Source organism: Nycticebus coucang, chromosome 14 (genome assembly GCF_027406575.1).
Source record: "Nycticebus coucang isolate mNycCou1 chromosome 14, mNycCou1.pri, whole genome shotgun sequence".
In the NCBI taxonomy this organism is placed as follows: domain Eukaryota; kingdom Metazoa; phylum Chordata; class Mammalia; order Primates; family Lorisidae; genus Nycticebus; species Nycticebus coucang.
This window is the reverse complement of record NC_069793.1, coordinates 56,415,674-56,478,245: the sequence shown is the minus strand read 5'-3', so window position 1 is coordinate 56,478,245 and position 62,572 is coordinate 56,415,674. Positions and strand designations below refer to the sequence as shown.

Genomic DNA, 62,572 nt, shown 5'->3' with positions numbered 1-62,572 from the left:
TCCTGAGTGAGAGGATTATGTTCATGCTTAGTCCTAGTTCAGCCTCTAACCCAGACCTGGATGCATTGCCGCCCCCTGGATTTACCTAGCAGAAATCCACCAGAGCTGCCACAGAGCCGATTCTCACCAGAGGAATATATATTCTTCCTACCTATGATTTTTATTTCTCTCTAGTAATTTTTACTTGAAATTATTGGGCTAAGTGTTTGCCTAATTTGTATTGCAGAGGGGCCCTCCCTTCACAGAATATTCTCCCACCTGAAGCATTTAGGATATTGACATAATTGTCAATTTATTTCTCAATAAGAAATTCTCTGGTAATGGAGGGCTGAGGAGGTGACCACAGTTCATTTCATCACATTAGAAGTTATTTGCCCCAATTTGAACACTTTTCCTGTGGCCATTTTATTCTCTGTGCTTGAAGATGATCAAGAGAAAAGAGTAGATAAAAGTCTCTGGGAAGGGATCTTGGAGGCTTGGTTTTCTAAAAAGGGAAACATCAGGCATAGGAAATTACAGCTGGATGGGAGCACTTGACCTCTGTGTCCCCAAGAAGGTTCTAGTATATGTTTATTAAATGGATATAAAACCAAAACAGCCCAGCAGGGGCTTACAGAGGGAAAGTCATGCAAAACTCATTCCTCAGTGGGCAGCAGGAGCTTCAGGGGTCCTCACTCCTGCTGTCTGCTCTGGCCCCATCCCTGATGTCTGTTCCCTCTGATTCACTCTTTGTATCACTACAGAGTAATCTCTCAAAAAGTTCAGATCTGATCATATTCTTGCTCCATTTACAAAGCTCTGACATTTCCCAGTTGTCTCAAGGAGAAAGGCCCTTCTCCCCAGACTGGCATGACAACCCCTGCCAGCAGCCTGGCTGCTTTGCTCCAAGGCCTCTGTTTTCCACCTTGCAGGTGCACTAATCCCTGGGCCACCCGCTGGCCAAGCGCCACTTTCTCCTGCTTCTGTGTCTTTACCACCGCCTGATGTACTCTTCCTCTCATGTGTGATGGTTCAAGCGTCCTTTCCTCAGAAACTTTCCCTTCTTCTAGACTGAGTTAGTCACCTTCTCTCCCTTCATTCTGAAGCCTCTGTTTAGAGCTCTGATATCAGGATGGTTCCTGACACCCTTCTTTTCTGTGAGATTTCTTGAGGGCAGGACTTTACTTCATTTGTCTTTTCATCTCCCTGCCTTACACTACATTAGACATTCCACATGGATGGATGGAAGGGGGAAAAGGAGAAGGGGTGGATGGACGAATTAAATGATCTCAGTCTTTTCTGCATAGGTCACTAGGGATGCTTTTGGCATTCAATTTTTTTTGCAGTTTTTGGCCAGGGCTGGGTCTGAACCTGCCACCTCTGGCATATGGGGCCAGCACCCCACTCCTTGAGCCACAGGCACCGCCCTGGTGTTCAAATTTTTGATAAATTCTTCCATAACCTCATCCACACCTGTGATGGAAAACTGCATTCAGCATGATACTATTCAGCTGTTTAAAGAACCACACCCCAAAGGGCACCAGATAATGGCAGCCTGATTGGAGGTATCTAGAGACCAGCCACAGGGCTCTGCCCGAGGCTATAGCATGCTCAATTTTTAGCAGGTAAGTGCTCCCCTCTGCTTGCAGTGAGCATTCCTACCCCTTGGCAGAGGTGTATTTTAAAAAATCATCCTATTGTGCTGGGCTTTCCCACCTGTTGAACCTTTCTGTTCTATTAGGACTCAGAGTCCTTCCCAATAGAGAGTATCCTATGACCCCTGTCTTGTGCCCCAGGACATAGACCATCCAAATATTTTCATGAACGGTAGCCCTTTTACCTGCAGTCTGCTTCATTAGTTCTAGCAGGCTCTCTCCCCTCCCAGTACATCTGGCTGCCTGTTTCTCCCAAAGAACCCCAAGCACTATCCTGCCCCAGATCTTTACATTTGCTTTTGTCTCAGCCTAAAGTGACATGTCTACCCCTGTATACATCCTAGATCTAGCTCAAATAAGCCAATTCTTGCTTTATGGGCCCCAACCTGACCCACCCAAAGCATACCTCCTGGCACTCTTGCTTTACTGCAGGTTGCTCTGCCCTTGCTAAGGTAGGGCTTTGCTAGGGATAGGACATATCGCAAGTGTCCATAGGATTCATGACTTAAAAAAACAGAGCAGAGGACTTGTGTACTATGCCTTGATCAAGCACCTGTGATAACTCTCTATTGCCTAGTACGTAAAGGCCTAAACCCGTCTGCTCAGCTTCCGATTTCCTGTCTCCCACTTCAACTCTAAACACATTCTACTTCCTTGTGTCCCTTCTTCCTTTTCAATCAGTCAAGGTTACAGACTTCACCTATACCTATAAAACTCTCCCTCATATTTCTAGTTATTCTTTCTGCAGGAAGCAGTTTAGCACCTGCCACCTCTGCCACAAGGGCCATCCCCTTGTAAGAATGCTCACAACAAATACCAATCCATTCACTCTCACCAGGTATTGCTTATATTAATGGTCTCTGTGGCACCTTAGGAGCAGAGGACCTGACTTCTATTCTCCCCTCTGCATGATCTAGCTGCATTACAATATATATTTTATTTCCTTGCCTATAATGTAGGGAAAGTAAAGGTATTAACCTGTGCACTCCCAGGGAGGTTTTGAGATATAATATAGCAGTGGGGTGACCGGGTTTATTAAGCCCCACTGGGTGGGTAAGTTCCCAGAGGGTAGAGACCTGTGACTACTACTGTAAGAAAGTAGACTGCCCACTGGGAACAAGGGGCCCTTGATATCCTGCCTCTAAGGTCTCATGAGACCTGAAAGCATTATTTGGCTAAATAAAGGGTACTGATCAGTAGAGGGGTAGGTAGATATGTGCATTTCCATGGGGAATAAAGGCAACCAGAAGTATAAAGGGATCCTGGTCCTCTCACAGATAGAACTGGGATCCTAGAACCTACATCTATTTTGGAACTCTGAGATCTGTGCCCCTCCCATGTATGGAATTTTTATCCTGCCTAAATGTTTTCCTGCGAATATCAGAAAGCAAAGCTTGAGGGTGTACAGAACTGGGACAGTATAGGAAGAGGAGTGAGGAATATAGTGCCTTGCTCTTCAAAGCACTGCTGGTGTTAAGGGTCACCAGAGACAAAGTCAGTGGTGGAAAGTAGTGTCTGGTCCCTGCTTGGCCCAGGGCTTACACTGGGAAGGCCTTGGGGTCCCCAATCATACCACTTTTCCCCTTACAGTTCTTCTTTAACAGGGCTTGGTTATGAGCTAAACACTGGTGGGCACCTACTGCATACCACACTACCACTCTACAGCTCCCTACCAATGGTGACTCAAGGAAGAAGGCATACAGGGACAGTTCACACTTTATGTCCCTTGGAATGAGACTCACTGGTTCTTAGAATGGATAGATGGACCTTATGGATTATGTAGCACAGTCACCGAAGAGCCAGATTGGGGAGCAGAACCAAATGGAGTACAAAGTCTAAGTTAGGGGCCTGATAACCTACAGGTCATATGACAGGCTTCCAGGTAACTGCCTGTGGAAGGCCTTACGATTCATGGGTTACATCCTGTTCCTGAGTAAAGAATCTTTTTTTGTTTGTTTTTTTGTAGAGACAGAATCTCACTTTACTGCCCTCGGTAGAGTGCTGTGGCGTCACACTGCTCACAGCAACCTCCAGCTCTTGGGCTTATGTGATTCTCTTGCCTCAGCCTCCCGAGCAGCTGGGACTACAGGCGCCCACCACAACGCCCGGCTATTTTGTTGTTGTTGCAGTTTGGCCAGGGCTGGGTTTGAACCCACCACCCTCGGCATATGGGGCCGGCGCCCTACTCACTGAGCCACAGGCGCCGCCCCTGAGTAAAGAATCTTATCGTGAGTCCCTCAAACCTAACCATGAGTTTCTCCCTCAAACTGTTGAGGTACTGATTAATACATAACCTTCTGACATTGAAAAGGACACTAATTTCTTTCTGAATCATGAATTTTTGCTGATTTGTTTCTGAATCATGAAATCCACTGATTATCTTAGGATAGGACATGTTAACCTGTAAGTTGTAATCTGTAACCAAGGCTTGTAACCTCTGTATTATACCTTTCAATGAAAAAGGACAACTCTTACATGAGGAATCCCCTCCCTTCTCCTAAACTTTCTTATAAAAGCATTTCAACTTGTAACAAACTCTGGAATGTGCCTAATTTTGTTGGTGTGTCTTCCCAAGTCAGTCCTCAAAGTTGGCTTTCAATAAACCTTTACCAAATTATTTCTGCCTCAACTGCCCTAATTTTGGTCAGCAGGCCCTAAGTTAAAGACAAATTTTGGGGTATCCCCCTATGGGACTTAAAATAAAAATAATATCTACAGTGCACAATAAAACTATATTTTTGAAATGAAACAAACATACACATATGCTGAAATTTTAAAATGTTTCTTTTTAGATAGTCCGATTTTATAATTTGTTTTTCCTACTTTACTGCTCCCAGATGAGGGATGGAAGAGACAAAGACAGTGCCACGGTGAGGGGCTATGTGGCAGTATTGTTTTCCGTAGTCAAAGGTGCCTGGGCAGGGGCCTCGCTTTGTAGAGCTGAGCTGCTTCTGGAGAGGAAGGCCACACCGTAATTCTTGGAGGTGCCTTCCACCATCTCTTCCACTCTGTGCACCTGCTCATGAACTGAATAGGGCCCCAGCATGGAAACTCCAGGACCACGGAGAGCTCCAGTGAGCCCTGCAGCCCTGACCTGGTTCCCCTCTTCCTTTTTTTTTTTTAATTGTTGGGGATTCATTGAGGATACACAGGACCAGGTTAAATTGATTGCTTTTGTTAGATAAGGACCCTCTTATAATTGTGTCCCCGTTCCCCTCTTGGAGAATTTTCGCAGCTTGACAGCCACAGAAGGGGTGGTACCCACATTTCGGAGCTGGTTTTCCCTTTCCCCTATCCAGTTCTCCCAGCCCAAACCCATCCTGCCACAGTCTCTTTTGAGCTTGGTCCATCCCTGGACTCACTGGGATGTCTGCCTGGTGGGAGAAGAGCCTCTCAAGGCTTCCATTCCTTCCCTTCCTTCATGCTGGGGAGGCTTTTGTGGGGAGCCACTGCCCAAGGTGAAGTTGGGTGGGAGCAGGGCCCCTCTTCAGATGTGAAGTATTTTGTAATTAGCCTTATTGAGGAGGGAAGGGTAGTCCGTTTTATTGCAGGAAAATGGGATTTTTAAATCATTTTAAGGGCTGCATCAGCTCTAAAATGGCCTGTAGTGGAGCCTCAGAGGGGTTGTAATTAGCTCTCTTGTCTCTAATGAAAGCCCCTTGGCAGGGGGAGGGGGTCACTTAATGAGCACAGGGATTAGCTTCCAAATAGGCTCTAAATAAGAAGGCAGGTGCAGAGGAGGGTGAAGGACAAGCTCAGGCCAGCTGAGCCCCACGCTGAGGGGCAGCCAGTCCAGGAGAACTTGGAGATGGGGGTTCATGTTCTCTTGAGTCCCATGGAACCAGCAACCACTTAACTCTCCACAGTGCAAAGTCACCCTCACTCCTTTACTGTGAGACAGGGTGTGGCCTGGTGTCCCTGGACCAGGATTAAAGGGCCTTCTGTCATCTTGACTGGATTTTGGAAACCCACAGCCATGCATGAAAGCCCAGTGAAGCAGGGAGGGATGTCCCCAAGAGCCAGACTACAGACTACACCCTTCCTCCGGGGCACCTAATGGGATGTGCCTTGGTAGCAATCAGGAATCATCATTCCTTGGCCTTTTATGCACAGCTAAGAGAAACACACCTGCCTGGGCCTACCTCTGCACCCCAAGAGCCAGGAAGGTCCAGCAGAGCCCTGAGCCTGTGCCCTGACTCAGAGCTGCTCCCCTGTGAGACCAAACCAGCCAGGCTGAAAGAAGCAAGGGATCGGGAAAAGGAAAATAAGGGCTGGTCCAGCCAGTTTCAAATGGCCCTCTGGGCATTGCAAATTCCTATTTTTACAGGGAATTGGTTCTTTCTCTGGAACACTGGTCACGCTGAGTCTGCAGAGAAACCTGCTTTCTTAATGCATCCTTAATACAGGGAAGTCATTCCAAGGGTCCAGAATAATCACAGTAGAATCCCCTGGAGAATCCCCAGAAGCCATGGATCTAGTCAATGTGTCTCAAGTTGGTGGCATGATAGGGCAGAGAGTCTGGTGGTGGCAGCCAAGAACACAAACCCAATTTCTTGGCTTTTTAAGGAATAATATTTCCTATTAACCTGGAAAACAAAGGAGCAGTGAGCAGACCTCAAGCCTGGGTGGATTTTCCTGTCCTCCACCCAAGTAGGATCCTCAGCAGCGATGCAAGTTACCACATGTGGGAGACAGAGCCCTGGGCCAGGCTGAGGGTTAGGAGACTAGGCTCCCAACCCAGGCCGGCTTCAGTGTGCCTGGCTATCACTTCCGCTCTGGGCCTCAATTTCCCCAAAGTCAGCTCATCAGATAAGATGGTCTCTAAGGGTGAGGAAGCAAAGTTCATCCCTGCCCACTGAAAATAGGCTTCCCTCCAGCCACTCACTGCCACTCAGCACTACTTTTTGCTTGTTTTTGATCTGTTATTTATTGTCTGTCTCCCTCACTAGACCGTAAACTCCACACAGAGAAGGACCCTACCTGCCTTGTCCACTGGCGTTTCCATTTTGTAGCTCCCGCTCCATGCCTGGCATATAGTAGTCACCCAAGGCATGCCTGTTGACTGACTGGGTAAACCTCTGTTCAGGGATTGGACAAGCTGCCTGTACTACTTTTGTCCGCCCATATCATCTAGAACTGCTTGCCCCATCCAGCAGCCAGCACAGGCCACACCTGGTGGCGTGCTCATTAAGGATGTGCAATGAAAGAAAGAAGTGTCCCAAGACCCTCCTCATTCATGGACCAAGCCCTGGTGGGGCATGAGCCATAGAGAGAAAAGGGGTGGAGCAGGCCAAGGGGTCAGGCAGTTTTGTGATGGGTAAAATGGACTACAGCACTCCCAGCCCCTTCCATTCCCTGGGGCCACCTGCAGGTGGCAGTTTCACCTGGAGTTACGTGCATGGAATCTTGGAGTCCAACCAGGCCTGAGGTCAAATCTAGATCCTACTATTCAGTTTCTTCAACCTCATGGGTTTAGGCATGTTGTTCATTAGGAAAGCCCACTTTGCTCATCGGGGCTGGGTTTCCCCCACGGTGCCAGTGTGCAGTGCCCCTCTCCACAGAGCACACAGATGCCCAAGGACAGCCTGTGGTGGTGAGCCAGGCCTCCTGCAGGAGGGGCCCAGGGGCTGTGCTGGAATTGAGTCCTGGCCTCAAACCAGCAGACCTAGCGCTGGCTGTATAAAGTGAACTTTCCCAGCAGCAACTTCATGCTCTGGTGTCCGCCATTAGCCGGCTGCAGCTGTGAGCACTGTCCACGTGATGACTCGTCTAGTGCCCCAGGCCAGCCCTGAGAGGGAGGTGCTGCTGACATCCACCAGTACTTTCCTCATCTGTAAGATGAAATCTAAGTTACCTGCCCCAGGTTGTATAGCTTCTGAGTGGAGGGGCCCTGCTTCTGGGCCTGGGCATTTAACCACCATACCCTGGTTAAATACCCTTCTGGCCCTGGGCATTTAACCACCAACCCTAGGGTTCCCCTCACCCTATGCCTTCCCTGAAGTTAGAAGTTTCTTCCTAGAACATTTTGCCCATTCTCTCTCCCCTTCCCAACCCTGGCCGCCCTTTGCCTCATCTCTTTCCATCGCTGTCCCCCTCACTCTCTTTTCATCTCTCTTTGTCCCCCTCCCCATCATCTTCTCTCATTTCTCCCTGTGTCCCTCTCTGACTCAGTGCTCTATCTCCGATCCCTGTTCCCACCTAGTAGTATCTGAGCTGGCAGATAGACCAGGAGATTCAGGCCTTGGGGAGCAGGGCAGGAGAAAGGGAGCCAGAGTTCTGTAACCCCTATGGGCAGTGCCCCTAAATTCCCCAAGTGTAGCAGGGAGACTCACAGAACAAGAGGCGTGGCCCAGGAACCCAAGCTCTAGAAGGCAAAACTGAATTTGCCAAAACTGCTGGAAACCCCAGCCCTCAAGAGGGCTCACTGAGCTCCCAGAGCAGATCCAGGAGGTAGGAGTCTGTAAATAAAGCCCCAGGCAGGAGTGCCTAGACCAGCTCCTCCCTGGAATGTGGTTAAGTTCCAGGGAAAACAGGGGATCAAGGCAGTGCAGCCCCCAAACCAGGTGTCACAGGCTGCCAAAGGGCATCCGGACCCCCGAAAAGTCCAAACTTTCCCCGCAAAGGCAACAAGCTCTGCAAAGCCAGCAGACAATCTAGGGGACAGCTGCTTGTCCTGGGCTCACAGCACATGAGCTCAGAAAATTAGGGTCTAGGCAGAATCCACTGGGTGTCTCTGGTGCTGTGCAGCCCGGGAGAAAGGGAAAAACTGGTGTTTGGGGAAACTCCAGCAGGACAGAGAGCTTCTACCCACTCCTGTGAAGAAGGATGGTACCCTAGAATAAAAACCATTTGGGAGACTTTAAAATATCTGAATCCAAGTTGGTTTTCCCCCAACTGGAAACAGGTTTTCAAAGCTAATTGAGAAATTAGTCCCCTCCTCCCTGAGGCTGAGCCCAGGCATGGTCCAGCCTCTTCCTCTTGCCTTTGGCCCAGCAACCACCTTCCTCATTCCTGGATCTCCCCATGAGACCTTGAGGGGAGATCATGAGGGTCTAAACCAGGGACAAGGACATCCCATGAAGGGATATCCCATGCTCCAAGAAGGGGATTCAGGGAGTGAAGGGGAGTAAGCACAGGTGAAAAGAAGTCTGATGGGAAAGTTACTAAGCAAGCTCTGGACTGAGCCAGGAGGGGAGTTTGTTGGTGCTGGAGACTAATGAGGCCTGGGTGTGGAGGGAGCGTGACCTGGCAGAGAGGGATTCTGCTAAGCGGCAGCCGAACCCCTGGCAGGATGGCCTGGCTGCTACATAGGGACAAAAATGGCACCAATAGGAAGGAGCTGAAGAGTAATCTACTCTGGGGTACTATTTGAAGAGATCTGGGACACCCCTCGCCCCCATATCCTCATGTTGCAGGGACAGGAAACTCCCATTGGGATAAAGCAATAAAACAAGAAAGTCTGCCCCGAGGGGCCAGTGCAGAGGTGAGGCTTGCTCATGTGGTTCTGGTGAACTAGCACTGTTTTCTGGGTTTTAGCTGTGTGTGTGTGCACACGTTTGCGTGTGTGTATGTGTGTATGTGATCTAATTACATTCTCTTGATAAACCAGGATAGATCAGATATTTTTAAGGACCAACCCATCTTCACATCAGCTCATCTTCGTTCATCTTCAGGGAATTCTAGTTTTAGAGGTAATAGCAGATCTATTGACCTGCGGCCCAACAGCATTGACTCACTGGCATTTTCATCAAAGGCGATGCACAGAGGCTGCTACAAAACATCTTTTCTGAGCCTCCCCTCACTTGGCACTCCAGATGTGTTGGGGTCAGTCAGTCACTCAGCGTCAGATTTAGTTAGTCTGGCCATGATCTGGATCTGACAAAAAGAGCAATTGTCTCCTTGTAGAGATGAGATCTCCCAGGCAGGAATGCCATGTCAATTCTGCCCATGGTCCCTGCATATCTCATGATATAGGGCCAGGTATCCAGGAGCAGGCCCAGAAGGAAACATGATTTACATGACACTACAGCAATGTCAAGGTTGGAATCAAACTTCTTTCCAAACATGGATGGTGCACTCCAGTCAGGGCATGGGGGCCATACACTGGTGCCATATTCCTTGGGTTCTAGGACTCCAGTCAGGTATCTTTGACACCAGACCACCAATGAAGGTGGGGAGAGGAGATGAGGTCCCAAGGTCTGGTTGTGGGGGAGGGGGGTTGTGCACAGCTACGGGACAATGCCAGCCCACATCCCTGCCACCCACATGCCCCAGGATGAGATGTGAGCTGGTCATGCACAGCTTTTCCTATCCCCTGCACCACTGTCTGTGGTGAGCTGTAGCCCCAAGGACAACAGGGCCAGCATGATTCGTGTCCTACACTTAAACAAGCTTCTCCTATGCAGTGACAGGGAAGGAAGGTAAGACTTTTCTTGGGTCACCTTTAAGGGTTGTGAACCCTCTCCAGTTACAGAATTCCCATGCCTCGGCAGCCACTCCTGCCCTGCCCTGGTTGCCCTGTTACAGAGAGAACTGGGTCTCATCCCTGCTTCCCCCCACCCCTGCCCTCCTATGGGTTTCACATCTGCCAAGGTCAGGCCTGTGTGATCTCTTCTTGGGGACATCTGTGGACTGATATAGGACTTTCTGCATGAGTGGTCTCCTACTCAGGACCTCAAGATGTCCAGGATGGTGACTGCTGCTCATGTAAGGGCAGCACTTCAGTGCACACCTGAGGCCTGTGCTGGACCTGGGAATCAGATCATCACCCTTTTCTGGATGAGAATGATGAGAGAATAATTGTGTCTGTGATGCTGGACTTGGCATGTTCCATACCATGTTGAGCTAGAGAAGGCCCTTGACAAGGTCTGGGGTGGGCAGGGTGGAGTCCAGGGTCTTCTTAGAAGGCCAGCTTTGCTCTTTGGGGCTTTCAAGTCCTGCCTGCATGATTTTGAGTCTATCTCATTGAGAGTGGATTAATTGTTGTGCAACCTAGAGTGGTGAGACAAGTTAATTACATAATTACTGCAAAATGACATGTTATTTCATGGCTGCAATATGGTAACTCTGTTGGAAACAATTGTAATTGCCCAGAAACTGCATTCGAGTAGCTCCGTTATCTCTCGATAACCATGTAATTAACTTGTGTTACAACTTTATCTGCAGCAAACTCTGAAGTTAGAAGTTGGGGTCTTTGGGGTGGGCACAGCCAGCCCAGACCTACAGGGCCAGGGAAGGTCTGATGTTTGGAAGCTCTGCAGGAAAATAATTTGCTTTTTCAAGTGGAACAAAAAAAGTCCTCATTATAGACTCCAGTCCTCTGTGTCTCTCTGCACCCACACTCATTCACAATCTTACACAGTCACCTACTGACAGTCCCTGAATCTCTCTTTCTCACACACACACACACACACACACACGCTGCACCCAGACCCTCTGGCTTCTGCCTCTCTGCTCTTGCCTGTGCAAGGGTACAGCTAATCACAGAAGGTGAGTGGCCCCAAAGTTGGGAACTCCTACCCCAAGATCCTTGGCCCTAGCAGTCCCTTCTACATACTGGGTCACTGACCACAAAACCACAACTTGGAGAGGTAGCCTCCTCCAAGCACCCAGGAGAGCACAGCCATCCTTCCACTTCAAAGAGGAGGAGCAGGCCTGGGGCAGGGTGATGCAGAGGCGCAGCCAGCCCAGCCCAGCCCACCCAGAGCAGGCAGAGCTTGAGGCAATGGTCTGGCTCTATCTGACCTGGCCAGGGTTAAAATAGCCCCTGGGAAAGGATGGGCAAGTAGCCTGATAGTGGTGGAGCCTGTCCATACAGCCTTCCCTGTCTAGGCGTGGGACTCAGGAGCCTCTCTTTTTAATACTGCTCAGTGATATGTTATCTTTTCACTTCCAGGCCCTCTGCTTTGCACTGTGTCTGCAGCCAAGACCGACAGTACCCTTGCTACTTTGAGTGGAGCTTGCTCAGCTAGGGAAATAGCAATCATCCTAGTGCCTGCCTGCCCACTGCAGTTTTGGCTGTCTCTGGCCAGAGCTGAGTGTGGCAGCTTGCCTGTCCCCATCTGTCTTTCCTGCCTATCTCTACCTGCAAATGTGTCTACTTGTGTGTCCATCTCTCCTGCCTGCCAGCACATGTATTTGTCTGACCACGTGTCCATTGACTTGTCTGTCTCCAACTCTCCTAAGTCATCACAAGTGGCCCTGTGTCCCCTGGAGGGAGCTGGCTTATCCAGATCTAGGTCTCCCCATGTGCTTTGTTTTCCTGGCTTCCTCCCTCCCTGGCTTCTGGTTTCCACCCCCAGGGTGAGCTCCTCAAGGGCAAGGACTGTGTCTAATCTATGATTCATCCCCATGTCTCATTTGTTCCAGGTCACCCCCACTTGCAGTATAGCATTGAGACACAGAGTGGACTGAGGTGACTGACTGAATGAAGCCTCCAGCCTACATGGGCCAAGCTGAAGAGAAACACAGAAGGATTGTTCTAACTCAATCAGAAGAGCAGAAAGCAGGGCCCCAGGTCAGGCCCCAGATGCTGGGCAGAGACAATAAATTCTATCTATCACCCTGAAAGGGAAGAGGGATTTCAGCATGGTGCTCCCATTGTAGGGGACACAAGCTTTGGGGTCCTACTGCAGAGGAGGCTGGAGCTGGTCCCCATCTGGGCAGTCAGTCTGGGGTCTCAATGGGAGAATGGACCACAGGAACAGAGTAGGAAAGGCTTCCTCTTGCCCCTTTTTTGGGGGGCCTACCTGGGGCCAAGGTGTATGCTCTGCTAGGAAGGGGAAGGAAAGCCCAGATCTCACCTTGGGTTGCAGAATGGGGGTTCTGAGTTGTCCCCTTCTAGTTTTTTTCCCCCTAAAGCCAACCGGTTGCTCCCCCGTTCAGAAGAGCACATGCCAGAGGCCGGCACCCTCTCCATGCCCTTGAGGGGGAAGGGGAGGGGTCCCAGGTCCGTGTCAGTCATGTGAACAACGCAGAGTAACCGCCCCAGAAACATTCATAAGTTTAATCCACGCCAGTAATAAAATCGCATTACATTTCTCATAAAATAAATGTTCCCATTTATATACAGAAGACAGACTGTACAGGCCCAGCCTGGCCCCAGGAGGGGTCACACACAGACGGGCAGCAGTGTTGGAAGAAGGGCTGTCCCTCCCATCGAGGACGGAGAAGATCTACCATGGCAGGAGCATGGCCAGCTGGGCGGGTGGCCAGGGGGCCAGGCGCTGGGTGTTACTGAACCTGGGATTCAAAGGTGCCATTGAGCTGCCCCTCCTCATAGTCCATCTGACACAAGATCATGTTGTTCTTCAGGAAGAATTTGTCTCCCACACAAAATCTGGAAAATCCAAGCGAGAGAACGAGAAGCCATGGGAGGGGTCCCAGCAGGTAGCAGGGGCTTCAGACAGGCCCCAGCCCAGCCCAGGAGATAGGACACGAGGGAGGCAGCGATGGGGAGTTTGTTCCTTGAGCTTTCCAGAGGGGATTCCCAGAAGTCCCACAGCAAACCTGGTCAACTAACCCTGGGTCAGCCCAGCCCACATCCAGGTCTCCCCTGGATGATAGGACAGACAGACATTCCAGCCTGGGGCACAGGCCTCTCACAGTCAGGTCTCCTGTGGAGGTGAGCGTGGGCAAGGTGGTGGGGAGTTGCAGGAACCACTTACCCCAGTCCCAGAGAGGGAGGAAGAGAGAGCACAAAGAAACAGAAAAGAGAGGGAGAGAGAGAGAGAGAGGAGAGATGGAAAAAGGCAGAGGTGGGGAAGGAGGGAGAGATAAAATGGATGCTTGTTCTATCCCTCTGTTTCTTTCCCCAACTTAACAAAGGGCACTCTTCCTCCTAACAGAATCTGTGGGTTATCTAGGGCATCCTACCAGGAGGCAACCCTGTTCCACTCTCTCCTCTGCTTCCTGAGGAAGGCCCTCCTACTCGTCCTCCCCAAGTAATGGACGATTCCAGTCTTTTCCCCAAAAACGTCCCCAGGTGGTGGCTGAAACCTGTAGTGAGAGGCCCGGGATCGCTGGCCCAGTCCCAGCAGATCCAAGTTCAACCACCAGGTGGCGCTGTGACTTCACCAAGTCCTCCTAGCAGTGGATCTGGCCAGAACCCCCAGCCAGGCCAGTGTTTCCAGTAGGTTCCCTCTGGGAACACTTATGAGTTCCTACCTGACCTGGGGGCTCCTGAGAAAAGGGCCTGCCTTTTGGAGCTAGACCCCAGCCAGGACTGAAGAGCTCTCGCTTCTTAAGTCCCTGGGGCTTCCCACAGGGCTGGGGCACTGAGTAGGGATCAAAAGACCAGAAAAGAAGCTGGGCTGGAACCAGAATCATGTGAGTGGGGGCAGGAGTGAGTGGCCATTCCCTAAGGGATTTGACCCTCCAGGTTTGGGAACCCCTTCTCACTGGAACTTATATGTGTGCACATCTGCATAAGACACACATGGACACGGGGCACAAGGATACATTACTCCAGTACATGCACATCTAAAACACATGTGCACATGTGTGCTCACCTCATGCACACACAGAACATACATACATACTCCCCTTATACACGGACATCTAAAAACACACGTATACCTGCATATTGTGGACATTTAAAAACGCATGTACACATGCATATTAAGTCCATCACACACGTGTACCCACTTGTACATGGACATTTACAAATCACATACATGCAAATGAATATTCAAACTATGCATGCACAGTAAACTCTTGCATACCTTCATTCATTACCTTCAGACAGAAATAAGCCACACAAATGTGCGCACCCAGTACTGGAGTGTACATATTTGGCTATAGGGCTCAGGCACATGTAAAACACAGAAAGCACATACACACTCACAACAGCGTGCACACACAGACCCTGCATTCACCTGCACCCCTCCACAGCGCGCCTGGCCCATCCCAGCAGGCCTCAGGCTAGTGTCTGGTGAGTGTGTTAGGCAGTGTAGCACTCACCTCTGGTTGCAGAGCTGGCAGGCGAAGCAGTCAAGGTGATACACATTGTCCCGGGCTCGCATCACCATCTCAAAAGCTGGGATCAGCTTGCTGCAAGCAGCGCAGTTTCCTGTGGTGCCAAAGAGCCTGCAAGGGAAGGATACAGAGGACTTGGGGAGTCTGCCAGGGAGCTGGGGGGCCAAGGACGTTACTTCTACCCAGGGCCCTGCCCATTCTGCTGCCCTATGGGCTTGGCATGTGGGCCTGGGCAAGGGGGTATGGGCACTGATAGCAGCATCTAATTCTACCAAGAGACCAGGCTTCAGAGAAACCAGTACATTCCCCACAGGCAGAGTGTGGAGGGAGTCAGAAGTTGGCTGACACTGCCCATCCCAAGGCCTCCTCCAGGTTCACACTGGGGTCCTACAACCACCTGCAGCCACCAGAAGAGCACTGGGCTGCCTGCAAGCAAGAGCTCCAGCCTCACACAAGGCTAAATTTTAGAGGCTGTGTGTCCTCAGGCAAGTCACTGAATCTCTCTGAGTTTCATTTACCTCAATTCTAAAACAAAGACAGAAATACACCCTTCATGGGGTTGTTCGAAAAACTGTTGCAAATTCTCCATCCCAACTAAGCAAATGCCTAGCTATATGTCAGGCACTATTCTAAGTGATTAACTTTATAGAGATTAACTCATTTAATCCTGGCAACAACCCTATCAGGTAAGTACTATTATTATTCTCCATTTTATTTATTTATTTATTTTTTTTTTTTTTTTGTGGTTTTTTGGCCAGGGCTGGGTTTGAACCCGCCACCTCCGGCATATGGGACCGGCGCCCTACTCCTTGAGCCACAGGCATCACCCTCTCCATTTTAAAGATAAGAAAAATGAGTCACAAAGAAGTATATGCCTTGCCAAGTCACAGAGCCTTTTTCAAGAGAATATGTTCTAAACCACTACATATACTCCCTCCTTCAAAATTACAGTGTTTTATTAAACCCTTTTTTTTTGCTAAACACTCACTGTATCACTTGCCTAAGTCCCTTTTTCCTTTCTCTGAACCTCAGGTTATCCTTCTGTAAAATGGAAATGCTTGACTTTTGTAAAATGAGCATGGATGATCTTGTTCAAAGATGTTTCTAAAACAGAATTGATGCCCAAAGGAAGTTTCAAGAACATCTGATACAAACACCCTTTTGCGGCAGGCACCCCTCCTTTTAGCTGCTAGCCGCAAAGTTCTAGGGTCAGGGAGTTCACTCCCTCTCCATGTAGGCCAATCCTTATCCCAATGGTCAAAGTTAACCAGGCTCTTTCTTGAATCTTTGCTGCACACTGGTAGGGCTGAAAGGCGGACAGGAGGCCCCTCTAATCCCCGATTTGTCCAGCTCAAGCTCAGGCGCCTGCAGATGAGCTTGGCTCCATTATTCATCAGCTTGAGCTGCCTGGTGGCTCAGATTAAGGCAGACAAAGGCTGGGCTACAGCATCTGCCTGCCAAGAAGGGCCTTTCTTGCCACCAGCCCAATAGGCAGTGGCTGCAGAGGCGGCAGGCTCTGGACAGCCATCATCCTCCGGGCTGAGAAGCTCAAGGATGCCACACTCCCACCCAACCCACTGGCCTAGATGGCTCCAAAAGTCATTCCTTGCCTCTGCCAGAGCACAGGAACATACCTTCAGCTCCTAGTAGCCGGGCCCAGAATATTTGTGGGTGCTTGGGCTCTCCCAACAAGTCCATCCTGTACCACAGGCCTCTCTCTCCAAGTTTTGTGGACCTATCAGGCTGTCAACCACCTCTCCCTAACCTGGCAGGTTCAGCCCCAAGTGATGCCCCAAACCTCCAGCCTGGGAGGCCTCTTCTGGGTCCTAGAAGGGTGAATCCCCTGGAACATCCCTCTTTATTCCCTCCTCCAGGCCTCAGCCCCTTCCCTCCAGCCCTGGCCAGGAGCACTAAGTCACAGATCCTGTTTCATTGAATCACTTCTTAAAACTCCTGCAAAAGGCAGGAGTTAAAAGAGAAGATGCAAGAGGTAAGTCTGAGGATCTTCCGGGAAGTAGGGGAGTTTCCACTGAGATCCCCTACCCCATATACCCTTGCCCCGACCTGTTAATTAATGCGATGGGCCTTCCTTCCACAAAGGCCCGGCTACCATCCAGCAGCCTGCAACAGAGCCAAATGCAGGAACTGGGCCTCAGCCAAGGCCCTGCTGTGTGGCCTCCTTCCAGGCTTGTTGATGTCATAAACAGCTAAGGGAGGGTTAATTGGGGAAGGGGGCCCCAGGGAATAGGACCCATGTTTGGGAAAGGTGAGTTAGAGCTCCAACGAATGCAAGGCAGGGAAGCATTGTTCTTTCACCACTCCATAGAGGAGTAAACTAAGTCTGGGAGATGTTGATGCAAACCTGGGTCTTTAAGTTCCCACTTCAGAGGCCCCTCTGCTAGGGTGTAGCTACCTGCCAGGCTCCCTAGGGATGCCAAGGACCACTTGCAGAGGGGTGGGTGTTAGGCACTGGGAGGGTGGGGAGACACCATCAGGGAGGAGGGCATGAAAGTCAGAGCTTCTCCACCTGCTTCTCAAAGGCCTGCTGAATGTCCCCTCCCAGTTGTAGGAGCAGGGAGTCAGAAGCACCAGGAAAAGTCAGGGGCAAAAGCAGGCCGGGGCCCTCAGGAAGCTGATCTCAGATGCCCATGCCAGGCACTGAGCTCAAGGTGAAGACACAGGCCTGCCCTCAGCCACCTCCTCTGGTGTCTGAGTAGGCAGGGGAGGGGCACAATGGTCAGGAATGAGAGGGCACATGGGCCACACGTAGAGGGTCCTGGGTCTACAGCCAGGGCACAGTCATGCTGGGCCTCGAAGGACAAGGGGATTTCTGAGCAGGATAGGTGGCAGCAGCCCACCTTAGGTAGTCGCGTCGGCACAGGATGAGATTGGCCTTGGTATAGAGGGTGGAGCCCACCTCGCCCAGGCGGCAGTCACAGCAGGCACACTTGAGGCAGTCTTCGTGCCAGTACTTGTCCAGCGCCTTCAGCAGGTAGCGGTCTTTGATCTTGCGGTTACAACCTGCACAGCCCTTCTGCTTCCCTTTGGGCTGGACGGAGAGCATCGGCACGCCTGGAGAGGGATAGACAGATGTGGATACAGGGAGGGTCCTGTGGGTCTGGGCCTCGGGGTACATCCCCCACCTCCTGGAAATGGGGAAGTCACAGCTTCTTTCTGCTGGTTTTGGAGTTCCCAAGGCCCCTTCTTTTCTCCCCAGTGATCTCCCCTGGCCCTGGGTTCTGCCCTTTGGGCTGCATGGCATGACCTGTTCCCCAGCTATAAAGGTCTCTCCAAGAGGCACACACAGAGTTCTGGTCCCTGAGATGTTCCTCCCCATTTTGGCCACTTCCCCCTGTGAAGTCTGATCCAGAGAAAGCCTGAAGCTCCTCTCATGAAACAATTATCCTGCAGAGGCCCCTCATGCATGTGGGGTCCCTACGAACTCCCAGATATATTGTCAACTTGAGTCTTCCCACACACATTATGTTTGACCATTTTAACCTAAACAGGCTACAGCCTCCTGGTCTACTCATGCAGAACTGTGAATGCATCAGGAAAAAAACTGAGATGCTCTTAGGATCCTCCCAGGGCTCTGGAGCTCCTGGCAAGTGAGGACAGCTGCTGAGCTGGCCTGGCTGGGGCTGTGCTCAGGAACATCTCAGCTGGAGTCCGACTCCCACCTGCTGGAAGGTGAGAAGGTTCTGAGTCCCTGGATCCTGGCTAATTCCCCTTTCCAGGCCCCATATCAGCCCTCAACACACAAGAAAGCACCAAGTACTAAGGGCAGGAATCTCAATATGGCATTCACTGCAGGGGCAGGGCCTCCCAGTAGGTAACATATACTCATATATACCTGCACACACAGACACAGCATGAAGGTGTGGGCACACCTGCACAGAGTCACAGGCTCCTAGTCCCCTGCCCTTACCACAGGGGCAACACAGGAGAATATTGGGACAAATGTCATCAGGAGTCTGTACGCATATGTGGGCCTGTGAGACTCGACTAAGGAAGATGACTAGGCTTAGAGGGAAATGCAGAGGCCCTCAGGAGCCCTGACCTGGGACTTCATGGAGTGGCTGACCCTTCGAGTCTCCTGGGAACCCCTCATGAAGACAACAGTAGGGTGTGTGTGCCACTTCCCTGACCAAGGCACCCCTTCTTGCCTTCTGGGCTTTCCACCAAGCCTCTGGAGCCTGCTCTCCCACTGGTCCATCCCTTCTAAAGGAGCCCTGATCTCTCAGGGGCTCTGGAGTCCTGTACCCCATGGCATCACTCCCATCCTGGCCCCTGCCTGCCCCAGCACGGACTATGAGCTGTTGGGTCCCTGTACTTCTTTTCACTTCCCTCTTCAGACATGGCCCTTCCTCAGTCTTTAGGACAGAATCCAGCCACCAGGGCCTCAGACTCAGAACCCACAGAAGTCTGGGCAGAGGAGTTCTTCCAGTTAAATGCTCTCATTCCACTGATGGGGAAACCAAGGCTCACAAAGACAGAGGAGCTAATGTCAGCCCTGATCAGGATGGCCTTCAGGATCTTTCTCCTCTCCCTGTCCTTTCTCAGGCCTTTTGCCTCTTCAGACTCCCCCTGGACAGGTGAGGGCAGAAGAGGTCCCTGCAGACTGCATGACAGAGGCCAACAGACTCTCTCTGCCCTCCTCCCCCAGTCCCTCAGGCCCATCTGTTAGCTGAGAGTTTGCTTCCCAATTTCCTTAATGCAGCTCTAAAGGTTAATTGATCTGAGAGAGTGATGGGCCCAGGATGACTCCATCCTCAGGCCTGCCTGTATCTCCACCAGCAGGGTCCAGTCTGCCCCATAGCTCTGAGGAGCCCATGAAGGGCAGCTGTGGAGCAGATACCCTTGAGGGCTGAGACCTGAGGTTCCTTCCAAGGCCTGATACAGGTAGATGTGAAGAAACAGGGAAGAGGGATAAAATAGCTGGATTTGGGGGAGGACCCTGGGGAGCCCCAAGGCTGAGACTATTGTTCCTGGGTCCTACGGAGGGAGCATCCAGCCAGCATAGCTATGCATATAAACACCAACTCTGAAGATCTCGGCCCAGGCCTCTGGTACAGGTCCCACAGGGCTGACACTCCCCTTGCTCACCTAGGCTTGCAGCAGCCTGACTCCTGCCCAAGTGGTCCTGAGCCCCTCCCTGGGATCCATACCTTTGCTATTACTGTGGGTGGGTGAGTGGCTGGAGCATCCACACTCAGGCTACACCTACCCATTAAATATACCTCAAAATGAAGGGGGCAGTGAGGGACTTCAGCTCTAGGAGCATCTGTCCCACTCCCTCTATCTGGCTTGGCTCTTGGACAGCTGGCCTTTCAAGCTCAGGCCCAGCATGCATGGCTACAGAGCCTACAGGGCTGTGAACTACAGCACTAGTCAGCAATCCCATCACCAGGGTTCCTGGCACCTGGAAGATGCTGTGGAAGTCATGAGGCACCCCTCCCCTCTGCCTGTGCCCAGGCTGAGCATTGTATAGGTGGGTTGCCTATAAGGCCTGGGAACCCCTCTCTTAGGCTCTGAGGAGCTCTTATAGAAGCTGCACAGCTTCTAAATGTCCCATGTCTATTAAGACCTATAACACCACAGTTAACCTGGCTGGAGGGCCCAGAACATCTAGAGACCCTTGAGCTTTCTCTGTCTGGAAAGGCTGAGGCCCTGGGAGATGCCCAAGTCAGAGCACATGTGCAGGATGGAACTGGTGCTAGACTCCTGACCTGCAACCGACTGGCTATAGGTCCAGATCAGACACCCTGGACTGCCCTGAGAGGAAAATTGAAACAACTTCTTGTTTCTTACAAGAAAATGGAAGAGCTACGGGGGTCAAATGGGATGGCAGAGTGATCCCTTCCTTCCTTATGGGGCACCCACGCTGTGTTTGCTCTCACTGGGCTAGTCCAGGAGACTTACAAACACTGCCGGAAAGGTGAAGGGGCTTTAAGGGGGGCGCTGTAGTCTCCTGCTCACTGGATGAAGACATAAGCTCCCCACAGCTTCCAGAGCCCCTCATTCCTGCCTGTCTCCCCAGCCCCCACCCAGCCCATCAGCCTGCCCCCTGCAGACACCTCTTTCCTCCCTCCCTCCCCAGCCTGGCTCTGGGAGCTGAGCCTCAGGCCATGCACTTTCCATTAAGGAGATAGCATCCCTTTGCTGAAGTCCATTTGGGATCCATTTTAGTGTTATCTAAAAATCAAATCTACATGGTAATCCTTTTAATGTACTCCTGACTTTAGAAAAAAACAGCTTTGTGCTCCTTCAGGAAAGGTTTTAAAGCATTACCCAGTAATTACTACTCACCCATGAAAACACTGATATTTTACAATGGATGATATTTGTGCCTACCCACACGCCCTGGCACATGCTCAGATGCATATACTGGGCCCAGCAAAATAAACCAGTTCATTCAGCCCTGTGTCACCCCAAAGTCTCAGGATGTGGGGAGAATGACACTTGAGGAGGGACAAGCCACATGCCCAGCCCTCCCCCAGCAGAGGAGGGGAGGTGGGGCTGCTGGTGGAAGGCTGCACAGAGAAGCCTCCCAGTCTGACTCATCCGGCTGCCAGACACTCACCCTCAGTTCTTTAATCTGGGGGAAAGCCAGATGGTCCAGGTGACAGGCAGGAATTGCCAGAGGTCATCTACCCCTCCTACACTCCTTCTCCAGCCAAGAGAAAAACCCTCCTCTTCATATGCGCCTCCCCACCCCCAGAGTGGTCCACTAGGCCAGACCCAAGTCCTCAGCAACTTCTGCCACCCATCCCAACCGGGGCTGCTCCTAAGATCCAGCATGTGGATTTTCCAAACTGCAGGCCTCCAGTCCCATCGGCACCTCCAATTTGGACAGTAGCTTCGGACACTCCCATAACCCCTCAATGTGCTCCATCAAGGCCTGTCTTCCACCCAGAATGTCTATCTTTCCCAGGCCACTCCAGATAAGCCCTGTGGCTGCCCTTGCTGGCCACCACCGGCAACTCCACCAGGCATCTGAGACCCCCCTCCCACACACCAGTGTGTCCTGCTTGGCACAGCTGAAGCAGCTCCTCTCCATCTCCAGGAGCCTTCACTCCACTACTGCTCCAGGAAGAAATGCCTTTGTTCTGTCTGTCTCCACTCTCGCAAAAGGTCAGAGTCAATAGCAAGGCCGAGGCTAGGAGTCCAGACCTTAAAGTCAGAGTCTAGTTTTGAGTCTGGGACTTGAAGGAGCTGGGGGACCTAAAGCAAATCCTTTCACCTTTCTGACTTGCATCTGGGAAATGAGGACCTTAAGGGTCTGGTGAAGGTAGATACACGTAAGGTCATACATGAGTCTGGCACCCAGGGGTACAAGGCACAGGAAATTGGTAATATTATTAACACTCACCCCAGGACACCACCCCTGCTCTGACACATTTTCATTTGATTTTAATTTTTCATCTTGACAAAATTTCAAACTTTCAGTAGAATGATAAGAATAGTAGAAAAACTCTGGCTCACACTAGGGCTCACACTCAGACCTGGACCTGCACAGTAGGATCCCAAACACAGCCTGCCAGCAGCCCCTCCTAGACATCAATCCCCTTTAATAAGGAAATTTGAAAGTGGAATCTAATTCTGCAGAATCTCTTTAAATCTCATTTTCTCAGAAGTAACTTCATTTCACACGGACACATCCAGCCTTGTGAGAAGACCTCCATTTCACACCAGTTTTATCTCCACAATTTCTCGTCTCACTGCACTCCTATCCCAGGGCCTTGCCATGCAGCAGGCAAGGCCTGAACTAATAGCATTTCCTACTCATTTGGAATCAAAAGCCAACGAGAACAACTGTTGAAACGCACGGCTACAGCCACCCAGAGCACGCTCATTACAGCTGCTCTGTGCACCCATCTGCAGGCAGCATGTTCATTGGGTCAAATGAGGGAGTGAAGTGGGGGCTCCCCTGGCCTCCAGATCTTCACTGGGGCAGGGAGAGAAAGGCTGGAGGCTGGGCTTAGCCCACAACATGGGGTTAGCTCAGTAGAGGGACTGGCATTTTCAATTCTGGCACTCCCCTCAAGGGGAGTCTGCAAGGACAGGCAGGGTAGCACAGACCTAAGACTGTGGGCCCTGCAGACACAGGTCTCAGCTTGAATTCTGACTCCATCATTTTCCACCTCTGCCCGTTAAATGAGGACAGCCTGCCTTAAAAGACTGAGGATTAAATTAGATAATGGACATGAAGTACTTATAACAATGTTTGGCAGAGTAGCTTAAAGCAATCAGCTACAAAAACGTAGGTCTATCTTATGACCCATCAATTCTATTCCTGGGTATATGCCCAACAGAAATGACAGCTTATGTTTATCAAAGCAGATGCACAAGAATGGTCATAGACACTTTCTTCGTGATAGCCCCAAACTGAAAACAACACAAATGTTCACCAACAGTAAAACAGATAATAAATTATGGCATATGCAAACGACAGAATAGTATGCAGCAATGAAAAAGAATTACTAATACACAGTACCCAGATGAATGGGACAGCATAATGTTGGAGGAAAGAGGCTAGACACTAGAAGGTACATATTGTATAATTTCATTTGTATGTAGTTCCCAAACAGGCAAAACTGCTCTGATGTCAGAATAATGGTTGTGGGGAGAGGAGATAGATTCTCAACTGAGACAAGGTATGAGGAAGCCTGCTGGGGGGCTGAGAATGGCCTATATCTTGATCTGAATGTTTAAATGGGTGCATGCATATGTAAAAATTCATAGAACTGCACATTCGAGACTTGTGCATTTTGCTGCCTTATATATATATAAAAGAACTAAGATAGATACACTCTCAGTCAGAACTGCATGCCTCTTCATGAAACTCACCATTTACTCAGCAGTCAGTGCCAGGTGCTAAGCTTCTTATGTTTGTTATCTCAGCAAATCCTCATATGAATGAATTCTGATACGGTAAATGATTGCCCCCCTTTCACAGATGAGAAAACAAAGGCCCACGAAGGTTTAGGCCCCTATGTAAGGTCATATAACTCGAAGGGCACAGATTGGAATCCTGATCTGTCAGACTCCAGCATTCAAGTCTTCATCCAGCACATACCCCAAGGGTTCTCCTGTGCAGCCTGGCTGCCAAATGGTTCTGGGGCAGGGGAGTGGGACATGTTTAGAAGAGGACCTGGGCTAAGACCCAGAGGAACAACTACCTATGCAGAGTGCTGTCCCCGTGCTCTGAGCCATAGGCTCACCTCTTGGTCCTTCAAAAGTTATGGCTTCTGTAGGATTCTAGACAGGGCTAGCAAGGGGACATGACCAGAAACTAAGTACAAAGACGGTCCAGGGCTGGAAAAGGAGCAGGAAGGCCATGTAGAAGCCTTGAGGGGGACAAGGAAGCCTTGAGATGGTACATGTCCCACAGAGGAAGCTGAGTTTTGGGGGAACAACTTGAGGCCCCAAACCCGGACCACAGTTGTCAGGGGAGGGCTCGACCAACAGCCAGGGCTTATGTATGAAAGAGAGGAGGAGGGAGCAAAGGCATTCTGGAGAAGGGCCTGGCTCAGGCTAAGAAATCGAAAGAAAATCAAGGCCTAAGGGACACACTACCTAGTTACACCCCCAACATCTGCAGCCACCATGGTCATGTTCAACTGGATGATAATAAACCACTTCACCTCTCACTGAGTGTCTACTATGTGCCAGGACCTTACGCTCATCATGACCCTGAAGTCAGAAAAATCGCATCACTTGCTCAAGGGCAAGCTTGTAAGTGGCCAAGTAGGGCCGCAGACCCAGCTGCTGGCCAGAAAGTGCCCCATGCTCTGCGGCCTGAAGCAGCATCACATCTTTTCTCAAGCAATGGGGAAAGTGAATGTTGCCAAAAGAAGGCGGCTAAAATCCCCCTTGCAGGGATATATCAGGACAGGGTGACCAGATTCCCAAAGTCCAGCATGCTCGCCCAGGCCATGTGACTCAGAGACCCCTAAAGGGACCATCTCCCTACTAGGCAGAAGTAGGGAGCAGGAGGCATTTTTTGCAGCATGTTTTGGTTAAAGAAAACACATCCTTAGGAATATTGCATCTATAGCCTGAATACTCCATGACCTTCAAGTGCTCAGAGATAATGGTGCTAAGGAGATTATACAGGTACCTCAGTGGCCTGCCTTGTTGAGGGAAGCTGAACTCAGCACAACCTGGTTTGGGGCAATAGCCTTGGGGCCTGTCTTTATCTATTCAGGCTGCTATAGCAGAATACCATCAACTGGGTGGCTTGTAAACAATAGACATTCATCACTCACAGTTCTGGAGGCTGGGAAGTCCAAGATCAAGGTGCCATCAGATTCCAATTGAGAGCTCACTTCCTGACTCCAGAAGCCATATTCTTCCTGTGTCCTCACATGGTAGAAGGGAAAAGGGTTCTTTTTTTTTTTTTTTTTGAGTAAGAGTCTCACTATGTCACCCTGGGTAAAGTGCTGTGACGTCATAGCTCACAGCAACCTCAAACTCTTGGGCTTAAGAGATTCTCTTGCCTCAGCCTCCCAAGTAACTGGGACTATATGTGCCCACCACAAAGCTTGGCTATTTTTTGTTGCAGTTGTCATTGTTATTTAGCTGGCCTGGGCTGGGTTTGCACTGGCCAGCCTTGGTGTATGTGGCTCCTGCCATAACCACTGTGCTATAGGCACTGAGCCAAGGGTTCCCTGTTTTTTTGTTTTTTTTGTAGAGACAGAGTCTCACTTTATGGCCCTCGGTAGAGTGCCGTGGCCTCACACAGCTCACAGCAACCTCCAACTCCTGGGCTTAAGCGATTCTCTTGCCTCAGCCTCCCAAGTAGCTGGGACTACAGGTGCCCGCCACAACGCCCGGCTATTTTTGGTTGCAGTTTGGCCAGGGCCGGGTTTGAACCCGCCACCCTGGGTATATGGGGCCCGCGCCTTACCGACTGAGCCACAGGCGCCACCCAGGGTTCCCTTTTATAAGGGCACTAATCCCATTCATGAGGTGCCATCTCCATGATCTAATCACCTCCTAATGCCATCACACTAGGGATTAGATTTTAACATATGACACAAACATTCAGACCGTAGCAAGGACCCAGAGGGAAGGTCTTGACAAGTACTGAGATTCTGGAGCAGGACCAAATGGGGTCTGCTTTTGCAGCCTTGCAGTTTTCTGTGGTTCTTGAGTGAGAGAAACTTAAAAACATCAGAAGCTGCTTATGCTCACTAGAGTCTGTCACTTGGAATAAGGTTTAAGTTAATTGCATAGTTACCAGCAGCATGTTCTCTCTCTCCACAATGGGCATAAATATTCTCTTCCAATGTTTTAATTTTATCTATAAAGTCACAGACATATCAAAAAAGCAACAGGTCCGATATAAGACATATGATTTCCTCCTCTAAACCTACTCCTTGTACCCTGACCCCAGACTTCCTCATGGCACCTACACTATCATCCACCCAGATGCTCTGGCCAGATACTCAGTGTCATCCCTAGACTTTCATCCTCACCCCTTTCCCAACCTCACCTGCACGTCCAGAGCCTCCACCATTTTTCACCAAACTATCCACATAGACCCCACCAGCCTCCCAGTGTTGACTACCCACAAACCATTCCCCCACTCAGCAGCTGGAGAAATCTTTCAAATAAATTGGGGCAGGTCACTGCCAGCCTAAAAGTTCCCCTAACATCTAGTAGGCTGAAAATAGCACCCACACTCTTCATCTAGCCTGTGATCCTCATATGGCCTGGCTCCTGCATCACCCTCCTACACTGCACTCCAGCCACATTCCAGATATCCTTCCTGCCTCAGGGCCTTTGCACATGCATGGGTGTTCTTTCCAGAACACTCTTCTCTGCATCTTCATGTGGTTGGCTCTTTCTCATCTTCAAGTTGCAGTTATCTCCTTAGGGAGGGCTTTGTTGACGTCTTTTTTCCTTATTTAAATGGCCACCCCCACCACTCTGCCTCAGTAATTCCCTTCTGAATTTTTAATCACAATTTGTAATTGTTTTACTTTTCTGGGAGTTACTTTAAGGAAAGTGATTGGTTTCTCTCATAAGGACATAAACCCCACAAAGGCCTATACTTGGGGTCCTGTGTGTCTTGCCGACCACTGTGTCCCCTGTGTTGGTGAAAAAAATGACTGCTATGAGGCCCATCAATTCAATTCATGTATGAAGAGACTGAATGGAATCTATCCAGATTATTACTGGCAAGGGTTTGTTGGCCAGTTCAGACAAGGCAGCCTCCCCAGAGAAGGGGGCCTTAATCAGCTTGTTGCTGCCCCGTGCCACATCCCCCAGACATCTGTAGCTATGTGGACCTCACAAACAAAGCAGATCTGTCCATAGCAGTGCCTAGATCCTGCCTGCCATAGTCCAGATTTTTGAGAGGCCCATCACTGGGCTCCAGCTGGGAAAATGACAGGTCTCGTGAAAATATAGACCCTTTATCCCCTAGATAAAGGAGCAGCAAAATCCTGTCCTTCAGACTCTGCAGACCCATAAGGAACGAAGCCTCCACTCTATCCCTCCATAAATAGTCCATCCCATCTATCTGGAAGTGGCAGGCAGAGCTCCAGAGCTCAGGCAGCTGTTAATGTCAGCAGCTCAGGCCTGGGCACCCTCCTGGCACAGTTCCAGTGTCCTTCACTCCCACCTGAGGTTCCTTTTGGCTTACAAACTCTGACCAATGTCCCCTCCCAGCATAGCCTGAGCCTCTGGGGGCCAGACTTGGGGATGGAGGGGAGAATGGCTCCTAGAGTTCGTCACAGAAAACCCCCAGACCCAAGCTTTTCTCTCTCTATTGCCTCCACCCACCATCATACCCTGGGCTGCAGGAGCCAAACCTCCAGGGCCCTTAACGGGATGCTGCTTGGAGCCTCACAGCTGCTGTGACCAATGGGGAAGCGTCTAGAAACTGTGTTCCCCTGACAGCAATTCAGCAGCTCCCTGGGCACCCGCAAAGCTCACATCACCCATCTAATGAAACAGGACTCCCAAGGGGCCTGCAATCTCCCCAGAGGAAGAGGAGGACATAGACTCTCAGATGAGACTCCGTTTCACAGCAGCAGGGACGCGAGCACCAGCGCACTGAACCAGAAAACGAGAGAGTCTGGCAGGAGCTGCAGACACACCGTGAGCACCAGGGGATCGGAGATTAGGGCCCTTCAAAATCAATTTTGAATTCAAACTTTTAAATGTATTCTCCAGGCGCAAAGAAGGGACCCTTCAGGCAGGCTCAGCCTAGCCAGCTGCTGGGTCCTGCTTCCTGCTCAAAGCAGCCAGAGCCCATCTGCTAGCTAGGGCAGGGTGGGGGAGGGAGGGCAAGGAGGCCAGGAGGGAGAGCCCCAGGGACAGGAGCCCCTTGGCTCCCACTAAGACAGCAGCACTGAGACAGTTTCCTGTTGAAGCCCCCTTTTGCTGACCTGGATGAGAGGAGTTGAAGGCAAGGCTTTCAGATCCCCTTCACCCCACCCCCGCCTGGCAGAGCGTGCTCCAAGAGCACCAGTGGAGTCATTTAGAACCTGGGCTTTGGAGTCAGACAGGGATTTGTATCCTAGAGCAGCCACCAGCTCCCAGGAGAAGGTGCTTGAGCAGAAGTGAATCTCCCCCCTCTCTCCCCTCCCTCTCCCCCTGGAGGGTGATTGGTGGGATTACACCTGTGGTGCATCTTAAAACAAGGGTACATGTGAAACTTAGTGAATGCAGAATATGATTGTCTTAACACAATAACTAAGAAAATGCCAGGAATGCTATGTTAACCAGTGTGATGAAAATGTGTCGAACTGTTTAGAAAAACCAGTGCATGGTGCCCCATGATCGCATTAATGTACACAGCTATGACCTAATACTAATAAAAAAAAAAAAAAAAAAAAGAAGTGAATCTCCCTTCTGGAAACCTGGTGGGAGAAAGCCAGCCGTGAATGTCTTGTGATGCAGCCCTGGTGAAGTGAGAGTAGCCTGAAGCCCCCCAGTGCAAAGGGAAAGTGTCATCCCTGTCAGTCAGCAGGGGAGGCTGGCCATAGGCTGCATCCTCCAAACCATGGTGTCTGCAGAGAGACAGCTGACAATCATGCTGTCTGTCATCTTTCAGACCTGGTCCCTCAGCTCCTGCCTGGGTTCCTGCTCAGCCACATTTGTTCCTCCCAATCTACAGCTATGAGCTCATAGCTGACAGCCTCCCCATCTCAGGTGGACAAGCTGGCCTTTGACAAGTCTCCCTGGCTCCAGTAGCCCCTCAGCCCAGACCCCCAATTCTCTAAACTCCAAACTACCTCCTAACTTTAAGCCACACTCCTGAGCTACAAACTTAAGTGACTATGAAGCACTCTGTAGGTGAAAGACAACAGGACGGGTCATCAAGGCCTTGGGCCTGCAGAGACATCAGAGGGAGCCCCTTCTGGAACAGAGGCCCACAGAAGGGAGGCTGGGGTCACCAGACCACATAAGGGAGAGGAGCCAGGGACTCCCCAGCCCTCCCAGCTTGGGAATGGCTGCTGGCTTGGCAAGGAAATTACAACATGGGCCTGGGTAATGCTCCTTTTAGTTACAGCATAAACTAAGGCAATAAAATGTACCTGGGGAATGTTTAGAGAAAGCACTAATGATTTCTTCCCCAGTGGTTAATAAATTCACTTCCAGATCAATTTGTTCGTGATAGAGCCCGGCGAGCAGAACCCGCATGGCGGGCACAGCCGAGTGTGTCTTTTTCAGTATAAATGATTTATTGTGATGATTAGCGGCACATAAACAATTTAAAATACAACGCTAATTAGTTTGGGGAAGAAATCAGGAGAAAAGCCACCCTGCTTCTCTCCCCATTATGTTCTACTTCCCTAAGTGTGTACTTTTTAATTAAATCCAAATGTCACAATAAATTTAAAGTGTTTTATTACCATTTGGGCTAACTGGGGCAGTCATGTAACACCCCCCACTCCCCCGCCAAGGCATCTACTAGCTGGGTTGTGGGGGAGGATTTGGGGTACCAGTAAAGTCTGTCTACAAACTCTCCCAAAATGAGAGAACTCTTGAGACCCCTGGAAACCCCTCATAGTCTCCAGCAACCACTAGCTAGAAAACACCAAGATTACCCAGTGGACCTCCCAACTCTGTTTACCTTCTTGACTAGTCCAAGCTCCTTAAATCTTGCTGTGACCAGCTCAGAAGCCCACCACTTCTCCCCAGTAGTCTCACAATACACTGTACCCTCCCCAGTCCTACTCACGTGCCCTAGAACCTTATACGATACCTTCTGTGTGCCTGGCATTCAGAGAGGTGGAGCAATTTATCCAAAGTCACGCAGCTAAAAAGTGCACTTTTGCAAAGCTCCTGTTCCTCCTTTGATTGTGCACTATGCCTCAGAGCCCATATCTGGCCATCTCTGGGCCCTGATTTCCAGCACCAAGAATGAGGCATAGAATAAGAGGCTGCTCAGGCAGGACCCTACCTTGCCCAGAGACACATCTGGTTCAAGGGACACAGAGGTTCAAGTTAGGGACTCAGACTCTGATGGGTCTAAGTTCAAGTTCAAGCCCTGCTAGTGACCCACAATGCAAACTCAGTCAAGTCCTTTAGCCTCTCTGAGTTTTACCTTCCTCATCAGAGAACTGAAATAATAACACCCAACTCACAGGGATAAAAAATGAAAGCAGCTAAAGCAAGCAGAAGTGTTTTGCAATCCCTGACATGCTACACAGGTCATAATTACTCACAAAAGCCCTTGAGGTGAGCAGAGATCAGTACTGACCTCAATTCATTGATCATAGAACTAAAGCCAACAGGGCAAAAGACTTACCCAAGGTTCCAGTGAACTCCAGAAGCCCGGCAGGGACTAGGCTACGGGCAATCTCCCTTCCAAAAGCTCAGAGATCCAAGGATGATTTCTCTCCTGAATGCTCTTGCACCATTTGTTTGAATGAAAAAAAAACACATATCCCTAAACACAGAGTTTTCATATGACTAAGCAATTCTCCTCCTAAATATATGCCCGAGAGAAACAAAAACATATTTATCTAAACAAAATCGTGTACATGAATCCTCATAGCAGCATTATTTACAACAGCCAAAAGGTAGAAACAACCCAAATGCCTATCAATTGACAAATGGATAAATAAAATATGGTATATACAGTCAATGAAATATTATTTGGCCATAAAAAGCAGTGAAGTACTGACATGCTACAACATGGATGAACCTTGAAAATACTATTCTAGGAAAGAAGCCAATACAAAGACCACATATTGTATTGCTCCATTGAAATGAAATGTCCAGAATAGTTAAATCCATAGAAACAGAAAGAGATTAGTGGCTGCTAGAGAGGGAGGAATGAAAGTGACTTCCTTTTGGGATGATGAAAATGTTCTTAAATTAGATAATAGTGATAATTGTGCAACTCTGTGAATAATCTAAAAACCACTGAGCTGTATATTTTTTTAAATTAATTTTGTGGTATGCAAATTATATCTCAATGAAGCTATTATATAACAAAACAAAACAACAACAAAATCAATATTCCTTTGTAAACAGAAGAAACCAGTTCAGAAAAAATTAACTGCACCTTCCTGGTCAGCCCAAGTTCCTTAAATCTTGCTGTGACCAGCCCAGAAGCCACTTCCCCTCAGTGGTCCCACAATACACTGCACCCTCTCCAGGCCTCTTCATGTGCTCTAGAACTTTATACGATACCTTCTGTGTGCCTGGCCCTTCATCTCACCACATCTTCATCCCAGAGCTCTGAATTGTAATTATTGGTTCCATTTTGTGGATGAGAGGGGTTGTGAGGGGGCCAATAGCCTATGGTCGCTAAAAGATGCCAAGTGAGGGGGCCTAAGGAGGGGGCCCTGGTCACCCTATATTCTGCAGGCTGTCCTATAGGAGGAAAGGGCTCCAGAGCACCCCTATGCCTCCTTGTCTAGCTCAGATCCCCTTATCCTGAAATCTAACTCCTACTCTTCCAGCTCTGCCCACCAGGAAACTCACACTCTACTGGACCTATCGTTCTCCTTTGATCCATTTGTTTCTACCACCATATTATTGTTTTGTCTTCTCTCTTTGTTGGAGTCTCTGCATGCTTCAAGGACTATGCCCTGCCTGCAAATTAGGCATACCCACGGAGCAGGGGTCCCATGCTAGATAGCATAATGGTATGTACTAATGGAGAGGATCACAGCAAGCCCCCTGAGCAGTGGTGCGCGCACTTGGATCAGGAGAGAAGGCATGTGGCAGGAGGAAAGGCAACAAGGCTGCCTTTGAAGGGAGGGAGAAAGCACCCCTAGTAGCAATCTGAGAGGGTGACTCAAAGTGATGAACCATTGTGGCCAGCAGAGGGAGCTAGGACCACACGGTGGCAGGGTGCATCCATCTGCCCCAGGGTCTGGAGCACCCAGCAGGGTTAGAGTGGCAGTGGTTATGGTCAGGTCTCATCTCAGCAGAATCAGAGCAGCCTCCAATTCTCCTACATGTGGAAAGAGTCCTGCAGAGGTGAAGGACAGCTCTGATCACCTGAGAGGGCTATCTGGACCTTGAGGTAAATGGACACATGCTCATTTTCTAGTCATGAGGCTGGTTCCATGAGTCTACATGGATTTCTTGTGAAATGCTGCCTTAGGGAAATTACTCCATGGTTCTCTAAATTTCTCTTCCAAAGTTCTATGGGGCCTTGGGCTGAGAAGATGTCTCAGGGCAGTGGGTGGAAGGAACAGATGCTGTGGTTACTCTTCACTTTATGCAGCCACTGTGTTCTCACCAATAATTTCACAGGTGAACATGAGCTGCTGGCTGGCTAAACACACGAAAACATTTTCTGTCTTTTGAGTTCTGTGCAGGGGATAGGGAAGATGCTCTGGGGCTCTAATTGATGTGTGAGGAAACGGAAGCTCATCAGGCAACAAACAGAGAGGTTATGTAGTTAGCCCAGGAACACACAGCTGTGGGTGGTGGTGACAGAGCAAGACCTGCCTGAGATCTCACAGTCAGAGGATAGGAGAGCAGGACTGGACTCCATGGTCCCTGCTTAGCTACCTGTGCAATAAGTAGGCAGGCCCCACACAGCTGCTGTTTCTTTCAAAGAATCCCAAAGATTTCAAATCTGCACGTGTTTGAGCTGCTGTTCTTGGGGATTCTCTGCCCTTGAAGGAGGAAATCCAAAGTCTTCACCCTCAAATGGAAGGCAGAGCTCCTAAGAGCATGGCCCTGGGGAAAAGAGAGTATACCCTGAGGCAGGACTAAGGGGCTGGCAGGGATGGTGTCCATGCAGGGTACCCCTAAGGGATAGCTCATTGCAGACTGGCCTTAGTTCCCAGACTCAACAGAGGGGCTCTGTGGTCTCAGAAAAGTTTTGCTCTTGTCTGGGCAAATCCTAGTAACATAGAATTAGGGAGTAGATGATATTAGATGTAGGTAAGGGTAGGGAGACCCTGAGCTAAGCCTCTTTCCCAGAATCAGGAGCTGTCATGAAAGCCGCTCTGAGAAAAAAACCGGCCCAGTGTGGAAGAGTCAAGAACTCCTTTATAGACAAGTCATGGGAGGCCAGAGGAGTCAGGATCCGGCCCAGGGTGGCTGGGTGGGTCTGGACTTGCTGCTTCCCCATCCTGGTGTGGACCCACGGGCATTGGTTCACTCTCTGTATACCTCCAAAGCCAGGACTGGAGGCCATTGTTGGGCAGCAAGAAAAGAAGCCTTCGGACCAAAGCTGGGCTGGGCAAACAGGGGCATGAGGGACAAAGGTGAGTGGGGACATGCATGTGGCCAGGAATGCTGGCCTACCTTCCCTGGGGCTCAGCTTCCACTCTGGCCACAAATCTAGGTCTTGGGCCTGGGAGCTCCAGCCAGGACCTTGACCACCAGGGGACATTCCTGAGGCCACAGCTCCAGACTTCAACTGCCTCCTCTAAGCAACCCTGACCCCTACCTGCCTCCTCCTCTGACAGGCCCAGACTGCAAGCTCGAGGAAACTGAAGGGAGGCAGGGCAGTCAGAAGCCAGAGGAGATGTCACCCTGTGCAGCTGAAAAGGAAGAATTCTTCCCTCCTACCTCGTGCGCTGCTCTCTCTGTCTCTAGTTTAATTCCCTCCAATTTATTCTCCACAGAGTAGCCCAAATTATCCTAATAAAATGTAAATTTGAACATGCTTCTGCTTAAAACTCTTCAAAGACTTCCCACTGACCTTAGCATATACCTACCCAGGGCCTGAAAGGCTCTGCGCAGCATGGCTCTGCCTTGCTGTCCACCACGGCAGATTCCCTAATGGATGATGCTCCAAGCTCCAACCGTGACTTCTCCAGCCAGGAACTCAGAGCTCCCTTTTCTCTCTCTGGGACAAAGAAATCCTGTGACTCTCCCTGCTCCCCTCCCTACCTCCTTCACCTGTTAACTCATTCATTCATTGTTGATTCAACGAATATTCACTAAGCATCTACTAGTAGGAGCTAGCCTCTAACATCTGGATTTCGATAAAAATTAAACCAACATTGATGATTTTTCTTCAAGAAATTAGCTCACAATCTTCATTAAGTCAATTTAATTCCTTGATCACTTTTCCATTCAATAATGTTAAAACATTTCTTCACTCTTCCCTATTTTTAATTTGTTGAGATTATTTTCCTTGGGATCAATTACTTTTAAAACTTTAAGTGACTATTGTTTCATGATCAGCTTTTGGCTCACATCAAATCTCACAAATTAGAGCCTTTGCCACTGTGGAGATTTCTCTTCTGGCAATTATTTCTACCAGAAAATGTTTCCTGAGCCAACTTCTGCTGATCTAATTTTGTCAGGAAGATGTGATTCTTCTGTCAATTTTTAGTCAATAACATATTTTACCAGGTGCAGTCTTAGCTGTTGCCAGTTTTACTTTGTGTTAATTATTTCAACCAATTTTAATTTTTTCCTGGATCTTAATAATACTAATGAGATATGATTCTCATGTATAAGGTATACTTTAGCAGTGATCTGATAAAGCATTCTGAGGATCAAAGAATGGTGTGAAAACATCCTTGGGGCACAAAGGCAGGTCAAAACATCGAACTCTGCATTTGGGTGAAGTACTGGCTTGGAACCAGGTGCCCGAGGGAGCCCAGCCCACTGCTCTCTGGAGCCCTACTCCTGCCAGGAAGATGCCTCACAGATGGGAAACAGCTCCTGGCTGGGCTAAGAGCAGCTGCCTGGAAGAGATGGCCTCTGACTGGCAGGCAAAGAGACAGGGTGCAGGCCTGTGGTCCCATACTGGGCTGGATGCAGCCTCTGCTGGGCCCAGACTTTACTACTAGGAAATTATTTCAGAGACACTCAGCTGAGAGAGGAAGCAAACACTAAGGCACAAGACTGCCTTCGTTTCCCCAGCCATAAAAGGAGGTAACTGACTAGGATACTCTTGGCTGGAGGCTTTGCACCTGCTTCAAGGGTCCCTTCTGCCTCCTAGTTGAAAGTCTACCAGGGAACAGCAAGGGACAGGCACCTTCCACCTGGATTCAAATGTGACAAGACAAAATGTAGAGGTCTGAGGGCCACAATGCTCTCACCTGGGAATTTCCTGACACCAGGAGACCAAGGGAAGAGAAAGAAACCTCATTGGGGGTTCCTTTCTGCTGGCTTCAGCCCTCCACACAAGTCCTCCAATAGCATCTCCATTTACAGCACCACAGGCATCAAGCAGGCAGCCCCTCAAGCTGTAAGTGGGGAAACCATTTGTAAATGGTGTGTAAATGGACCCAAGGACACACCATGAGGTGGTGTCAGAACCAGGACAGGGATGCAAAAGTTCTGGCCCAGTCCTTTGCTCCCCAGGCTGCTGTGGGAGTGCTCCAGCCCAGGTGGGTGACTCTTCCCCCTGATCCTACATGAGAAACTGCTAAAGCCACCTCTATCCAGGCTGCCTCACAGACACTGTCTCCACGTCCCCAAGCCCTCAGCTCGCGGGAAGGCTGGCTGGTTCAGGAAGGCTCCCTCTGAGAATGTGGTCACCATTGAGAAGAGAGGCCACTGGAACTACTGCTTTGCAGGACCCTACTAGCCTCGGAAAACTTGGGACAGGAATCCAGCACATGTACACACAGTTGACACCATCCCCTCTCAAAACAAGGGCCAGGGAGGGCCTGGGAGTGTCCTTGCCACCACCTCCAGGATCATGGCAGACAGCGACATGGTTCTCATCTGAACTCTGCCACATGTCAACGTGCTGGGGTATCCCAGGTAAGAGTCCTTCCCTCTCTGGGAACAACCTACTTCTCTTCAAAATAGAGCTAGAATTTGTCTCTCCCATCCTCCAAAGTTGCTGTGAAGAAGAAAGACTTTGAGATATCTGTCCCCTTCCTTGGTGTGAAGAGACCCAAGAGGTGGAAGTACTGAGACTCCTGGGGATGGTGATTCATTTTCGGGGTGGGGGAACTAAACTGTTGAATACCTGGGGCCTGAGATGCTATTCCAGAGGCCAACCTCTCATGGCAGGCCAGTGTCTATGATAGTCCCCAGTGATCCCATCTCCTGCTACTCACGCCCTTGTCTAATCTGCCCCAGTTCCTTGAGTTTAAGCTGGCCTTACTGACTTGCTCCCAAGGAAGAAAACATAGCAAAAAGGATGGATTGTCACATCTGCCACTAGGTTATAAAAGACTGTCACTTCCTTCTTGTGAGAAGACATTCTTTCTGATGGCTATAAGGAAGCAAAGATCTACACTGGAGAGGCCCACGTGGCGCAGGACTGAGGGCAGCCTCTGGTCAATAGCTGGTGAGGAACTGAATCCTGCCAACAGCCATGTGAGTGAGCTTGAAAGTGGCTGCCTCCCTAGCTGAATCTTGAGATCCCAGCCCCAGCTAACACCTTGAATATACTAGCCAGTCTGTGAGAAACCCTGAAACAGAGAACCCAGGTAAGCAATACCCAGATTCCAGTCCCACAGCAATGACAAAGGAAGCATACATTGTTTTCAGCTGCTAATTTTTTTTTTGAAGTAGTTTGTTACACAGCAATAGATAATAAATCCACTACTGCATACACAGGAAACACAGGGACCTTTCCTCAGGCCACTGAGAGAGGGGCCCTGCAGACAGATCTCTTCCCCACAACCCAAGTTCTTATGAGCCTCCTCCTAGAGCCTGGGGCTTGGTATGCAGTGCTGCAAAGAGGGGAGCCCAGACAACAGAGTTCTATCTCCAGCCATCCTGCCAGGTGCCCTGCTCTCAGCCAGGAAGACCAGAAAAGTGGACAGAGCTGACTCTCAAGGAGCTACAGCCCTGAGTTCTTTCAAAAAAGCAATCCTCCCAGGGCTGAGAACAGAACCCCAGGTGTGTCTGGAGGTGAGCAGGCTTTCCAAAGCATGCCCACTTCCCCATTCTCCCCTGCTCTTGCCAAAACCCTAGGAAGGTTAGGAAAATCGCACCAACCATCTGTAAGACTATAAGAAGCTTTGCTTGTTATAGTCTCAGCAGACCTAAAAGATGGCCATAATCATACCCATTTTACTAGATGGAATTATTACAACTTACTTATTAGAATTAAGAGGCAGGAGGCAGAATTTGATCCCAGTCTGACTCAAAGGCCACGCTAGTTCAACTTCTTTTATAAATAGGAAAATGGAGAATCAGAGCGTTCAAATGTTCTTATGGCACCCACCGGCATCCCCACACAATCCTTCCTGGACACTCTGTCATTAATGATTGGGGTGTTTACAGATCCAGGGCAGAGGAAAGGCAGAATGCGGAGGACTGTAAGAGCCCATGCCAGAGTTGCTCCCACATGTCTGGGAAGAGTGGGTCTCTCTCTCCCTCTCTATCAACCAGCAAGTTGAATTATTAAAACTCCCTTCTGGGGTACCATACAGATTTTTCTCCACAGAGACTCAGAGAAGAGGGGCAGCCGATCCTGCCACACAATATTAAAATGTCAGGAGTTTAAGGCCAGCATTGGTTGAGTCATAAGTTATCAGCACCCAGTGAGGGCCGACAGAATGCCTCCCTTAAATTATTAAGCAGAAAGCGTCAGACTGTAATATTTTGCTAAACCAAAGTACAGACACAGACAAAGATGTCATTTCAATATTTGAAACCAGTAAGTTTAATTTAAAATAAGAGCAAACCAATAAGCTCAGAACATAGCGCCATATGAGAGGAAAATTATACTGTGAGAGAAAAAAAAGTGGAAGGACTTAAGAAATTTATAAAAGTAATCTCCAAGTGGAAATTAGAAATCAAGGCCTAGAAACAGAATAACACAAAAGAAATATTACTGTCCACTTTCTAAATCAATATAACATTGCTCCACGCTGGAATTACCATGGTAACTCAAGTAAAAAGAATCAAGCAATTCTTATTATTTCAAAATAAAATCACAGCCTGAAGCCTGGGTTTTATTACAACCACTGATAGATCGCTGGCTTGTATTTATCTGAAATATTGCTTTTCAATCAGCTGGTTTATGAATGTACACAGGCCTCTCACCAGCCCATTCACCGCCCCATTTTGAGGCGAGGGGCCAACCACAGAATTGATTTTCACCTGGCTGCATCTGCATATGTGCCCAGGTTGTAGTCAGCTCTGGTAACACGGAGCATCACATTCCTTCCATGGGCTTTGTAGGACAGAGGGGAAAACCTGCAAGAGGCAGTGGGGGCTGAGTTCAGGCTGTTCCCCTCCAGGCTGGCCCTCAAGAAAGAGGGCAGGGCTCTGATGCCAGCCTCTGACATGACAAATTGCCCAAACAGCAAGCTTTCTCCCACTCAAGTCCTCTTTCCCCCTCTTCCCTGAACTCTCTCTAAGCATCTTTTTCTCCATCTCCCAGTCTGACAGCTGGAAAGGGAGCAGACTGAGCACAGAGAATAGCCGCATGACTCTGCAATTAGCCAGCCTGGGCTCATAGCCCACCTCTAGCACTCAAGAGCTATAGGACTTGGGAGCAATCACTCAAACTCTTCTTGTTTTCTTTTCAGACAAGGGTACTCTACTGCCCAGGGTAGAGTGCAATGGCATATCATCATAGTTCACTGTAGCCTCCAACTCCTGGGCTCAAGTGTTTCTCTTGCCTTGGCCTCCCAAAGTGTTAGGATTACAGGTGTGAGCCACTGTGCCCAACTGGTTGTTATAGGTATTAAACAAGATCATACATGGAAGATGCTTAGTGGATTGATTACCAAAATGGTGTCAATTTCCACCTCTTCCATCATCTACACCCTCTGTGATATGACTTCACTTGCTACATTCAAGAGTAGAATTTGTTTCACCACCCTCTGAACTTGGGTGGATCTTGTGATTTATTTTGGCCAATAGAATACAGCAGAAGTGACAACATCTTAGTGCCAAACCTTGGCCCCAAGAAGCCTTGTGTGCTTCAACACCCTCTAGACCTGTCTCTGGCATGAGACAGACAAGCCCACTAGATAATGAAGGACATGCAGTCTTGTCACCCCCAGCATCTAGTCGCATCCACCTCCATCCTCCAGGTGTGAGTGAGCCCAGCTGAGATGAGAAAAACTGCCAAGCCAAGCCTAGCCTAAATCATTGACCTACAGACTTTTAAGCTAAATAATGTTTATTGTTCTGAGCCTCTAAGTTGTGGGGTAATTATACAGTAATACCTAATTAATATAAGTATATAACACAATGCTTAACTTTTAAATAGAGATTCAGCAAAATGATAGGTATTGTGTTTTTATGACCCCCAAAAGCCTAAGGGACTGAAGCCAGAGAGAGCATACGCTAACTGTGCAAAGACCAATGTCAATTCACACAGGCCTGTGACTTCCTGCTTTGTCATGGACATTAGGTACTAGTTAGGCATTATAGGCATTGTAGGGATGAGAAAACTGAGATCCAGTAAGTTATATGAAGTTATACAGCAAATGGCTATAGTGCTGCAGGGACTAGAACCCAGGTGCACTGAATAATGATAGCACACTGCACCTGAAGACAGTGGGACACTCAAGAAAGCCCAGTCGACCTCCAGGGGAAGGGGCATGAGATAAGTCTAGTGACCTGACCTGTAACACTTCCACACTTGGCATCTGCCCCTGCAACCTGGACCAGCCAGCTCACTCTTCTTATACCAGCTGCTTTTAATTCATCCTCATTTATGTCAGCCACTATAGTCTCCTGCCTTTGACAGAACACGAGATGAATACATTCCAGCCAAGGAGGGACAAGCTTATTGCTAGGTTGGATGGATGTGTCTCTGAGCGTGGCCTGGAATGATCCATGAGAGGCCTTGGCCAACTAAAGTGGGAAAGGGCATGCCAGGCAAGGGGGACGAGGGGAGCAAGCGTGTAAAAACAAACACTAGGTCTGCATAGAACACAAATCCAGGTGGACATATGAGACTTGCTCAGTTGAGATGATGGGGGTGGGGGCAGCAGGTCACAGGCAGAATGCAAGGGTAGTAGAGGTTGGCTCAGTGTGGTTGTTTTTTTTTTTAGAAACAGAATTTCACTTTGTCACCCTGGGTAGAGTGCTGTAGTGTCACAGCTCACAGCAACCTGCAACTCTTGGGCTTAGGCGCCCGCCACTATACCCATCTATTTTTTGTTGCAGTTTGGTCGGGGCCGGGTTCGAACCCGCCTCCCTCAGTATATGGGGCTGGCGCCCTGCTCACTGAGCCATAGGCACTGCCCTCAATGTGGTTGTAATGAGCACCAACAGAAAGATGGTAGGTGTGATGGGATGATGGTGGTGGCCGAACAGTAAAGGGTAAGTCCAGAGTCCCAGGTGAATGCAATCTAGCAGTGTGCTGATACATGCTTAACAACCAGCTCTTCAGGAAAAGCCCTGATCTGTAGCTTTTGCCAGTTTCCATGGTGCAAATATTCCCACCACAGATGATTTCAAGCTATCAACGTGATGTCTCTGAACTCAGAGTTGGGAAGAGAGGCATAAAATTAGCTCTTGCAAGCAAGTACAAGTTAACTCTACTGGAGTAGTCCTATCCTGAGTGTGAACCTGCCAGGAAAACTCACTCTGGAGCACCACAGAGAGAAACCTGAAGTGGGAAGTTGTTCTGCATTCCTCAATGCCCTTCAACTCTGGGCAGGGAAGGCAGGGAGATGGGCTATATGCCATATATACCTCTGGGGCTTCATCAGTCCAAAAGGCCCAAGATAGGTTAGCACCCATCAGCATCTTCCAGGACGACTTACATCTGAGGATAGAATCACATCTTCTAGGCTGTCTGTAGGCTCGCTAGGGCCATATCTTGGACACCCAGGCATGCAGTCCCAGTCTAGCTAATATTCCTCTAAGTAGGTCAAATGTTGCCTGGGACACCCATGTCCTTTACTGTACTTCTTCCCCAACTCCTTCTTTTTAATACCTATGATCAGGGATTTCTGGGAGGCCCTCTGGCCCCTGGAGATGAATCCAGTATTGGCCTCCCTGCTACATGGCAGCAGCTCTGCCCTTAGTGCGGCACAGTTCTGGAGGGAGCTCCTAACTCTCTGGGCCTACAGCAGCTTAGGACCCCAAGATGGCTCAGGTCCCTTCCCGTCAGCCTCTCCAGCTGTACATCTCTATGTTCTGCTCAAAGATGGCTCAGCCTACGCAGCAATAGCCACTTCCCATCTCTGGCAGCCTCCCACTGGGCTACCACAGAAACTCATGTCTCCTTGGCCCATGACCACAAAGGGTCACCCACTGAAGTTCATCAGTCATCATTCATCTGGTCCAAGGGTGAGAGACCAAAATAAACCTCCTTTTTGTCCTACTCACAAATGAAGCCTACCCAGAGGTTCCTTAAATGGCAGCACCGGGGACAGCTGCCTGCTCTGACTCTGGGACATGGGGTGGGGGATCAATTCTCAGGAGGGATGAGAGGCAGGCCCTAGCTCTAGGAAAATGCACATTTCCATGTGCTAAAAACATCTTCATGGGATGTGTTCAGAGAAAGAAAGGCAGCTCCCACAGCCGTAGAGGCCAAGTGAGGGGCTGTGCCCTCACTTAGCACCGGCACACAAAGGGTGAAGCTTTTAGGCGAGCAGCGGCCAGTGATCTCAGCATCCCCTAGTCCTAATGCTCCTGAAAGGCTCTCTCCTGCTCCCTGTAATTGGGCATCAGTAGTTAATGCAGTATTGACTGCATTATACGCTCCCGTGCCTCCCCTCGCTAATGCCAATTGCATCACCTTGTACAGTCACTGGCCTGCTTAGCCAATAGCCGTTAAAAGCAATCCAAATCATGAATCATATGGGAAACTTTTAGCAAGACACTGCCATCCAAGGAGACAATTTACAGTTGAGTTAATCTGGGTACATTAGCGAGACATGGATTCTGGACGACAGACCAATTTATGTTGTCTCCCTGTCCCCCCTTAGTGCTCTGTGTGGGCAAAGGAATGGAAGAGCAGGGAACACAGAGAAGCACCTGCTTCTTTACCTAGGGCCGGGTTGTGGGGAGACCCGTCTTTACAGGCTTTCTGCCCAGCTGAGTTCGGGCAGGAAGGGAAAGCAGCCATACATGCTGCTCAAGATTTGTGATGCCTCATTCTCAGTAGAGGAGGGCTGCTGCTGGGGTTGGTTATAGTACATGCAGATGGTGGCACCCCCATCTTCTAGGCACTGGGTAGCACAGGATCGGGGCCCCACCCTGCCAGCCTCACAAGGCCTTTACCAGTTCTCAGCAGGCAGTAGTGCTGCTTGGCTCTGCCTTCCTGCTGATGGGCTGGTTCTCTGGCATGGAACAGATAAAGGCCCACTCCTTGTCTCCATCTCCAGGACTGGGAAGGTCCTGGCCAGCATCTGAAGGACCATCCCAGGAGGTCCTGCTGGTGGCACTGGTCAGTACCCAGGCACAGGTGCTTACCTGCTCGGGAGGATCCACCGAGTCAGCCATGGGGGCTGTGCTCCTAGCAGTCCATTAACAATGGAAGACTGTTGTCTGGTCCTCCTCAGTGTAGCTCTACTCTCCTTAGGGATTTTTACTTATTAAAAGTGCTCTAGGAATCATGTCTGGTGTTTAGTTCCACAATCTGCCTGCTGTTTGCTGTGGTCGCCCCAGTCTCCCTGCTGGGCCTCTACACAGGCAATTTATACTCACTTGCCCTTTTCCAGTGTGTGTCTGGGAATACACCAGCACCCCCTGCTGGATGCCCCAGCATCCTCTCCTACTAGGTTCCCCACAGCCCAGTGCTCTCACTGTTCCCGGGGCCTCTAGGACCCTCTGCTGTCTGCCTTTATTCGCAGGGATCTTCTCCAATAGCCCAACAGCTAATTTGGCAGGGTTTAGGGCAGTAGCTCCCTCTGCTCCCCTGGGACTGCAAGCCTCCCCTGAAGCCCATAGCCTGATACCAGCCCAAGCCGCAGGTGCCAGGGGAAGGAGGACTGTTTCTCTGGGAAAGTTGCAGTTCTCCCTTGCTAACAAGCAGACCCAGCAGCATTTAGAAAGCCTGGACCCTGAGTTCCAGTAAAGTGTAGATAGCTAGGCCAAGAGCAGGCACCAAATGAAAGCAATTAATCTTAAAACCAAAGTTTAACCGTTTGCAAAACAGATCTTTCCATCTCTGTGGTGACCCTTCACTGCTCGACCTAATGGATTACTTTATTAATAATGCACTGTGCTTAAAAGCAAAAAAAAAGTTTTTTTTCTGACAATTCAATACTTCAGAAAGTCTCTTAAACCCGTTGCTACGGCAAAACGATTGATATTTTATTATCTTTCAGAAGTGCAACATGAAAGCCCTGCAGCCCAGCAGAGCAGGAGCTTTGGTCCTCAGCAGCTGGCAGACCCGACGTCAACCAGAGGAGCCCCAGCCTCTCCCGACAAGATGCTGTCAGGTGGAGAAAAGGCATTGGGGATGGTTAATAGGAGCCCTGAGTCCCTCTTGCAGCCAGACAAAGGGTGCTGAGTGCATCCCCAAGGAACACACCATTTGGGACCCTGAAGGGGGAGGCAGTGCTGCCACCTAGCTCAGATAGCCACCTGCTTGGAGGGCATAAGTGTTCAGGAAGAAGTTAGGCAGTCAGTTTGGAGTGGCAGGTGAGTGGATCCAGAACCTTTCTTTCTTTTTTTTTTTTTTTTTTATAGAGACAGAGTCTCACTGTACCGCCCTCGGGTAGAGTGCCCTGGCGTCACACGGCTCACAGCAACCTCTAACTCCTGGGCTTCCGCAATTCTCTTGCCTCAGCCTCCCGAGTAGCTGAGACTACAGGCGCCCGCCACAACGCCCGGCTATTTTTTTTTGTTGTTGCAGTTTGACCGGGGGGTTTGAACCCGCCACCCTCGGCATATGGGGCCGGCGCCCCACTCGCTGAGCCACAGGCACCGCCCGATGCAGAACCTTTCTTTCTCCTCTTGTTGAAGGTGCCACCTTCAAGGTTTCCTGGAACCGGAGCAGTCAAGACTAATGAGGAGTAGAGAATGTATTTATGAGCAGAAAGGTTGCTTTTGGAGGATAGCTCTAGGCAGGGCATGACCCCAGCAGCCTCCCTCCCTGGTGCTGTAATGAACCCCAGAGTCCAGTAGCATCAATGGTAACAGGCACCAATTGTTTGGACAGGACACCGTGGGGACAAGGAGGCATCTCAAGCTCTCTTCTCCAGCTCTGGCAGAAACCAAAGGAAACAGGGTGCTGAAGTGTACTACAGATAGTCTAGAGGCAGGAGACTGGCTGAAATGACCTTCGGAAATCCATTCCCACTGAGGGTTTATCTGAAACCCTCAGAATTATCACAGAGCCCAAAGCACTCTGGAGTGCCTGGACAGACATCTAGTTCCAAGACTCTGGGTGAAGTGGGGGTGCCATCTTGTTGGCATGAGACCAATCTCTCTGGCCTAAGGCCTCTCATATACAGAGCCTGGGTCTTCTGAAGTCTGGGATGCCAAATGACCTGAGTGAAAGATGTACCTGATTTCTACATATGCCCCATAGTGAGAGTATCCCCAGGCACCAAGTACTCTCTGCACTGTTTTCCCTAAACCTGTCATTATAACTGAGAGGGAGAGTGAAGTCTAGAGATGGGCATGACTGTTCCAAGGTGACACAGAGAGATCATGATGAAAGGTGCTAAGTCAAGGCCTCCGCCTTCTCTATCTGGCCTGATCTCAGACCCCTTCTTTCCCTTTTCTTTATGAAGTTTTCTGATGGCTCAATTGGGGCTCCAGCGGAGGGGTCCGTGAACAGAAGTCACTGAAGACAATGGCACACTCCAGCCAACCCAGAAGCACTTAGTTCCCCCCTTTCTTCTGGTCCTACAGGCAGAGACACAGCTTGTGTGGGCTGTAAATGAGAGGGCTCTCCACATGCCATCCCCAGGCCAGACACTTTATATACTCCCTCCTTGCCAGATGTCTCAGGAGATGGTAGTAAGCTGGGGCATCAGCACATGGTAGCAGCAAAGTGAACATTCTGTTTGACCTTGAGCAAGTCACTTAAATTTGCATCATCACCTAGTGACCAACGTCAATAACATCATAACCCTAGGGGTAGAGAGCACAGGCCCAGTAGGGGTTCTAGAGTAGAAGGTCAGAGAATGGCCACCCAAGTTACTCCAGGAGGATTCCCACCAACTCACAGCAAACAGACCTTTCAGTTCTTCACCAGTGATAGGAAGAAGGCGGCAGTGTTGGTGCCAACCATCACACACAGATCTCCCTACAACATCAACACACAGCCTCATCTACAGAGCAGGATGGCCTGAAACACCAACCTTTAGGGTTCATCTTAGGTCACAGAGCACCCACTTGGTTTTACCCCCGGGGGCTGGGATCCCAATCTTCTAGGACATTTACTGCGGGGCACTCCCCACCAGAAAGGCTTTGGGGTCTATGAGACCACCTGCTAGTAGCTGCCAGTAGCCAGGGAAGCCCTAGCAGTCTTCTGGGCTGCACTGAAGGAAGCTCCTTGACGACGACGAAAGGTCCCTGCCACTCTCACAGGCCGCTCCTGCACAAGGGCCACGGGCCAGTCGTGGGACACTTTCTTCCTCCAGGCCAAACTCTCGCCTCAGCTCTCAGGGAAATACGGAGGCAGTGGGCCAGAGCAAGGGTGTCTCTCTTTCTCACCGACCACGCTCGCAGGCAGTTGTCCCCCAAAGGGCCCAGACCAGCCTTCCCGTTTACCCGGTCCTCCGGCGCTCCCACTCGCCCCAAGCTCTGGAATCTGGTTCTCTCCCTCGAAGCCGCTGATTTGCTGGGCGCTCAGAGCCTCTCGGGTTACGCGGCCGGCGCAAGGGTGATGGCTGCTGTGAGAGGAGCAGCCGCAGAGACGAAATGCTCAACACGAACCGCCACAGCGGGGAGATCAGAGCCGAGCCAGAGCCTCCACGCGGCCCCGCAGCGCATCACACGGCCGGCGCGCAGCTCACCAGCTGGCGGCCGGGCCCGAGGGACGCACGGCCCGGAGCTTGCTCCTCACTGCCCCCCGCCCCCGTCCCTCCCGGGCTCTTGCCCCCACCCTGCGGCCCCTGCCGGTTGTATGCCGCCAGCCCTGCAGTCCCAGCACGACCCGGCATGTGAGAGCCTGCGTCCCCGCGTGTGTGTTCCCGCGCGCCACTGGGCGGGGGGCACCCAGTGAGTGGGGGGGCTTCGGGACCCCCTCCTGCCACCTACCGTCCTCCTTGTCCAGCACCATCATCTCGGGCGCTCCGTGTCCAGCCGCAGCTCGGCTCGGCTGGGAGAAGGGCGCCGACTCGGGACGCGCTTCGGCGGGGCGGCCGGTCCTCGAGCAGCGAGCGGGCTCTAATTACCCGCTTGTCCGGCTCTTAACCTAGATTGCACTCAGCTAGAATTACATTCAGGAGTGAAGCACTTCACGGATACAAAAGCAGTCTCACCTACTTTTGTGCCTCAGAATTGCAAGGAACTACGAACTGCAATTTAGAGAGGGGGGAGAGGGAGAGAGAAGGGGGAAGAGAGGATCAGAGCCGTTTCTTTGATTCTCACCTTCTAAATGGCTCAATTTGCCCAGTATAATCTGTCTTAATGTAATTGCATTTGATAGCTCATAACCCTGGCTCTGGCAACGACATAGCTTTCAGCCTCATAAAGTGTTTTCCCCTCGGATTTAATCTGAATCTCAATCTAAAATTATATTCAAAGAGAAGGGGGAATCTCGGCGGTCGTCTCCCGCTGCCTTTCTCCCTCAATGTATGAGGTTTGCACTCCTGCCACTGAATAAATGCACACATTTCCCGAGGCCCCCTCCCTCCCGGGTTAATGGGGAGTGGAGACGCGAGGCTGCTTGGCTCCGCAGCGCCACCTGGAGGTCTCTCGGCCCCAGCTAGGCTCGTGGCTCCTCTCCATTCTCAGGGTCCTGGTCTCCAATGTTTGTCTGGTGGACTGAACCCCATCTGTTACTCCCAGACCCTCAGCCTTGATTTTTGCCCAAACAATAGTTCTCTGATCCCGGTTCTTTTCCTTCCTTCCAGGATTTCCCGGAGTTTCTGGTTGTTTCCCAGATTGCTTGGCAAAGTTAACTTTCTGCTGGGCTCAAAAGCTCCCATCCTGAATCATAGAGCATTATCCCTGACCCTAGAATGCCTCCTCCCCCATATACACTACCAAGAGCAGAGCATCCTGATTCCATACAGTGGGAGAGCTTTTCTCAACTTCTCTCTGAGCAAGCACAGGTTTTCTTATTTCACAATATTTACTGAGCATGTATTATGTGCCCAACACCATTTTTAGGGACCGGGGCTATAGCAGTGAACAAAACAATTCTTGCTACTATTATGGAGTTGACAGTTCTTGCTCTGTAACTCATGAGGAAGGAAAGGAGACAGTGTCCGTCTCTTCTCCTGGACCCTGCTGCTCCTTAGAACCCTGAGGCTGGCGTCCAGATTGCCTATTTCAGGAAGGCCACCAACTTTTTTAATTCTAACAGTTTTTTTCCTCCTCCTAGACCCCAGAAGCCTGCCTGTATAAAGTTCCAGGTAGAATGGAAATAATGTTTTTTCTCCAGGCCAAGAAGGGGTCCAGACAGATGTTTGGGGGCCTTAGTCCTAGCAGTCACTTCTGAGGACTAGATCCAGGCAAAGGAAATGAAGCTGAAGTCTCTGAAGGGGCCAAAGGCCACCATTTGGGATTTTATTTAATCTCTGCCAATTACCAACAATGGACCTGAGCAAGTCATTTTCTTTGGGCCTCAGTTTCCCTGTTTCTGAAGTAGGAGACCTACTCTTCCTGTCTCTAAGGTTGCATGGAATAATACATGTGAATGTGTTTTGTAAACTGTGACACTCCAGACAGTTGGTGGGGGAGGGAAGAGATTATCTGCTACAAAGGAGACCTGGAGGCTGGGTCTTGCCCCTTAAATCCTGGGAGGTCCAGTGCTTGACAGGGGTGAGAATGGGGGGCTGCTGCCCATCTTCCTCCCTCCTAGACAGGGAAGTCAGGCTTTGAGAAAACAGAAAAGCCACTGCTTCTATTGAGACACTTTATCCGCAGCCCAGAGGTTTCTCTTTCCCCTTCATCTTGAATACTTAATCCTAATAGTCCTTGAGTATATTTGATGTTAAATATATCATCTTGCTCAGACTTAATGTCCCCCAGGACTATGAGCTTGATCTCTCTCCTGTCACTGTGGGCAGAGGCATGCCCTCAGGGTCCAAAGGAGGCTTTGGTACTGCTGCTGCTGCCACCAGCACATTTGGTGCTATCATCTTGCCCTAGCCAGATCTGGGGGGCCAGACCGTGCAGCAAACACAGGACAGGACTGGCTGGCAAAGAGCAGCTGCTTACTATAGAAACCTCTGTTCTACATGGAGGCATTCACTACATAAGTGCAACTGCTTTACTCTTGACCTCCAGGAGTGGCTTCTCCTCACTTTCAGAGTCTGGCCCTTACCCACAAACCAGGAATCAACTATCTAGGGCCACTTTCCCACTCTCTTGTCTACGTGTTGTCTGTGGGACTCTTTGTTTCAATAACAGATCACTCCAGCCTCCAAGGTACCAAATTAGCTGCTGCATGGCTGGCATCCCTTTGGGGAATCAGTGCCCCTGTACCTCAAACCCGGAGCCTGGAGCAGGCCTGAGATGTTGAGCAGCAGGCTGCAGAAGCGGGTAGGGGATGACAACAGGGGACTTGTGATGCGTGAGGGATGCTTGTGCCCCACAGGCACCTCTTTCTACATCCCCAGCTGTGAGCACAATGCTCCCAAAATGATCTGGAGGGGAACCTCACAGCTGCCCAGTAAGTCTTGGAGGGTTTGGGGCTTGAGCTCCCAGCTGGGAAGGGGGCTGCTGGATTGACAGAGGCAGACAGGAGCCTCTCTCATCTGATCTGGTGGCCTCCCTCTCAGCTTTTAAGTAATTGCTGGGCAGGCAAGTAACTCCTACCCTCATACTCACCCCCACCCAGCTGCCTCCAGGTCCAGGGACACACCCACATCACCACTGGGAGTGGAATCCTCAGACCCCCTGGGGCTGGGGGGGGAACACTGTCTTTGTACATTCCACAGGTGATGAGTGCGTTCTCTCACTTTGACACAAGAGTGCTCCAAAATGCCCTTGAAATGCCTGTGGGGACAGCAGGGAGAGGCCTGGTGATCAACCCCCAAGGTTACTTGGAGGAGAAAGGGGATGCTACTGGCTGCCTTACAAATTTCTGGGCAGGTCCCAGCAATTTGTCCCTGCACCTGGCAGGAAAGTTCTGAGAAAGAGTTCTTGCATTGAAGGTGGGGGTGAGAGACAGTGGGACTTGGTGCCCAAGGGCCCCGGCAGACTAGATATTCCAGAACTCTTTGGTGGAGGCTGTCAGATGTGCATCAGCCTCAGGGCCTCCTCCCAACACAGTGCAGCTGCCTTCAAGATGAAGGTACAAGCTGGCCTCACAGATGATGCCCAGAGAGGTATTCAGGGTGACAAGGGCCCCTTCTCTGTAGCCACCACAGTGCACAGGACAGAGTAAACCTACAGACTTTGCAGTACAGTCAGGATCCCTGCTGGCTGTGTTCAGATGCCTGGCCCTTCTCTCTATTTACATAAAAGCAACCAATGCACAGCAATTTGCAACTAGCCAGAGTGGAGAAGAGCATAATTGGCAAACTTTTCCTCTTTTTGTTCTGAAGAGCCTGGACAGGCCTTCTCAGAAGCTGCAGTCATAAATTGGTAGGCCTTGCGGAGACCTAAGCCAAATCTGCGCCCCAGAAAACAAGTCGCCCTCACCCCTTGATAAAGGTCAACCCACTCTCCTGTACAACAGCCCTCAGAAGGTTGCAGGAGAAGGTTGCAGGTGTAGGCTGACCAACTGTCCAAGTTTACCCTGGGATTGAGGGGTTTCCTAGGATGTAGTACTTCCAGTGCTAAAACTGAGACAAACCAGGACACCTCCCAGATCACTGTAGTAGGAGGCAGTAGGATGGTATATGGGGTTAGTGGGGCCAGAGAGAAAAGCCAGGCAGCAGACCCTTTCCTTGTAGACAGCAGCTGCCTCTTAATCCCAAAATTCCCAGCCTTCCGTTCTATCCCGTCATTCACCAGGTACTAATAGACTGTCTCCAGCCTTGGGCATGGTCCACAGGCCAGTCACGGCTGTGAGTTCTGAGAGAATGGCAGTAAAAAGGGTATATTCTGGACCCAGAGGTGGAATGAGATTTTGTGAGACCTCAAGCTTACTGCAGTTTGGGGATGGTGGTTCTTTAAGAAAAAGAAAACAGGCTCAGAGTGTAGCACAGCGTTAGAGTACCAGCCAAATGCACTGAGGTTGGCGGGTTCCAGCCCCGCCTGGGCAGCTAAACAACGACAACTGCAACAAAAAATAGCCAAGTGTTGTGGTAGGCGCCTGTAGTCCCAGCTACTTGGGAGTCTGAGCCAAAAGAATCGCTTAAGCCCAAGAGTTTGAGGTGCGCTGTGACGCCACGGCATTCTACCGAGGGCGACATAGTGAAACTCTGTCCAAACAAAACAAAAAGAAAAAATACAAGATTACTAATGAAAAGTTATCACCAGAGACCTTGCAACTGAAGGACCCCCCCAAAGACCCTAAATTTTATTAGCTTCAAGGTAAAACAGCCTCTGGTTGAACCTGATATTTTGGATTGGTGTACCCACCTACTCCAACAGTGAAGCACCTCCCAAGATTGAATTGATGGCACGGTCCTCGCCAATCTTGCCAGTGAAAGAATCCATGTCACCACCCCGCAGCTATGAAGTCCCAGCCCCAGAACCATAATGGTTTGAGTGCACCCTCTTGCACCTGCAGGTTCTCATGGCATCCCCCTCGGGGCTCCTTCTCGCAGTAGCTGAGGAGGAGGGGCGCAGACACCAAGACAGTCTGGGAGACTGGATGACAGTGGGCACTGCCTGGAAGCCCGAGGCGCGGGTAGCAGAAGCGCTCCAGAAGCCGGCAAGGCTGCAAGAGCCAGTGAGGAAGTTCCCGTCCAGAGCATGAGGGGCCCGCGGGGCTCCGGAGGGCTGTGAGACTTTCTGATCTCGCAGAGGAACCTCCGGGACTGAGCCTGGCACCCTGGCACCGCGGACACAGGCACTCACGCACTCAATCAGTCGCCGCGCTTCTGGAAGCCGCCAACCAGCACCAGGCTATTGGTGCAGGCGTGGAGGGCGCTGCCACCACTAGCCGGGTGGCCTCGGCCGGTCCCGTTTCGCAGCCTCTGCCCGGTGCCCCACGCGCTCCCACCCCCCTGCACCAGCACCGCCCACCGGGCACCTACCGTCCTCCTGGTCCAACACCATAGCCCCCGGCCGCTCCAGCTGGGCACGGGCAGGACGCAGAGGAACGCGCGGCTCGGACTCCTGCCGCTGGCCGCCTGCGCGGGCTCCGCGCCCCGCGAGCCGCAGCCGCCGACCGGGACGGACCGACCGGCGCCGGGAGAGCAGCCCCGCGGGCAGGGAGTGCAAGGGGAGGCGGGGAGGCAGGGAGGGCGCGGCGCGGCCCGGGGGCGCGACCGCCGCCGGGCTGAGATGGCCGGAGCCGCGCGAGCAGCCGCTGCCCGGGCCGGGCCGGAGCCGGAGCCGCAGCCGCGCGCTTCTCCCTCCACGCCGGCCGCGCTCGCCTCAGCAGAGTGAAGGCTGCATTTCCCAGGGCCCCTCAGATTCCCCTGTTAATTAAATCAATTCATTATGCTCAGATCTGATTAGCGGCCCTTCCCCCCCTTTGAATCAATTATTCAATACACAAACATAATTGCTTGGGCCAGAGGTGCCCGCCATTAGCTTATTTAACTCCAAGGACACTAATTACCCGCAGGGCACGGGAACTTTTCTCATTAATTCTGACAAAACACAAAAGCACAGCCAGAGTGTGTGCGTGTGAGGGACTGTGTGTGCGTGTGTGTGTGTGTGTGTGTGTGTGTGTGTGTGTGTGTCAGCGCGCCAGTCAGCGTGTGAGACCGCATGCCAGAGAGAGGGCTGTGTGAAGTGGTGAGCCCCTTGTGAGTTTAAGACGAGCCAGGGATTAGGGGGCGGCAAGTGTGCAATTTAGGGTGGGAGGGTGCGGTTCTGAGCCGGTGGCGATGCTGTCGTCAGTGTGGGACTCTGTGAATTTCTGTGTAACTCTGGGTCTGGGGACTGTGTGCCAGGCCCGGAGCCCCAGCACAGGAATGTGTGTGAGATTCCAAGAGTGCTTCTGTGTGTCAGCGCCAATGTGACTCCATGAGTACTGTGGCAGGCGCCTATATCCCCTTTCTTTTTTCATTACCGCCCTCCCCATGCTCAGCCCCAAGGGCCTGGGGTGGGACAGTGCAGATCACAGAAAAGAAATCAGGGAGGATAAGGAGGGGGTGGGTGACCCTGGAGCCAGGCTGGGCCACACCATTCCACTCCCCATCACCGGTTCCTGCACTGACTGGGATTTGCTCTCCCCCAGCCTTGCACCTCCTCACCCCCCAGGTTATAAGCCCCAGGTTCCTACCCCCCTCCCAGTACTGCCCCACTCTCCACTTTTATCCCAAAGCTGTCCCCTACTTCCCCATTCCCACGCATGCCTGATACCCAGGCACACTCCTCCCAACTACCCTCCACCCCACCCTAGTTCTTTGCCTCCTGTCTCCAGGCTGTGCTGAGGGTGTGCCTATGGTTGACCAACTTCTCCACATTTTACCTCCCAGGAAATCTCTATTGAGAGAGCCAGGGAGAGAGCCCACAGAGGCAGGGACACAGAGGGTAATTGATTCCCCCAAATTAGGTTTCTGCTTTCTAAAGACCAGTATTGTTCTTGTTCTCAATGTGCACAGAGGTATTGAAGATTTCCTTTTTGTTTCCTCGGGCAATGAATGAGCTTAATCCATTTGGCTTTTATAAATCAGGAAACTAATATTCGCTCCTTTCCACAGCAGCTTTTAAAAAAATTTAATTGGTGGGGGAGGCACAGTTAGTCACCCTTATGCTGTCCCCAAGCCCCTACTTATCAAAACACATTCTGAATGAAGGGTGAAAATAGGGGGGTCATCCTGATTCCTCCCACCCTCCTCCATCCTAGCACATGGACCCCCACAGGGTATCTGGGAAAGTTTAAGAAAGGAGTGCATGAATTATATTTGATTTAGTGAAGAATATGGGGAATGTTCAGAGGGGCTCTTCAGAATGATTTCCCAAACTGGCTCTTCTCAATTCCACAATAGCAGTGAGCCACTGCCTCCATGAGTGCTGGCTGTTCCTTGTATTAGAACATCTCATCATGGGGCAAATGGGGCCTGAAATTCTGCTCCCTCTCAACTCTCCAAGCCTTGTGCCAGACATGGACTGCACCCATCCAAAGAAAGCACCTTTTGCTAATTCCCATAAAGGCACTATATAGACTCATATGGCCCTGCAATTGGATATTTCTGGTTGGCCAGAGTTCACACTCAGAGAAGCCAGCCTGAGGGGCGAGCATCCAGCCTCCCTGCCCTCACTCACAGCAAATATCAGCCTCCTAGTTTTCACAGAGAGAGCAAAAGAGAAAGTTCAGAGAGCTTAACCATCATGGAGTGATCAGGGATACTGAAGAAGATAACCGGACCCATCTCTGCATTTACAGGGGGCCCCAACTCCTGGTAAAAGACACTTAACTCAATTCATAGCTGGAAATGAGACATGAGCAGACCTGTTATAAGGACTGAGGTCCCTGGTGGGAGCCATGCTGGGGAGTGACAATGATGCTCCTGAGAGAAGATATTGAGTGGGCTAGACTGAGCAGCCATGCCTGTAGTTTGGGAGGGACCGACAGTTCTAGGTACGGTGCAAGGCTGAGCCTAACCCACTCCTGAAAAAACACTCTGAGAAGAAGAGGTCAGTTGTGCAAATTGAGAATGGAGTCACTAGAAACCTTTTGCTATGGGACTCCCTTTGAAAGAGTTGGTTGCTAGAAGCCAAAGTATCACCTTGCTAAGCCAAAAAGGAAAAGAGCAGCTGGGGTCAGCAATTTAGTGGCATTGGCAGCAGCTCCAGTAAGATGGCAAGGGCATCAGGCAATGGCTGTAATTATATGGCAGGCATCTCTTCTCCCGCCGCACCAACCTCCACCTCCCAACCCTGGAATTGTTAGGGAGGAAATGACTATTCAGAACACCAAATCTAATGGTGTCCAGAGGCCACTGGGTTACAAGTGTAAGCATTTCTCTAACATTTTGGAGAAGAGGATCCTAAGAGGAGAATCAGAGCAACAGAATTTGGGGCTAATCATTGTAATATGTAAGATCTGGTACTCAGCATTTTTATGCCTTTATGGTCCAACCTGTCTTAGATGCAGGGTTGTATGAATAAGAATGGACCCAAATAATAATAGGGAAGCAGCTCCTGATGGAATTGCCAGCTTTCTATGGTGGCAGCGGAGGTCAGGGTATCCGTATATTACACTAAACACGAAGAGAGTGAATTTCCCTACAAAAAAACAGATTGGGTGAGTTAAAAATAAAATACAGCCAAATGCTGTTTACAAGAAATATTCCCAAAACAAGGTGACAAAAAAGACTGAAAATAAAGCAATGGACAAAGATTTACCAAGAAAATGCAAGCAGAGAGGGAGTAGCAGTAGCGATATTAATGTCAAACAGAGCCCATTCCACAGCTTTGGAGGGAATACTAGAGAAGAAGTGAAGTGGGAAAGGAGGTATGAAATACTTTCTTAAGGGCTATGGTAGTCATTTTTCCTGTCTTCCTGACATTAATTGTCCATGTCAGTGTTTATTAGTGTGGTCTAGGAACTCTGTCTCAAAATCACTCATGAGTCTAGGTAGAGGTTTGTATACACTGAACATAACTGCCTTTAGCATTATTTAAAACATTTAAAAGTGATTGGGATAGTGAAATTTATGTTTTATGTATTTTATCACAATTAAAATAAAAATACATTAAATTAAAAATGACTTTTATATAACCTAAATTACAGATGATTTTAATGTTACTTAAACTATTCCAGATAAGAGAAAAATTTGGAAAGCTTCCTAATTTATTATATGACCTAGCATTTTCTTAATTATCACATCTTATAAAGATCAATTTTTTTGAAGTTTTTGGCCAGTACTGGGTTTGAACCCGCCACCTCAGGCATATGGGGCTGGCACCCTACTCCTTTGAGCCATAGGCACCACCTTAAAGATCGAATTTTTTTTATTGTTGGGGATTCATTGAGGGTACAATAAGCCAGGTTACACTGATTGCAATTGTTAGGTAAAGTCCCTCCTGCAATCATGTCTTGCCCCCATAAAGTGTGACACACACCAAGGCCCCACCCCCTCCCTCCGTCCCTCTTTCTGCTTTTCCTCCCCTCCATAACCTTAATTGTCATTAATTGTCCTACAGATCAAATTTTTAAAAAAAGAAAAAAATTACAGAATGGTTTGGATATGAGTGCAAAATAACTAATAACATATTAGTTAACTAAATGTGGAAAAAATTATCAAAATTATCCATGACAAAGAAGAATTTATTTTAACACCACAAACATGATTCAGCATCAGCAATTCTATCGTGTAAGTCACTACATCAACAGGTAGAGAGAAAAGATCTGATTATAGTAATATATGTCAAAAATCATTTATAAAGTTAACATATTGCTAATAAAATATTAAGCAAAAACAGAAATAGAAGAAAACTACTTCAATTTGTTAAGACTATTTGCCAAATCCAATAGTAAATATATAAACAATAACATTCTAAAGCTATTTCTATAAATTGAGCAAGACATGATACCCATTATCAACACCATTATTCAACATTTTTGGAGACTTTAATTCAACAAGACAAATAAAGAAACTACTCAGAATAAATAGCCGGTTTTTACAAAGACAAAAGTATGTTTTTTTTACAAATTATGTGAATATGTATCAAGAAAATCCAATAAAATTTAGTTTAAAAGCTACTGGAATTACTTCAACAAATTGGGAAAGTAGCTAAACAAAAGATATAAATCTATGTATTTTTTCCTAAATGCAAATTTCCTAAATTTCTATATTATAGAAATATAAATAAAGAAATAGTGACAAAGCTATAAAACACCCAAGAATAATTTAAAAGCAACAATGGAGCTGGGTGTAGTGGTGTGTACCTGTAGTCCTAGCTGAGGTAGGAGGATCACTTCATTCAGGAGTTCAAGCTCAATCTGCGCAACATGGTGAGACCTTGTCTTAAAAAAGTAAAAAATAAAAATAACTTAAAAATAATAAAAACAACAACTGCTTTCACAAAGCTATAGGTCGTCTCTGAAGAAAGTCATGAAATCGGCCAGGCACAGTGGCTTACACCTGTAATCCTAGCACTCTGGAAGGCCAAGACGGGCAGATTGCTTGAGCTCAGGAGTTTGAGACCAGCCTGAGCAAGAGCAAGACCTCGTCTCTACTAAAAGTAGAAAAAACTAGCCAGGCACGATGGCACATGTCTATAGTCCCAGGTACTTGGGAGGGTGAGACAAGAGGATCGCTCAAGCCCAAGAGTTTGAGGTTGCTGTTGCTGTGAGTTATGATGCTACAGCACTCCACCCTGGGCGACAGAATGAAACTCTGTGAAAGAAAGAAAGAAAAGAAAGAAAGAAAGAAAGAAAGAAAAGAAAGAAAGAAAGAAAGAAAGAAAGAAAGAAAGAAAGAAAGAAAGAAAGAAAGAAAGAAAGAAAGAAAGAAAGAAAGAGTCATGAAATCATATTGAAGGGTGTATAACAATATCTGAATATATAGAAAGACAGCTATGTTTCTGAAAGAGAAGATGTATCACAAGCCAATCCTTTCAAAATTAATGTACAGGTTTAATGCAATTTTCATTATAATCATGAATAAATTTTTTTTAATTTTATTTTTTAGAGTCAGGGTCTTGCTCTTGCTCAGGGTGGTCTCAAAATCCTGAGCTCTGACACCAGCTAAGAAAACACATGAAAAGAAAAACTAATTGAAGAAAACTTGCATCACCAGATAATAAAATATACTACAGAGCCACCATAATGTAATGGTATGGTGTAAGCTAGGAAGTGATAAATAGATCAGAAGAACAGAGAATTAATAAACAGAGTCAAGTACAGAAAAAAATTTGTATATGATTAAAGTTGTATTTCAGTTCATCAAAAATTAGTAAATTGTATTATCATCTGAATAGACATTTTTCCAAAGAATATATACAAAAAAGCCAATAAGTACCTTAAAAGCTGCTTAAAATCATTGGTCATCAGGTAAATACACATCACATTCACAATGAGATACCACTTCACACCTGCTAGGAAGCTAGAATAAACTATTTTGATGACAAATGTTGGAACCTTTACACACTGCTGATGGGAAAGTAAAATGTTGCAGCTACTTTGGAAAACAGCCTGGCAGTTCCTCAAAAAGTCAAATATAGAGTCACCATATAACCACTGCACTCCTAGGTGTATACTCAAGAGAACTGAAATTGTATGTCTACACAGAAATTTGTACACTGATAGTTACAGTAGCATCATTCATTATAGTCAACATGTCGGGGGGGTGGGGGGACTCAAATATCCATCAAATGACAGATGGATATTATTCAGCCACAAAAAGGTATGAAGTACTATTACATGCCACAAGATGGATGAACCTTGGAAACATGATCTAAGGAAGGCAGTTACAAAAAATCAAATATTCTATGATTCCATTTATAGGGAACATCCAGAATGAGCAAGTCTATAGGGACAGAAAATAGATTAGTCATTGTCAGGGACTTGGGATCATAGGAATGACAGCTAAATGTTCAGGGTCTCTTTTTGAGGGGGTAAAAAATGTTCTAAAATTGACTGTGGTGATTCAGACATCTGTGAACATAGTAAAATGCATGGAATCATGCCCTTATAAATGGGTGAATTGGAGGATATGTGATTTATATCTTAATAAAGTTGTTTCAAAAAATGAAGCTGCCATAACTAGTTATCCATCTAACAGGAACAAATGGGATCCCTAGATCCCCAAATGTAAAAATTACATTCCAAGTGTTTAGATATTTTAATATGAGAGCAAAACAATAAAAATATTAGAAGAAATTTTAAAAGAAAAATGCAATAGATTTGGAGCATAACATGAGTAAATTTGGTGGGTCTAAGAAAGGAAAAGATAGATACACTAAATTTGAGTTTTTAAACTTTACTGGCAAAAGATAGCATAAACAAGAGAAAAATATAAATTATTTACTGAAAAAAACTTCCAAAATACGTGGTAGTAAAAGATTAAATATGCTACGTACATAAAGAGTTTCTGTAAATTAAAACAAAAAACAAAAAACGAGAGCTCAAAAGAAAGATGGAAAAAGAATATGAATAGGCTATTCAGAAAGGAGATCTAAATGGCCAATATAATGCTTGCCATCGTTATTAGTTGGGAAAATGCAAATAAAAGCAAACTAAATTTTCATTGTTAAATTCATTAGATTGGCAAACAATTTTAAAAGAGTAAAATGTTTAGATCTGCTAAAATTTTGAGAAAACAGGTACCCTTATTTGTTGCTGAGCAAGTAATCTGGCATTATCTATTACAATTTAAGGCAAGTAACCTGGCACTATCTGTGGCTCAAAGGAGTAGGGTGCCGGCCCCATATACCAGAGGTGGCGGGTTCAAACCCAACCCTGGCGGGAAAAAAAAAAAAAACCAACAAAAAACAAAAACAAATGGGCGGCGCCTGTGGCTCAAAGGAGTAGGGAACCAGCCCCATATACTGGAGGTGGTGGGTTCAAACCGGCCTGGGCCAAAAGCTGCAAAAAAAAGACTAAAAAAAATGTACATGACTTTTGACCCAGAAGTCCTTTTGGGACTCCGCCTTATGGAGGAAAATCCCTTGTATATAAGGATAATTCTATAATTTCAGCATTGTGGTAGAGAAAAACTGAAAACCATTTGCGTACCAGTGCCAATTAATGATTCAATAAATCATCTTATAACCCTGCTATAGACTATTATGCAACTGTAAGAAAATGAGTAAGAGCTATAGCTACTGACTTACAAAGGATGTCTGTGACATTAAGTGAGAAAAGTAGCTTGAGCGTAGCAAGTAATATCCTATTGAAAAGAAAACCTTTTTCTGTTTAGATGCACATGAAAAGCTATGAATGGTTGCCCTTGTTCAGGCATTGGTGACCTTAGCAGGTGAGAGTAGAAAGTGGGGTAAAGGAGAAAGCATACCCTTTTAGATCTTTTTGTTACTTATGATGCAATTTTTTAAATTTAGAAATAAATTGGGCATTGTTTTTGACAGTTCCTCCAATTAATCACCGCTACCACCCTGGTCCAAGTGACTGTTATCTCTTGCACACTGCTGCCAGAATTCCCCAATGGCCTCCCTGTGTCCATTCCAAGCCCTAATACTATAGCCTCAATACACCCATACACAGCCAGGAAACAGTTTAAAAATGCAAACTAGAACTTGCCAACCACCCCTCACACCTGTGCTGGCTTTTTGTCGCTTTCTGGAGCAAGCCGTCCAACCTCTGTCTGCATGTCTTACTGGACTTTGCATGAGCAGGTGCTTCCAAAGCGTCTTCCATCACTGACACCCACCCCCTTGTGCCCACACTGAAGTGTACTCCCCTTGTCAAAGCCTGACCCACCACCCACCCCTGGGCCTTCAGATGCAGTTTCTTCTGCCTGGATTGTCCTTCCTCCCTTCTTTATTTGGACCACCTTATGTTTACCCCTTGGGTCTGGGATTAAATGTCAGGGTGGCCTCTCCCCTCAAGATGAGGTTAGACCTCCCTTGCACAGTCTGGCATGGCCCTCTCTGCTTTTCCTCCATAGCTCTTATCACAACCATCTAGTTAATTACATAGTTATTTGTATAATTATTTGTGTGACAGCGATAAAAGAAAAACTATTAAGCTGTTAAATGTTTGCAACATCTTCTCTAGCTCCCTGCCTTGGGAGAGAGATAGGTTAGACAAGAAGGCCTCAGAAGTTCAACCCAAACTTGGAGATTGTCAGCGGGTCCTTGGCTTTTATGCACCCACCACCCAAGCTGGGAGAGTTTAGGTGGCTCAAATCTTTTCCTACACTTGTTTATTTATCTAGTCAACTAGCTTGTTCAGAGAATTGATTATAGCAAAGCACTCTAAACTACTAGTGAGCTTTCAGGGTTCCCCAGCCAGTTGTCATAGGGACTGCTCCCCAATCTCCAATACCTTCAGAGAACTTTACCACAAGCCTCACTGTCCCACTGAGGCTACAAATCTGACCTGCAGAATCTCAGTCTGAATCCCTACTTTCCCTGATTAGGGGTCACCTGCACCCTCCTACATCTTCCTAATCTCCTGCCTACTAAGGACTGGAGGCCACGTGCTCCTGGGGCTGGGGCCAGTCTGTGACTCCAACTGACTGGGCTTTGGGGCTGAGCACTGTGACTCATTCCCAGGGAACAGACTGTTTCCCACCAAGCTCATCAGAGTGAACACACCCACATGCAGGTGGTCCCCTTGGAGCTACAACCACATGTCCCAACAGCACAAGCATCTCAGAAACAGTCCTCCTTGGTGCAGGCAGGGGCTGAGGTATGTGAAGCAGGGGGGTGGGGAGCGCTCCTGATCCTTTCCCCCCAGTCTTTAGTGAAGTCTTTCTGCCACACCCCACTCATGATTGAAGAGGTCAGAAGGGTTCCTTCTCATCCAGCATCCAACCTGTCTGAGAGGCCCTGCCAGCTCCCAAATGATACAAGTGTGGAGAAAAAAAAAAGTCCACCAGGAAGCACACGTCCCTCCATAATGCTGCTACCCAGGGCTTGTCTGGGCTTCTCCAAGCCCCTGTACTCAACCTAACCCCTGTTGTGAGTCATAGAAATATTTGAGTCCTATCAGGCCCAGAGGTCACAATCAGCTACCACTTAGGGTCTGCATTAGATGTGCCCAAGCCCAGCAGACTGAGCCACTACAGCTTAGGGGAACACAGCCTGGGGACAGGATGCTAATTCAAACCTTCAGAGCCTGCAGGTACAGCCCTGGAGACAGATTTGATAGCAACTACTAAGGCCTAGGTCCTGATTCTGACTACACTACTTGCAAATCTCATGCAATTTCCCCTTCCTGAGTATGGCAGACTGCTGGTGGCATCACCAACACCTGTTCTGGGCTCCTGAACTGGAGATTATTTCCTAGTTTCCCTTGCAATGGGTATAGACAAGTGACTAGTTCTCATTTGCAGGTAGAAGAATTATACAGAGTGTCCATAACAGCACAAGCTGGACACCCTGTATAAGCTACTTTTTGCCTCTCTTGCTTATAAGGAAGTGGCTTATCAAGGCTTCTTCTCTCCCCTTCTTCTCATAAGCTAGACTATGGACATTCTAGCACCCATATTTGACTATGCAGATGAGAAAAATGCCTTAAGATATGCAGAGAGACAAGATAGAAGAACATTGGGCCCCTGAGTGACCTTGTGGAGCAGCCCTGCAAAACTGAACTTTTAATCAACTCTTATGAGAGAGAGAGAAAGTTTAATCATAGTTAAGCCATGGTAGTTTGGTGTCTTTGTTATAGTACTGTAGCCTTTTTTCCTAACTGAGCCTCTAATTTCCCATCAATAAAATAGTCTGAATGGTTTCTTCAAGTTCCAGGTTTCTAATTCCAGACTCTGCTTTGCCAGACTCCTGGTTTCTAAAGAGTTACCCAAGATGAGAATCTCTGTCCCTGAGCCTAGAGCCAAGGCTGAGCCTTTATATACCCTCTGCTTCTTCTTTGCTAAAAGAAATTCCATGGGCGCCTGTAGTCCCAGTTACTTGGGAGGCTGAGGCAAGAGAATCGCTTAAGCCCAAGAGTTTGAGGTTGCTGTGAGCTGTGACACCATGGCACTCTACCAAGGGCAACATAATAAAACTCTCTCTCTCTCTCAAAAAAAAAACAAAAGAAAGAAAGAAAGGAATTCCACAGTGGTCATTTAAGGACATGATCCTTGGATAGATGAGAGGAAGGGCATGAAGAAGCAGCATGAAGGACATGAAGGCCCTTTCTTTTTGGCTGAGGCACAGGTGGAGCAGGGAGCTAAGGACAGGTGGATAGGGATAGGCTTCTGCCTCTGTTATAGGCTGTCTCACATTTCAGGACACCCCACCCCCACCCCAAGGTAAGCCCAGTCAGGTATTAACTTCTAACCCTACTCTTCCCTTGGTCATTTTATCCAGTTGCTCCAATTATAGGCACTCTGGCAGGGCCCGCCCCTCACTCTCCTTTTCTGCTATTGTGGACCAGACTCTGAACTTGAAGAGGTGTTCCAGGCCTGTGGAGCATCTCCCAAGCTCCACCACACAGGACACTAGATGGGTCCCTGCCTCAGTAGGTTAGGGGCCTCCTACCTTATGCCTTGATGGAAAGTCCCAGCAAGTTGGGTCAGTAACTCTTAGAGCAATATGATAACATATTAACCCGAGCCCCATATTGCAGCCCCTAGCCCCATCTAGCCCAGCCTCATCGTGAGCATTTGCCTAAAGGTCATCCTTACAGGAGCCTGGGAGCTGTAAGCTACTGGCCTAGAACAAAATAGTTTAGGATAAGCCCAGACCTGCTGAGGCTAGCAGAACCATCTCTAGCCAGGCAGTAGAGGTGGGACTGAGACTTTTGCTTGCTAGTCTGAATGGAAAGCTCCCATCTCCTCTCATTTTCCTCTTATCTACAGCCAACAGTGTCCCATGTGTCCTAAGGCCAGGCCTCATGGTAGTTGCCAAAGTTC

At 49.0% G+C, this 62,572-nt stretch overlaps 1 protein-coding gene across 3 annotated transcripts; it reads right to left on the bottom strand.

Annotated features, from left to right (window-relative positions):
• Positions 1-12,619: 12,619 nt before the first annotated feature.
• On the bottom strand, positions 12,620-51,765 carry LMO1 (LIM domain only 1). Of its 3 annotated transcripts, XM_053561366.1 has the most exons (6): positions 51,697-51,765; positions 51,167-51,553; positions 46,104-46,363; positions 17,468-17,681; positions 14,595-14,720; positions 12,620-12,972 (listed from the first exon to the last, which is right to left on the bottom strand). In XM_053561366.1, exons 3-6 carry the CDS (start codon positions 46,126-46,128, stop codon positions 12,867-12,869), a joined length of 471 nt encoding a protein of 156 aa, XP_053417341.1. In that variant the 5' UTR covers positions 46,129-46,363; positions 51,167-51,553; positions 51,697-51,765; the 3' UTR covers positions 12,620-12,866. The 3 variants fall into 3 exon arrangements, with proteins under 3 accessions (XP_053417341.1, XP_053417342.1, XP_053417343.1); XM_053561367.1 differs by lacking the exon at positions 46,104-46,363 and having other exon boundaries at positions 12,849-12,972; XM_053561368.1 differs by lacking the exons at positions 46,104-46,363; positions 51,167-51,553; positions 51,697-51,765 and adding an exon at positions 45,615-45,757 and having other exon boundaries at positions 12,849-12,972.
• Positions 51,766-62,572: the final 10,807 nt, after the last annotated feature.

What these genes read in the sequence shown, in the direction of transcription:
- LMO1 (XM_053561366.1), bottom strand. Translation starts at nt 46,128, where the DNA reads ATGATGGTGCTGGACAAGGAGGACG. An exon ending in GGTGCTGGACAAGGAGGACG is followed by an intron (nt 17,682 to 46,103) that starts GTAGGTGGCAGG and finishes ATCCCTCTCCAG; the next exon opens with GCGTGCCGATGCTCTCCGTC. An exon ending in TGCCAGCTCTGCAACCAGAG is followed by an intron (nt 12,973 to 14,594) that starts GTGAGTGCTACA and finishes TGGATTTTCCAG; the next exon opens with ATTTTGTGTGGGAGACAAAT.